The sequence below is a fragment of the Globicephala melas genome, chromosome 4, assembly GCF_963455315.2.
Source record: "Globicephala melas chromosome 4, mGloMel1.2, whole genome shotgun sequence".
NCBI lineage: Eukaryota > Metazoa > Chordata > Mammalia > Artiodactyla > Delphinidae > Globicephala > Globicephala melas.
Window position 1 is genome coordinate 39,816,997 of NC_083317.1, and position 72,089 is coordinate 39,889,085.

At 35.3% G+C, this 72,089-nt stretch overlaps 1 protein-coding gene and 1 pseudogene across 2 annotated transcripts; both read right to left on the minus strand.

The window, feature by feature from the left end:
- Positions 1-1,966: 1,966 nt before the first annotated feature.
- Positions 1,967-16,749, minus strand: POU1F1 (POU class 1 homeobox 1). Of its 2 annotated transcripts, none has more exons than XM_030861097.2 (6): positions 16,608-16,749; positions 13,642-13,713; positions 6,276-6,500; positions 4,064-4,228; positions 3,269-3,329; positions 1,967-2,177 (listed from the first exon to the last, which is right to left on the minus strand). In XM_030861097.2, exons 1-6 carry the CDS (start codon positions 16,747-16,749, stop codon positions 1,967-1,969), a joined length of 876 nt encoding a protein of 291 aa, XP_030716957.1. The 2 variants fall into 2 exon arrangements, with proteins under 2 accessions (XP_030716957.1, XP_030716956.1); XM_030861096.2 differs by having other exon boundaries at positions 13,642-13,791.
- Positions 16,750-39,449: 22,700 nt separating this feature from the next.
- On the minus strand, positions 39,450-39,567 carry LOC115855702 (U4 spliceosomal RNA; annotated as a pseudogene).
- Positions 39,568-72,089: the final 32,522 nt, after the last annotated feature.

Genomic DNA, 72,089 nt, shown 5'->3' on the forward strand with positions numbered 1-72,089 from the left:
GTGTTAGTGTCTACCATACAGCGACATGAAGTAGAGTTCCCTGTGCTATACAGCAGGTTCTCATTAGTTATCTATACATATCTGTATATATGTCAATCCCATGAAAACTAATTTTTTTTGTTGTTCATGATATATCAAAGTTTCTAGCCATCCAGTTAATGCTGATTATATGTGCACAAACATAATCTACATAGATTATGACCTGTATAATGCTTGGTCTTTATTAATATTATAAAAAGCAAGAGACAGGACAGTATAGTTTATTTAGTAAGCATTCTAAATAAAAAAATTTAGTCTAATTGTTCCATAAAATAAGTTAGATAAACATTGCCAGCAGATTGACATTCAAAATGCAAAACAAAGTCATTATTTGATAGTGCTATCACATTACAGTCTACTTCTGCCTACAAGTTTTAAAGAAATGCATTCTATTTTTAAATTGAAGTATAGTTGATTTACAATATTATGTTAATTTCAGGTGTACAACATAGCGATTCAATATTTTTACAGATTATACTCCATTTAAAATTATTATAAAATAGTGGCTATATTCCCTGTGCCGTACAGTGCACATTCTTATAAATTAAATAAATATGTCCCTCAAGGTACAACTCTCTGAATTGAAAAGCTCAATATAGTAAACTTTTTTATTAATAATAAATCATATTCTAACCAATTACATAAAAAATGATCATCTTTTCTGATAGGACCCCAGATGATTTTCTAGGTTGTGAGATTTCAAAAATAAGTTATGTTATTAAATTAGACTCCATTCAAGTTTGTAGCCATTGTTAAGAGCACACCCCTTTGTTCATTTAACAAAGACTGCATGCCCCTTGTGAGCACAGGCTTTCCCAGACACTGGAGAAACAACAGCAAACAAGCCAGACATCTTCCTTGCACTTTTACAGCTTACAGAAATAGCAGTGTGGGGCTCAAGAATCAATAAAGCATGTTTTCTAAAGCTAAACATCAAAAAAGCTAATGTCTGGGAAGAATAAAAAGAACATAACAATATTTCTACAAATTTCTTTTGAAACACTTCTTTGGGCTCTATGCCCTAAATGTTAACTTCAATGGTGTCACTTCTAAGATTTATTCCTAAATGCAAGAATAAAATGTGGTTCTTAAGTGCAAAACTTTTAGTTCAGGACTTCCCTAGTGGCGCAGTGGTTAATCCGCCTGCCAACGCAGGGGACACGGGTTCGAGCCCTGGTCCGGGAAGATCCCACATGCCGCGGAGCAACTAAACCCGTGCGCCACAACTACTGAGCTGGCGCTCTACAGTCCGCGAGCCACAACTACTGAGCCCACGTGCCATAACTACTGAAGTCTGTGCACCTAGAGCCCGTGCTCTGCAACAAGTGAAACCACTGCAACGAGAAGCCCGTGCATCACAACAAGAATAGCCCCCACTCACCGTAACTGGAGAAAGCCTGCACACAGCAACAAAGACCCAATGCAGCCAAAAATAAATAAATAATAAAATAAATTTTTAAAAAAATTTAGTTCAAACAAACTATTAGAGCTGATGGTAAGCAGGACATCAGTTAAGGAATTTTCTAATTGGATCTTCTCTGGTGATACTCTTTATGTGACATTACTGACTAAAATATTAAAAAGCAAATACACAGCCTTTGGAAAAGGAAACTTTAAAAGACCACTCCCGTGTGTGTGTGTGTGTGTGTGTGTGTGTGTGTATAAAGAGAGAGGGAGAGATATATTGAGAGAGAGAATCACTGTTTTATTCCTATTAGTCTCTGGCTTAAAAAGTACAACGTGGCTTCTGAGAATAATTCATCAATATAATTTAAATTGTATTTATTTTTAAAGTAGAAAAGAAAAGCTTCTGCAAAAGTTACTGATAGGATTTTTTTGAAGCTAACCAAAAAAGGAATTTGTATTTTGGCTGGAGAAGAGAAAGGAATGAAAAATAGAAAAACTGGCTATTACACAATAGGAAATCTTATCTGCATTCAAGATGCTCCTTAGAAATAGTAAATAAACTCTGATTCAGACTTGTTTTCACCCGTTTTTCTCTCTGCCTTCGGTTGCAAAACCAAACCCTCACTACTTCTTTCTCCAGGTTCAGTTCTTCAGCCATCCGCAAGATCTCTTGAGAGGAAGGTTTATTCTGTTCTCCAAAATGTCTCTCCAGAGCGTCTTTAGCAGCAATACTGGGAGGTGGGGAGTTGACAGGAGAGAAAGGGAGATAGGATATTTTTAGGGATGTTTTTGGCAGATCAAAATTGTTAGGTTGGATTTCCTAAATATTAACATAAAAAGGAAATTTAAAGACTCCGAAAACACCTTCAAAGCTCTTCAACAAAGATAAATGTGCAGTTTGTTGAACATTTGGATGCTTGCTAGTCTTACGTAGGCTACCTATACCAGAGTCACAGGAAGAAATAAGTAGGGGAACCCAGACATTGTGTTTATCCCACTTTGTGCCACAAGAGGGCACTGACTTACTGAGAAGGAAATAATTCTGTAGGCATTTCTAAATGTCCCCCAGAAATCATTTATTTACAATAAATGAAATGTTTTGTGTACAACTAACCCACTAAAACAAAAACTGTATTTTATCAATTCCTCTGTGAGCCTCATGGAAATTACAAAAAGATCAATGAACAATCTAGCTTGAAATGAAAGGAGTTACCTTGAACTTTAAGCAGCTAAAATACTGATGACTAGTTTTGTTATTTGTAATAACATAGATACCATACTGCCAGAGCAAGAATTATGTCTAAAAGGACAATAGAGGGCTTCCCTGGTGGTGCAGTGGTTGAGAGTCTGCCTGCCGATGCAGGGGACACGGGTTCGTGCCCCGGTCCGGGAAGATCCCACATGCCGTGGAGCGGCTGGGCCCGTGAGCCATGGCCGCTGAGCCTGCGCGTCCAGAGCCTGTGCTCCACAACGGGAGAGGCCACAGCAGTGAGAGGCCCGCGTACCGCAAAAAATAAAATAAAAAGGACAATAGAAACGGTCACTCTATTTAGAAGTGATTGTCCAGTTTCTGTTTTATCCAAAACTTGCAGAGTAAAACTGTTCTTGAATCAAACAATACATACTTTTCCATCAGATTTTAAATTTCCAGCTATATCTCACCAGTAATTTATTAAATGTTATGCTTTTTCACCTATCTTATTTTCTCAATTGACTCTATTCATTTTTATGTTATATTGAATCTATATTATGCTTAAATGCTCATTCCATTTGTAAAATATCTTTTTCTTCTCCAGTAACTCTTAATATCTCAAAAGTATACCTGATAGTTGTTCTCCGTTTCCTTTTTCTTTCATTTGCACCCACTTTCTCATTGTATAAAGCTGTGATGGGGAAAAGATGAATAATTACAAAAACAAAGTAAGTCTTTTTATTTTAACTATCAGATTTGGATTCAAAATTTTCTTTATAAAACAATGCAAAATAAAATTACCACACATTTTTGTTTTAAAGTTTTGCGGTCTACATCATTTTAGATTACAAGCCCTAGATTAAAATGTTAACACAGAAATAAATATTAACTTAGCAAAAACAATTGTCTTTTAAATCATATCCCTACTTTTGGTTGGAACACTTGCTCTGAATGCTCTCAAACCTTGCTCTTTATCCAGCCTTGACATTAATATAAGTAGATAATTTTATCACAATAAATTGCTCATCTAGCAATTGCTTGTGTGTGCAAATGCTCTGGCTACACTTATATTAGGTTATGAAAATGATTCATGTATAATTACTACCGTATATAGCCCAGAGGCAAAACAATCTGGATGTGTTAAAAAGAATCATTTTACCACTTCACACCTATGCCATATTGTCTAGAAGTTCTCCTTATACCGTTTATTCTCTCACAATTTACATTCCCAGTAAGCTTATTTCTACACTCGCTCTGGCCTTGCTTTTTTTAGTGCGATGAAACAAGATATTTATTTTTCACGTCAAAGAGAAAAAGCAAACCCAAACCAAACTTCAAGCCTCTCACTTTAGCATTAATCCAACCAAGGGAAGGCATTGTGTTCAGGTTAGAACATCACTGAGTCTCCAGAAACAACTTTAGTACCTCCTACTTGCTCGGCTTCCTCCAGCCATTTGGATAATATTGCTTTTAGTTTGCATGCATTTTTGAAGCTGAGCTGCAGGTTTTCAAATCGGCAGATAGTCGTTTGACTGAATTCAGAGCCATGCACAGCTGCCAGGGCTTCCCCAACATTTGTTTGGGTGTATCCTGTGAAAAAACAACAAAGGCCATTAACTTGTTTTTCAAGAAGCATTCATTTTGGTCCATTATTGTACAATTTTGTGTATCTTTGTCAATTACCACTTTTAACCATATATTTGTTGGCAACTTAGAATAACAGTAAGGTTCAGTGTAGAACTGTTCAGTATTTCAAAAAAAAATTCCTTCTAGTTAATAAATTACTTTTTTAGAAGTCAAAAGAATTCAGGTAGGAACATCTGCCACTCATAATATTTAGCCAGATTGGTTAGATGTGTCATAAACACTTTAGAAGACATTTAAAAATTCTCTCTTAATCATTTTTATTAAACATCTGATGATATATACTCAAAATCTCTAGTATATTAAATATAATGCATAAAATACATGGTGGTATATCATAAATATTTTTATCTCAACTTTAAGAGTGAAAGATTCAACATGTTGAAGATAAAACTAAGAATTGTGTTTACTTTCCCTAAAACTAAGAATTGTGTTTACTTTTCCTAAAAACATGTTTATTATGAGACTTTGATCACACAATATTTTATGTATACCTCCAAGCATATTTATGATATCATTCAGTAATGCTTCTATCTCCAGGCAAAAAGTTCTCATAGATTGTCTCAAACATTTTTAGAATACAAGTTGATATAAGCCATCAATATAGAATTTGAAACATTCACAGCAATATAAATAGCAAATTGAAAATGAATGTTATAAAGATGCCTACTGCGTGTTTATGACAAATAGTTACTACATATTAATTCAGGGCCTAAGGCTATATACCTGTATGCACAAAATGATTACATATGATGCCCATCAATAAATATCATTAAAAATTACCAGTGGCTCATTTCACAAATGCAAAAGTTTGCACCATCATTTCAATCCATTAAAAAATACATTTCATGCATTAAAATCAAGGTTAATTATTATGGTTATTTACATTAAAAACACTTTTCAATAGAAAGTGAGCAAAGGCTGAGAACAGACAGTTCACAGAAAAGGAATTACACGTGACTGTCAAACACATGAAAGAACATCTTTCACTCTTCACTCATAATAAGAGAAATTTAAAATGAAACTACCATGAGGCACCACTTTGACCTATCTGATTTGCAAAGATCCAAAAGATTTAAGCATCTTTTTCCTTCAGCAACTATTTTTTTATTCTATGTGCCAGTCACTGTTCTAAGTGCTGAGGATATGCCCCTAAGGAGAAAACAAAAAAGAAATAAATAAACAAAGTACAAAAAACTCCTGCTTTCATGGAGCTCATATTCTGAAGGGTGGCAAAAGAGACACCTATGGTGGTAGTAAAATTTGGTACAACTTCCACAGAGACCAATTTGACATCTATCGAGATTCCAAACATACATACTCTTTGATCAGTCAATTTTGCTTTTAACACTTTCCCTTCACATGTATTTATATAGGTGCAAAATGACATTTATGAAGTTAATTATTGTGGTATTGTTTTCAGTAGCATAAGATTAAAGGCCATACAAATTCCATCAGCAGGAGACTGGTAGTATATTCATAAAATGGAAATTGGCAGATGCATTACAGAAAGCTCTCTAAAAAACTAATATTGAAAGCTCTCCAAAACAAATAGTTAAATGAAAAAAAATCTGTATGAAGAAATATATGTATCTGCTTGTATGTATATGCATAAAATACCTCTGGAAGGCCACACAACACTGATAAACAGGAAAAACAAGCAGAAGGGATATATTTCACTTATACCTTTTTAGCCTTTGAATCATACAAAGGTATCTCTTCAAATAAAATATAGGTAAAAAAGGCACTTCAAAACTTATCTCTGAAAAAGAGTACCATTAATTTAGAAATCTATGTATTTTGGCTACTAAGAATTTACAGGAAAATGAAGGTTTTTGTAGGTGTGTCATCATTCGAGTAACTTACATCCACAGTAGATATGTAGAATGAGAACTGTCTTGGACTTTTGAGCAGAGTGTAAGAGACTGAACAGTAACCGAGTAAGAATTTGCAGAGCAGGTTGTGTGCCCCACTGCTCATAACAAGCACATACCTAGCTTAATTCTTCTCACTTTAAATTCATTGGCAAACTTTTCAAGTTCTCGGATTTCCGGAGAATCCATGTCTATTGGCTCTTCAGCCAACTTGCTTTTCCGCCTGAGCTCCTGCTTGAAATCAGCGGCTGTGAGGTCCTCTGCCAGGAGAGGCTGGTGCATGGGAGGAAAGCCATGACTCAAGGTGTGGTCGGGAAACTTATAAAGACAAGGGGCTAAGCTCCCTGTAACAGCAAGAAAAGGAAAGGACCGTTTGTAATTATCCCCCATTTCTATACATGCAAGAGTTTGGCCCATAAGATTATTGTGACAGCCAGTCTCAATTCTGAAAGGTTACCTGACATTCAGTCTTCTGAAATAGAAGAGTAACTTAGTATAAATGCGATGATTTATTTTCCACCTTCCTGGGAGCAGCAAAAACAAAGATACTGCAAAGCCAAAGGGAAGAAGCAGGGACTTGCAAATAATTAAAATAGAAATAAGCAAATTTCACAGAAGTGTGAGTTTTCCATCATTTTTTTCTCTTAAAAGACATCTATTCCTGGGAATCTGAGGTTCAACTTTAACCAGAATGTACATATTCATCTCTGTTTTCTTAATTCATTGAACAAATAATCTGTGATGTTTGTTATAATCAGGCACGTGGTTAAAGGCTATGCTGGGAAGTTTTCGTAGGATTGAAAAATTGATTTTACATTATTAAGAAACCCCACTGTTTTTTCAGTAAATGCTTAATTTAGTAAAGGCAGGTAAAAATAAAATTATGAGAACACAAAATGCATTAATATGTTTAAATAGATTCGACGTTAACAAGCGACAGACATTAACAAAAAGTAATTTTTAAAGTTCTATTAAAAAGTCAGCAACAAGAGTTCTTGAAAAGTACAAAATATAATGGAATCACTTCTTGACAATTATTTAGGAAGCAAAAATATGTGGCAAGGAAAGGTGCAGTTCTAGATATGATAGGTAATCACCCATAAATGATGAAGCATTGAATCCATTTAGTGAGTTAAATAAATCCCAAAAAACTAAACGATTTAATTTTTAAATTGCTTCTAGATTTCATTCTTCATTTGGAAAGAAGAGTCTGCCTCAGTTGTGGAGCGTGGGTGAGAGGATGGTATAAGCCAAACTCCCACACATTTTATTTTCTTCATCAGTACTTTACATTTTTATTCATAGAGATTTAACTTTAATTTATATTAAATGACACCTGTATAACCAAGACATTTTGATGTAAATAAAATATGCAATAATTAATAATCTTTCTTATGAGTACAAATAAGTATTTAAACTAAAAATAAATGACTACAGAATACCTGCAGTAATCATTCTTAGAAACTTACTGAAAAAATACATCGAGTTTATGCTACCTATAATTTCTCTATAAATACATTCACAAGTCAGACATGAGTAATAGTGTATTTTGCCAGGATATATAAAGCTTACATTAATATATCAACACGTAATGAGCAAAGAATAGTGTAAGTCAGCAAATTGTTGGCTTATATTATTTACATGAGAATATGTAATTATATAGTGTACCCCAGTAGACTATATTACTTTTCTGAAGCAAAATACACATGCAATTGAGAAATTAAACAAAATAGCATAAAATAAATTTAGCCATTTCACAGATGTAAAAAATATACAAAAGAAACTATTCCTGTCTAGAGCAATTAATGTTACTTCTAAAAATCAAAATTATCCAGTTTTATTCTTTTTTTAATATCAATTTTTAATTTATTACATAACTCAATTTGTTAATGTTTATTACCTTTAGGGTTCATTTTTAGCTTTCTATTAGTTTTAGATTTCTGCTAGTTGAACTAAAAGAAAGGACTAATATATAAAAAAGAAAACTGATCACTTTTATTTTCACATTTACTTAATATTTATCTCAAGACTTTTCTTTTGCTTTGCTTTCAGAGTTGAATCTTACACATATGAAAAAATCTTCACTTCTTTCGTCATTCAGAAAGAGCAATGCCACTTAATACCCTTAATGATGAAATACTCTGAGAAACAGTAAAAACAGAGACAAATCAGTCTGCTGTTTTATTTTGCATATTTAATGTATTTAAGGCACTTTGGATAACTCATGTAATCTGTGTCAAATTATTTTTATTTCACATAAGTAATTTGTTGCATATCGTTTACATGAGATGCAGAAAGGTCTGAATTTGTTAGCAATCTTGATCACTCTTTTCAATTTTTCTTGCTGATAATAGTTGCACTGCTACAAATCTCCATGCTGTGTTCATTTTACATTTGTCATCTTCTTATCCTTATATAAACAAATGAAGTAGAAAAGATATGTATTTTTTACCCACAATTTAAAATTTGAATGAAAACAAGTTAAATAACTCTCCTTGGGTGCTATGATGAATTCACTACACAGTTGAAACTAGAAGTGAATTCCAATGAACATTGCAGTAAACCACATCAAAATAATCAGTCCATTTTTCAGGTAGTCTGTACTCAGGGAAATCAAATGACTTTAAGGATTTCTGCATCTTAAACATATTTGGTTACATTAAACAAACGCTTTCACACAAAAGTATTATATTTATTTAATAAAATATTGGAAGTGTGCCATCTCTATTTCTGGAAAATTTTAAAGCTAGTTTATACATTATAAATACTCTGGAGAAATGCACATTTAACAAATAAATTTGAACATGAGTCCATAAGAAGTACACAGAAAATACCATGTTCAAAAGTCTGGCATCCAGAGGAAAAAGGAAACCACAATGTGTGACATGTTTTTATTTTCCGTTAATTGAAAGTATCCACAATTATCTACAAGGACACGGTTTTCCTGGAGCTAACCTTAAACAGAAATTCATGACAGTCACAAGCACAGCCAAACAACCTGTGGTTTCTATCATATGATCCTATATTTGGCAGAAAATGGGGAGTGATTGGTATGGTATACATGACAAGATATTTAAAATTTTTTTCTAAAGCCTGGATTATTGAAAAGTCAGATTGGGGAGGAGGAGAATAAGATACATTGAGTCGTGTGCCGCAGAAGTTTCATGAACAATTTCCAAAACATTGCTAAAGCAAAATTGTCTATAAGCCTAGAACAAGTGCACACCTAAATAGCTTGGAAGTGTTTGTACATTCCTTACAGCCCAAGATGTATTTTCACACTGCAGATTAATCCACCACAGCCTTTCTGAACTGCTCTGCATGTACATCTGGGTGGCGGAGGAGGGAGAGGAACAGAGGTGAGTCTTTTAAAGCAGGTGATGGGGAGGCCATGGTCTTGCCTTGCGGGGACCTGACTCAAGGTTCTGTGATACAGGGCAGGGGGCTCTTCTGCATCACGTGGCTCAGCCAGATGCTAACTGACAACATCTCTGAGGTTATGAAGCTTTAAAAGAACAAACAGGGGAAGCAGAGGGACACAGTAAAATGCACCCACCTTGCTGTAGACTGGAACAGCAAAGTGCATTTGAATATCTCCATTTCTGTTTTTTTTTTTTTTTTTGTCCTCATGCATGACAACGTGAAACAAATCATAAATTTGAATTGTGATTTTTTTTCTCTTTTGTGCATTTGTACATCCTATTCATGTACAACAGGGTCCTTTTCCTGGTTTTATAAACTAGGTTGATTTGGAGCATAGCCATGCCTGTTTGTTTAAATATTGCCTGTGGCTGCTTTACAATCACCGAGTTGTGCAGTTGAGACAGAGGATACAAAATTTAGGGAAAATACATAGAGTCAGTGCTACTGAAAGCCCTTTCATGATCCAGAGGCAAAAGATGGTCAGAATTACTCCTTCCCTTATTGTCAACACAACCAGAATAAGTTAGGGAAAAGTAAGACTAAATAAAAGAAAAAAATGAAACAGAAAAAAAAAAAAAGACAACTTAAGAATGAAGCGATGGGCTCCAACGTAGACTATTTCTCTATGTCACTGTCAAACAGATTTCTGTTATCCTTTGCCTTAGCCCAGGTGTAAAGGGCACTTGCAGCCATACTAGTCTTTTCTCTTATTATCCACTTCTCATAAGAAAAGAACATCCATCTTCTTGATTAATTCTCCAATATCAGCTATTTTGCTTTCCTGATAAAATTCATTTTTAAGCAAGGACTCTTACAGCACATCTTGGGTGGCCATTATGTCATAACCTTGCTGGATTTAGCAATCATTACCATGTAGCTGATTTGCCCAGTTTCCACAGGACGGTGGACAAAGTACGCAGTTCATTAAGCTTGTTTTCTAACTTGGACCCAGCTTTAGAAACTGGAGAAGAGACACAATGTAAGATACCCAGGAATCAGAGTTTTGAAGGGTTTTTGTTGTTATTTTGCTTTATTTTGTGTTTTTCCAGAAGAGATTTTTGAATACCATTTATAATTCCCTGTTTCCTATTATCTATACTGTAGGCTGTTGAATTATCTAAGTTCTCAGGAGAAAAGAGACAGAAGAAGAAATGTAACTGAGAATGTATCTGAAGAGAAGATCAAGGAGAAAGCCAGGTTGAGTTGGTACAAAGTTGCCACAGCTCAACTCTGATAGACCTGTGGTACCCACTGCAACTTGGATATGAAGAGACTAACACTTGGAGATGCTGACTTGAGCAAGGTTTGTAATTAGTTCCTGGTGTGGCTAATTCATTTCATCCAATCAGTCATTCTCTTTGGTATGCCCACACCTGGTCTATGAAGCACAGTGAATTCATCTGATGATTAGAGTCCTCCCTACCAACCTTAACAAAATATTAGCTATAGATTTTGTCTTCCGATGGGTTATTAATTTAATGAAATGCTCAAACTGAATGTAAGCATCAGAGTATAGTGACAAAATAACCGTATTCAAATAAAGCAATTTCACACCGTTTGAAATATGGTTCTTTCTGCAGCTTCGCTTTTATATGGAGTATGTGACAATGCATCTGTCTTTGTTGTTGATGATTAAACGCTTCTGTGGATTGTGTGGAAGCAGTTGATTTGATGAACGCCTTGAGACTTCTCAGAAAATTCAAATGACATTGCCAGGTTTCTCTTGTGTTTTTTATACCTTTTCTGAATTCCTGAATACTTCTGAATTCTTGTGTTTTACAACTCAATTTGTGTAGCTTCTCTGGGGATGACGGCAGAAAGGTTCAGATTCTCTGAGATCTAATCGGCCATGATGCAAAGGCTAATTACCAAATATATGTCAAAATAGTGACATTGTAACAAATTATAAAGCACACCATATTTTAATGATATCCCTCTCAAAAAATATTCAAATATAATCTCTATGCTTGTTATGGTGAATATTTCTTTCAGTGACAAAATATATTTAACTTTGTTTTAAGACTACAACAATACCTCCAAATCTTAGGGCAAGTTTTCTCGTGATTATCACCAACCCAGGCTTTGAATCATTTTAAAGGGCTTTTCCAGGGGCCTCTCCTTTTTAACTTTTAATGAGGAAGAGAGTTTGCTGAGCCTGCCAGGGAAACTTGTACCAGCACAATCTGAGCTGCCTGTCAACTCTCAGTGTGAACCTGGGCCTGTTGTCTCCAATCCTGGAAATTGGAAGGGTGTTAGATTTCTCAGGCCTGCTGTGAACTCCACAGACACTGGCCTAGATCTGGTGAGAGGGAGGTGGTAGCAAAGTCCGTCTAAAAGTATTTGGTCTGTGGCTGGTTTTATCTTTGTGCCAACCTCAATCCATTCCTGCCACTTGCTGGGTATAGAGGGAGCCTATAGTTGTACCGGCGTTCCTGGAACTTACTGTGAAGGAAGAGCAAGGCCTTTTTCCTCCAAGAAAGGGCAGCACGTGGCCATGAGCTTGTTATTTCCAGTCTCCATAAGCAAAATGTGGTGGAGGCCACAGAAAGAATTCTGCGTGCACCTCTAGTGGCTAAATGCATATTATTCTATTTTATAATGAAAATAGTTCATCATCAAGGGCTGTTCTCATTAACCATGAATACTGATTAACTACTACGTATATGAATCATAAATGATCTGTTTTCAAAGAGGAAGAAAAAATATGGCTTTCTTTATTTCTTACTTATTAAAGAGAGACATTAGGATTTACAGGTAACCATTAAGAACATCAGTTTTCATTTTATATAAAGGTGAGGATACTAGTTTATTCAGAATGCTGCCTAATAGAAGGTAAAAGAAGCTAATTTGTTCTGAAATACTTTATTTTAAAGTTTTAATGTTTTATTGAGTCTTAAACTGAGAAATTCTGAGAAATGAAAGGTTGGTGAACTAAATTCTTTGTTCAATTTTATTTCAAATGTATAAGCATAAATCCATATTTGATGTTTTATTACCTACTCTGGATAACAAAACACAAGAAAAGATTTCCCTAATATGTGATTTCTCTATCCAGAGTTTCTCAATATCACACAAGCGTGCACACACACACAAACACACACACTCACATTCTCCCATAGATCCTTGGTAGTTTATTGTTACCCACAGTATTTCTCTCCCTGCTGCAGAAATAAATATAAAAGATTAAGGGATACCCCCCAAAAACTTCTGTGCCCAGCAAAATTGTTTCTATGGCCATATCCTAAAATTAAGTCATGAATTTTGTAATGAGTGGATCTCTTAGGTCATATTTTCTTTTCCTTAAGAAATGTGCTATCAATATCTTCATGCAAGTGTCAATAAACAAGTAGTTTATCTTGATCTAGTGATGTTTTACTCATTCAAAGGGAAAAAAGATACGTAACTTCAACTATTTCAATCTCATCTAAGATTCAGAAGCATCTCAGACAGGGCTGCCAAAGACTCAACTATTGCTAAAGCAGCTGCAAATCACTCTTAGCCTTCAATGTCTTATTTATCTTTATGGACCAAATGGCCAGAAGAAATATTGTGGTGAGGAGAATGCTCTAGAAGTTGGTCTATCTGCTTTGGTAGCCACGTTAAGATTACTGAGCACTTGAAATATGAAATACTAGTGCAACTGAGGAACTGAATTTTAAATTTGACCTTATTTTAGTTAATTTACATCTAAATTTAAATAGACACATAAGGCTAGCAGCTACCTTATTATTACTGTAGGCAAGCCCACCAATGGCATAAACAAGTGACAATGAGCAGTTTGGCAGTAGAGAATTAACATAAAAATCACACAAAGCAAACACAAGAGTTAAGAAGCATAGCAGCTCAGAGCTGGGTAGAATAGGGGCAATCAGGTATAACTATTATGGTCTCTGAAGACATCACAGATCAGAGAACATTTCAATAAGCGGTGGTTTTACCAGCATTTCCAAGGTTAAGAGATCTGAAATTCATAATATATTCTGGTCAAGATTCCCTCAGACCCAGGAAATCCATCCAAGTGTCCCCAAACTCAATCTTATATGTAAGGACAATTTTTCTTACCTGCCATCACTCCATAGGTCGATGACTGGTTTCCATAATGACAGGAAGGAACAGAATAATGAAGTCCTGTTGCTGTGTTTCCCAATGTTGTCACCAAGAAATATGTGCACAAACATTTAGGAGTTTGGATCAAAGACAAAATAGACGGGACTGGTAAGAAAATGTACGAGGATTCAAGACACATTCATTTCATTTCAAAAGTACACGTTTAAGCTATTCTTAAAGTTATATGCCAATAATTTATTCTCATTTGGGGGCGGTTCTCTGATGAGTAGGTTAAAACTAGAGGTTGAAATTTGTCTCAAATAATGAGATCATGAATCATCAAAGTGGACTAGAGCCTTCATTAATTATATCCTGTGCTCTGTGTTGGGGTGATTGACCAGTTTGAAACTTGGCTAATCGGAAGTAGCCGAATTCTCGCAGGTTCCACTCAATATAGACATTGCAAAGAACTGACGAGAGGATACTTTCTTAAAATTCTTGTATAACATAGTATAATACTGGTCTTTTTCTGGAACAATGAATACAGAAATCAACTCCTGATCAGTCTTTACTTCTGCTTATTCACCTAACAAATTTTTTCTATCAAAGAGGAAATGGCAGAGCCACTAGCCTTTTACTGGATATAATAATAAAAAACCCCACTAAGTTCAGAGGCTTATGAAAAGCCTGTGACAATGTACGATGTATTTAGGCTGGTGTTGAAACCTTGAGGTTGTAGGTTTTCTTCATGCACACAATTAATTCAACAAGTCTAATGATGAAGCTGGTCAAAAAATAAGTTCGTTGATTGTTGAGTAACTTGAGGTTTATAAAGGTTGAACCTAGCATATAAACTTAACCTCATTTATAAATAGTTATAGGTTTCATTGAATTAATGTATATGTTGAAAGTATAAATTTGAATTACTAAACTTTTATCAAGCTTTAAAGATGAATAACAATGGACTACTGACAATAAAATCACTAGCCAACGTTTTCTTATGTATTTTATTTTCGCTTTTTTTTCATGATATCCTGAATGTAGTGGTGGATTTTCATAAATAAAGTTTTATCTTCTTGAATAATATGAGATATTATAAAGAATAGATTTAGAATCCTTTGAAAATATATGGTCTACCGATTAAAGACAAAATTTCTTCAGAACGTAAAACATATTTTCTCTAACTATAACTCAATTTTTAATATTTTAAAATATCTGCATAAATTTTCATTTTACAACTGACACAGAGAGAGAACTGAAATCATTTTACTTTATAATGATTACTATGCATTCCAAAATTAAACAAATAAACATGAAACGCATTCAATATCTAAGTGCTCTTCTCATTATAATCACTATTTTTAATTCCTTACTTAGAAACTTAGATGTATATGATTACAATTTGATGGAAAAATCATAAAATCAATGTTATTGTTATTTAAAACACGTTAGGTCACTTTTATTGATTATGAATGTTTTTACTTCCAAGGTTTAAATACCTTTTGTCTTTCTGATGTGGGGAAGTAGTGTAAAAGGGTAGGCTAACTTACTAAATACACTATTTATTTATTTTTAAATTATTTATTTATACATAATTATTTATAATTATGTATAAATTAGTTATAAATATTTATAACTTAGTTATAAATTATTTATTTATACATTATTTACTTATTTTTAAATAAATAAATAGGGTTTTGACCTAAACTTGCTTAATTTTAACCTCAATTCCAAATTTTACTTTTATTCTAGCCAAATACTATCCACACACAGTAGATTACGCAAACAATGCATTTTCCTTCTCATCACCAACCTATATAAATGCCTATTATGTAAAATATACAATTAGCTATGTGATGGTTGTTTAAATTTATTTATACCACACCTCTTTGATAAAAATACTTTATTACATTTTCCAAAAAATATGTTTGAGGATATTTTCATTAGTACATTTTAAATTAAATTCTGAGAATGTTTAGTATATAAAAAATCACTACATTAATAATTTTCCCAGAGTCTAAATATATGATCTCTAGATACTTTAAAATTCAGCTGAAGATTAATGCTAAACTTACGTATAAGTTTGAAAGCTGCTTAATTATAACAAAAGATAAGGCTAAAATACTTTAAATCAGCATATAAATGTATCAACTCAAATTTTGATTTTTAAATGTATAAAATTTAGTTCATATTTAGATTGCTTTTAAAACAAGTGGAAAGTGCTGTTAAACAGAAGACATTTACTCAACTCAAGACTGTTTATAAATCAACTTCAAAACACTTTGTTACTGCATAAAAAATGGACACATTAAAAAAATATACTTATTTGCTTGGTTGTGTTTGAGACAATATATTTGAATTCTCAAGTTTAATTTTCATTTAAGAAAGTTATATAAGAAAATATAAAAACTTTGAAGTCTCTTCAGAACTCAATTTTGAGAAAATTCAACTCAGTCCATGGGCTCTAAATATTATATTGCCTCTAGATTTGATTTCTGAGTTTTTAATTATGCTAAAAATTAAAGTATTTAAAGTAATACTTTAAATTAAAGTATTTAAGTAATTAAAGTATTTAAGTAATTAAAGTAATTAAGTATTTAAACACTTAATTATTTTATTCTTTGAAACCCATTGTTGTTGGTATTTGGAATCATTCAGTTGTGTTTACTGTGAGGTGTATGACTGTTTTTAGACATGGTAGTAAATGTAATCTAAAAACCAAATAAATCTCAGACTCACTGTTTACTTATATAGAAAACAGATCTCTTTTCATAATAAAACCAACAATAATAGAAATTACTACACTTACTAATATTTCTTGAAAATTTTCTTAGGCATTTTGACCTCTTCAATATCCTGAATATTTAACTTAACACCAATGAAAATAAAAGAAGCAATGAGATTCTAAACTAACAAGATTCAAAGCGTCCACCCTGACATGTTAGGCCCAGCCACACGTAGACGGTTATTGGAGTCAGTACCTGTGGACATCACGTTGGTGGCGTGGTTGGAGACTGGTAGGCACTCGGCAGCGCTGTGATGCATTATCAGAGGCAGAGTTGCAGAAGACTCAGAATTCAGAGGTATAAAGGTATCAGCCGAAGTAAAAGGTTGGCAACTCATTCCCACAAAAGAGTAGAAAAATGAGGAGAAGTCTGCTCCTCAAGTCAGAGTTTTATTATATCACCATCTCAAAGGGCCGTTTCAAATCTCACTACCTGCATATATACATCAGGGAGGCTCTGAGCACCAGGAGGACGCGTGCTGGTATTTATACTGCAGGGAAATCCCTTTATACATGTTAATCGTCTTTTCCCAGGGGTATTGCTTCATCAATCTGGACAGTCTTCCTTCTTACCCAAACATAATCCATGCCCAAGTGGGGAAGCTGGTTCTTGGGTACGAACTGAAGGCCAAGGAGAAATATGAAACTTTATTTAACAACTTCAGTAATTCAGACCTTTTAGAAAGGAATCAAGAGCTTAAAAAAAAAAAAAGTGCCCTCAAAGAAATAACACTACAATGAATTGAAAAACACTAGGTGTGTTTTTGCTACTAACAAAATGATAAATTTATACATATGAGATATTTTTCTTTTTTTCATAACCTCATTAAATCTGAAAAATAACAAAACAAGAGAAGTACACGCTACATAATTTTAAGAAGCAGAATTTTAAAGTTTAAATTGAAAGAAGCATAAAAGACTAAATGTGAGAATGAATATATTGCCAACTAGTGATTCACACTCAATATAATTCTGAAAAACAATTGAATTTTTACTATATCACAAATAGAAAATGATAAAATATTAAATAAAATTCTAGTAATTTGTAGAGAAGATGAACATTAGTGATAGTATCTTTCCCTTGGTTTCAATTTATTCAACAAGAACATACACTTAGTGAGCTCTTACTAGATGTCAACACTATTCTAGTCACTTTCTACAGTTATGTCAGCAAATGTCACATCTTTGTGAGCTCTGTACCATTCTCACTAACCTTGATTGTGCCAGAGCCTCTGATCTTTGCCATTCCACTCCAGAACCTGCACTGGGTGCAAACTTTCCACACAAAATATATTGACATTATAAGACTATGAAAAAAATAATATACTATAAACAATTGATTCAAAGATAATTATCAGTATAATGATTTCACAATGATCATGATTTCTACATATAAATGAATGAATGCAATACTGCCTTTATTATGTATACTAGGGATAATATAGGAACCAGAAGTAACCTGACAGGCAGAGATATTACTGACATAAGCAAGGACTTATGCTCCATTAGATATTTTTGAAATTTTATATTATGGAATATTTACCTTGGAATTGGTTGCTTTGTGCTAAATTTAATGTTGATATTGATGAGAATACACTTTCAAAAACTTGAAATTTGAACGCTTGTCATTAACCAGTAAATATTTTGTAGGAAAAAGATGTTATAAGGTTGCCCAAATCAGGAGATATTGCCTGAAAATATTTATTGTAAAAATGACATATTTTCCATTCTGAATTCTCTTTGAAGCTCCATTTGTCTTCTCTAATGAGAGAAGAAGGTTACAGATAATCAAACGTATTTATTTTACTTTTGCAGAATTCTTGTAATTTTCAGACTTCACCTATACAAAAAAGTATTTTTTTGATGTGTTTATAAAGAGAATTTTTTTATAAAGAGATTTGCTAAGAAAATTAAAAGTTTATAGGGCATCAATAATTGTAAAAATAAACTAAATGATATTTAGAGAGAATAGTACTTGAAAATTGCCCCTAATAATTTTGCTATAGTTTGAGTCATTGGAATATGTCGGTAAAGTATATGAAGCAAATGATAAAGAGGAGCACTGTAAAACTTGCCTGGAAGAGCAACAAAGAACTTCACCAGTATTTGCCATCTAAAATTCTAGAATTGCAATTTTAGACATAATTTCCTTAATAATGGTTTAAAAATTTTTAACTATTTATGCTATGAAGTGGAAACCAGACTGTTACAGTTAAAACTGTGTAAAGCCAGGAAGTAGGTGTTCCCATTATAATCTTTACTTAGCACTGTAAATTATTAATTTATCAGATTTTTAAATGCGTTTTTGTACACAGTTTTGCTTTTGCATAGTATTGAACTATATAGCTCTATTACAATTTAGCCATTTATTGTTGGGTGTTTGTATTGCTTTTTGCTTTTCACTTTTATAAATAACAGTGCAATTAACTCTTTGTCCAAAATGGTTTTTTTACACGATGCATTTTTACAATTTATCTATATGATTTTTTGAATATCCCTCCTTATGATGGGTTCTTAGAAGTGGGATTATGAGTTTGTCTTATGATATTTTTAAAGTTCTTGAAAACATTCTTTAATTGCTTTTCGAAGGACTTTTTTTTTTTTTTTTTTTTTAGAGCAGTTTTAGGTTCACAGCAAAACGGAGCAGAAAGTACTAAGAGTTCCTATATGTACTCTGCTCCCACACATGCACGGTCCACCTCACATCTGCACCAGAGCGATACATTTGTTACAATTAATGAAACTGCAATAGTACATCATTATCATCCAAAGTCCACGGTTTACATTAGAGTTCACTCCTGTGTATTCAACTAGTTTGAACAAATATTTAATGACCTGTATCAACTATTGTAGCATCAAACAGGATAGTTTCACTGCTCTAAAAATCCTCCTTACTCTGCCTATTCATTCTCCCCTTCCTCCTAACCCCTGGCACCATTGATCTTTTGACTGTCTCCATAGTTTTGCCTTTTCCAGAATGCCATGTGGTTGGAATCATACAGTACATAGCTTTTTCACATTGGCTTCTTTCACTTGGTAATATGCATGTAAGTTTCCCCCAGATCTTTTTAGGGTTTGGTAGCTCCTTTCTTTTTAGCTCTGAATAATATTGCATTGTTTGGATGTACCACAGTTCATCCATTCACCTACTGAAGGACATTTTGTTACTTCTAAGTTTTGGCAATTTTGAATAAGGCTGGGGTATACACCTGTGTGCAAGATTTTGTGTGGACATAAATTTTCAGCTTCTTAGGATAAATACCAAAGAGCAAGATTGCTGGATTGTATAGTAAGAATATGTTTAGTTTTGTAAGAAACTGACAAACTGTCTTCCAAAGTGGCTGTACCATTTTGTATTCTCACCAGCAGTGAATGAGAGTTCATGTTGCTCTACATCCTCCTCAGCATTTAGTGTTGTCAGTATTTTGGATTGTGATCATTCTAGTAGGTATGCAGTAGTATTTTATTGTTTTCTTAATTTACTATTCCCTGATGGCATATGATGTTGAGCATCTTTTCATATTTATTTGCCATCTGTATATCTTCTTCAGTAAAGTGTTCAGATCGTTTGTCCATTTTTAAATTGGGTTGCTGTTTGTTCTTATTGTTGAATTTTAAGGGTTCTTTGTATATTTTGGATAACAATCCATTATCAGATATGTCTTTTGCAAATATTTTTTCCCAGTTTGTGGCTTGTCTTCCAAGTTTCTTTTTCAAACAATTTGTTCTATTATGATTTGGTTTCAAATACCAGGAACAAGTTGAGCAAAAAATAATTGTTTATTATTAGGTGATACAGAGGATTCTTGGAACTCACAGAGGTCAGGCCATAGGGAGGGACTGAATAGGAAATGAAAGCCATCTGCCACATCTCTCTGACTCTCCTATCTCCTTTACTCTGTGTCTCTCACTTTTTAACTCTCTACAACACAACCTACGTTGAGTCCATCTATGGCCACTTCACAGATCTCCAGATCACACCTTAAGCTCTTAACCAAAGAGACTATTTTGCCATTTCTCAGTCTACATTTATGAGAGAAACATTCTGATTGGCCATGGCTTTTGTTGTGTTCCAGAAGCACAACGTGGTTCCCTGTGTCCACATTTGTGAATGGATTGGGTTGCATTGGAAGCGTTCAGGCATTTGTAGACAATGAAGGATGGATTGCTACCTGGGAAGACACCCTTAAAATGTGACTGATGCTGTTCTGCAATTTCATAATAGCCTCAGTAGAGTAAAACTTAAACATTTTTGTTGCTTTCTCAATGGTATTAATAAACTAAATTTTAAACACTTAACTCTATTAGTCACTTAAGACAATAGCATTTTATTAATTTAATTTGCATTTTTATTGTTAATGTTATATTTTCATATTTATATTAGCTATATGTATTTGTTTCATTAATAAAAGATGTTATGTTTTACCTTTTTACTTAATATTTATTTTTATTATCAATTTGTACGTGTTTTTTAAATATATTAAAACAATTTAATTATCATTGTTTACATCATTTCATGATTAAATTTTTTAAAATTTCTTGTTTGTCTTTTAAATTTATATTGGATATTGACATATATAATGTTTTGTCCATGAACTAAATATGTTGATCTTTTCCTTTGTGCATTTCTTAGTGATTTTAAGTTTTAAAATTCTCTTTTGTCTAGAAGTTTTGTTTTCGTTTTTGTTGTTTTTTATTTTGGAGCCTTAAAAAATTCCTCTTAACATTTTAAGCTGATGTATGCATTATGTTTCTAGAGTTGATTTATTTAAAACTTTTTTCTACTGAGATATAATTGATATACAGCACTGTATAAGTTTAAGGTGTACAACATAATGATTTGACTTATATACATAATGAAGTGATTACCACAACAAGTTTACTTAACATCCATCATCCCATATAGATGCAATATTAAAAAAAAATGTTTTTCCTTATGATGAGAACTCTTCGGACTTACACTCTTAACAACTTCATATATAACATACAGCAGAGTGAATTATCTTTATCATGTTGTACATTTCATCCCTAGTATTTACTTTTCTTATAACTGGAAGTTTGTACCTTTTGACTACCTTCAACCAATTTCTCTTTCCCCTAACCCCCACCTGTAGTAGCCACAAATTTGATCTCTTTTTCTATGAGTTTTATTTGTTTTTGAAGTATAACTGACCTACAACACTATGTTAATTTCTGGTATAGAACATAGTCATTTGATATTTCTATACATTTCAAAATGATCACATTGATAAGTCTAGTTGTCATCTGTCACCATACAAAGATACTACATAATTATTGACTATATTCCCTATACTATATATTTCACAACTGTGACATTTATTTTGTAACTGAAACTTTGTACTTCTTAATCTCCCTCACCTATTTCTCTCCCTCCACTCACCTCCCCTCTGGCAACCACCTGTTTTTCCTCTGTATTATGACTCTGTTTCTGTTTAGTTATGTTTGTTCATTTGTTTTGTTTTTTAGATTTCACATCTCAATGAAATCATACAGTATTTGTCTCTCTCTGCCTGACTTATTTCACTTAGAATAATACACTCTTGATCCATCCATGTTGTCACAAATGGCACAATTTCATTCTTTTTTATGGCCGAGTAATATTCCACTGTATACATACACCGTATCTTATTCATTCATCTATTTTTTTTTTTTTTTTTTGCGGTACGCGGGCCTCTCACTGCTGTGGCCTCTCCCGTTGCGGAGCGCAGGCTCAGCGGCCATGGCCCACGTGCCCAGCCGCTCCGCAGCACGTGGGATCCCCCCGGACCGGGGCACGAACCCGCGTCCCCTGCATCGGCAAGCAGACTCCCAACCACTGCGCCACCAGGGAAGCCCTTCATTCATCTATTGATGGACACTTAAGTTGCTTCCATATCTTGCCTGTTGTAAATAATGCTGCAATAGAGTTCATTTATAATTTCTTAGATACTAATGAAAATTATAGCATAATTTGAAAACTATCAGATAAATAAGAAGAAAAATCCACTTCAAGTTAAGGTAATAATAGAAAATATAGCAGACGTCTTGGTGAGGCACATTTGTTAGTTTGGTTCATTCACTGTAGCTTCTGTTCAATTAAGTAAACAATTATTTTTTAAAAAATAAACTGAGTTTTGACAGAATAATCACATTTTGACAAAAATATATAAACCCAGAAAAACTGCTGTTACATTATTAGGAAATAATACTCAAATCTATTTGTCTCCAGATAATAGAAGTGAAATCTTTTTTTCTTTTTCACATCTTTTTTCTTAATTTTTCTACATTTTTGCATGAGTTGAGAAATAAAGTAATAGTTCAGCATGTAGATAGATTTTGGAGCCAAAATCTTTGGGCTTGAGCTCAAGTTTGACACCTTAATAGCTATGAAGTGACAGGAAAGTAACTTCACCTTACAGTGTCTCAGTTTACTTTTTCTATAAAATGGAGATAATACTAATAAGTTCTCTATAAATGTTAAGAATTATTAATATGTGAATTTTAAAATAATCATTTATGCTTATTAAGCCTATGTGCTTTATGGTAATTATTTTCTTTGATCCTCACATTAATCCAGCAACCTAGGCACTGTTTTACAGACTGGGAAACTGAGGAATAGAGAGGTTAAAGACTTACCAAAAGTCATACGGTAAGTAACGGAGATGGTATAGGAATCCAAGCCATCCATTTAAAGCCTAAACAAGCTACATAATATTGCCTTTTATTGTATAAGGAAAAGGTGTATTGATTTTGAGATTTATTAACTATAGTTCCCTGACTCTTTCTACGTATCTTTATATTTAGACTTTTTGCTTGTCACATGACTTCAGGGAGAAAACATGGAAAAAGAGCTAATTCTCTACAAGATGTAGTATTCTCACCTTCTCAGCATATGGGTCTCTGTATAAACCTATATTAGTTCCCAGGTGTATTACATGAATAATATAGATATTATTTCTTGTGGGGTAATGGACTGGCACTACTAAATAATTTAACCCTATTCAATATGTTCAATTAATGTTAATATTCTTTCTTTACCAATTTGTAATTCAAATCACTTTGAACTAATTAGAATTTATATATGTATATACATATGTTCTCTCTATATGTAAACAGAGAGAGAGAGAGAGGAGAAGGAATTAAGATGGGGGATTCCCATCAGGATATGAAAATGAATCTAAATTAATTTATTCAGTTAGTGTAAGTGACAATAAAAGGTAGTATTCCCACAACTCAACATTTGAGAAGACGATAGATTTTACTCAAAGCACTTTTTAAAGAAAAGATTATACAGACATATGTCTTGAAAAGAAACTCTGTTACATTGGAAGCTGACATTATTCAAAACATGCAGCAGTCATGCATGTCATATTTAGCTCTTTGTTGATTGTGAAAGCAGCAACGAATGTGCACATTATGCAGTTTATTCTTGCTTAAATTCTTTCGTTTCCAGAAATCAAGGTTCTTTATTGCCCAAGGAAGAGATAATGTCAATGACTTGCAGCCTTGCTGAAGATGAATGCTTTCTTAATGATGTCTAAAGGGTAAACTTGGTACTTATGGAAAATAAATGTCAAGGTGAGACATTGACTTAGGAATGATGCTCTTCCACAAGGGCCATATCCCTGTTGTACTACAGTTCATGGGTAGATTTATTATTTGCTTCACTCACTTAATAGAGTAAGTCTTGTCTAAACAATGGACTGCTGCACTTGAATTAACTTAGTTGGAAAACATCTTTGCTCCAAGTTTCATTAGACAGCGTTAATACATGATGCATAGAGGTACATTCTGGAGTGAGTAAATCTTTCACAAGAGGTGTTTGCTATTTGAACCTAAATTAGAAATTATATTGTTATTCCTTATACTCATGGTGTAAAAAAAAGATTAGCTCCTTAGTAGTCTTATTGGGTGACACAAGGATATCATGTGGTGTAACAAGAAATGTATACAGAACACAGCAAATTAATTGATACTGTGCCGAGTGAGTCTGACTCCTTTTTTCATTTAAGTATCTCTGAAGATGAAAGAAGCAAATGCTTTCCTTAGTAACTGCAGTGAGATTATTTAATTATAATCATCTGGCTGTGGCTTAGTTCAGGACACAAGATAATCTAATGTAGGGGTTGTAGAAGGGGGACAAGGTAAACAGGGGTGCAAAGTAGGAGAAAGAAAGGTGTTTCATTTCCTCTGATAGAGATCAAAGGCTAAGTTTGATTATTTGGGATTGCCTCAGTATTTTGTGTTCTTTTTGAGGCGGGCTGGAATATGTCAACTAAAAAATTCAGTTATTTATGTGTGATTCCCAACATTTGCTAAAAAATATTTCACTCAAGTTAATGTGGTAATCATTTCATGATGCATATAGTCAAATCATTATACTGTACACCTTAACCTTATACAGTACTATATGTCAATTATACCTCAATAAAACTGGAAGAAAAACATGTTCTTAAAGTGACGGTAAGCAAGGCATTATAGATCATAATGAAGAATTAGAAGGCTTTCAGAAGACAAATTAATACTATGTTCTGCTTTAAGACTACCTCTCCTGAAATGTTATCTATACCATTTACTCCTCTTCTGCTTATCCTATGCTTTGTTTTTTTTTTTTTTTTTTTACTACAATGTTTATGCTGCTTTTATATTTCCTACTTATCAGGCAGCAATGTCATGAGCAGATAAAGTGTTTTTAAATTTGTGTGATCATTTGAGAAACAGATCTAATAACCTAAACTTTCATAAATCTATATTATTCTGAATGAGATGTGACTATATCTATTTTCAGTCACTGATTAAAATGGGGGAAAAATGAATGGCTTGATGAATGTGGGAGAACTAAGTAGCAGCGTATCTAAATTTATTGAAAACCCCCAGTGCCTGGGGGTCATTATTTAAGAATAGTTCTGAGGGCTGCTCTTGGCTCACAGGCACACATTTCTGGTTAGTGCCCAATTATTAGGAAAGAACATTCTTTTATTGTAAACAATGTTTTCTAATTTGAATACAGATTCAATTATTGTTTATTGAACATCTACTCTGTGACCCATTTGTGTTAAGTGTTTTGAAATATATCATGTTACCCCAGCATATGTTACTTAATTGAGTGTAATTTTAACAATATCCAAGTGATTTTATGCTGATCTCTGTTCTATATTTTCCCGACATTGTTAGATATATAAATTTTAAATGTAAATTTGTTATTTATGTTTCTTTAGTTGAAAATACTTCCTTTATGTTTCTTGTAGTGTTACTATCACAGAAATATCTAAATATTCTGACTTGTACTTACTTTAAAAATCTTAATCTCTCCACATATATTTTCATCCAGTACAAGAACTCTTTCAGTGTAGTAAGTGAACAAGTCTGTGGAGGTAATTTCAATTCTTTCTTGGGTGTCTTATTAAGCAAGTAAAGTACATTTGTTTCTGCAGGGGAAAATGGAGAGAACAGATTAAAACAATTTAGCAATTAACCATATACGTTTGTGTCCTGTGTATGTGTATGTATGTGTATACATATATATTTTTTATGAATAATTAGCTGCCTAGATCTTAGGTCTCTGAATAAAAATGAAGGTAATTACATTACTCCTGACAGGAGCCTAGAAGTTTAATTAAGAAAAAATGAAAGGTTCAATAAAGGGTAAATAAAATTAGAATTTCTTTCACTGAGACACCTGCCTTGAACCAGATTGATTCTGCAAATGAAAACCACTCTGTTGTACATTAAAGAAAGGAACTATCTCTGAGGATAAAGCTGTTCTTCCCACGGTTCTCAGAGAACATGTAGAGTGTAAACAAGGTGTTTTGACAGAATTTTTTAAAGCTGGATTAGCTAAATTTTGAATTTTAAATAATGATAAATAATGAATCTTAGTAAAACAATAACTGACTTGGAAATGTTTATGACAATAAAGTTGAACAGATAAAATAAATAAAACCAATAAATGTCATAAAACCAAAGACATTGATATTCTTAGCATCATGGAAGAATGAAAATTAAAAAGTGAGTTTTAATGGAGTCATCTATGAAACTGAATATGGCCAGAATCACCTAATTACTTCACTGTATGAAATAAGATCATTTAAAAATACATTATATATTAAAGTGAATATAATAATTCTATTTCTAATGAAAATTGAGTCAATGAATCAGACATCATGAATGATGAGTGATTAAAATATTGATAATATTTACAAATATAAAAAAATGACAATTATTTTGCAAAATACATTTCCCTTTAATAAACAAAGGTATTGACTAGTTGATACATAGTGAAATAAACATGTTTCTTACTTGCCTTACTTTAACTCTACATATTTTCCAAGGGGTCAAATAGGTTGGAAAGGGTGAGAGGAAAAGTGAAGGGGAAAAGCAAGAGGGAGTTGTGGGAAGGGAGATGAAGGGACCAGAGAGGGTTAATGATATGTCATGTGTTTAAAAGATCCACTGAGAATCTTGTGTAATGGTAGGTAGGAACAGACACATGAGACATATATAGCAGGAAACTCTGGTCATGCTTCACATGTGATAGATATAAAAGATAAATATAAATATACCACATCATCTGATTCAAGTAATTTTGATATAGTAAGCACCATGTAAAATATTACAAAGAATTTTGTCTTTTTAAATTATTCTTCTTAGTACATCCTTTACTTGTATTTGGTATCCATAATCTGGAGAGATAACTTAGGGAAATAAGAAGGATGAAAATAGGAATAGAACAAGTTCCTAGAATTAGCCAATTACGTAAGTTTGTAAAGCTAACTACAGAATTCCAGTTTAAAAATGATTAGTAATGAGAACAAAAGTTCTTCAGAGTTCAGGGAAGCTTTGTAATATTTTAATTGCTCTTTTTATATTGAAGAACAAAGTACAAATCATAAAGATATTGAGAAACGATGACCTAATGGAGATTAACATGTAAGCACCAAGAAAATCCATTTCATTTTTATTCATACCTGAACTTTGGACACATACTTCTGTTTAATGAATATTGGTGCATTAAGCAGAAAAACATCATCTGTTCAAACACAGTTGGTAGTTTAAGGTTTCATTTTTTTATCAAACATCTTGCAAACCAAGCGATTTCATCAGCATATTCAAATCAATACCCATCACCTGTAAAAGGTCACTTGTAACACTTTGAAACATAAAACAGAGAAGGTAAGATTGTTAACTTAAAAACATTAAAACGAAATTCTTTTCTGACAAGACAGTTTTTAATCTTTTATATTTACAATAATTTGTCAAATTCTACTAATAATTTCAAAATAATTTATACAAGTATCAATGTGAGAATTTTGTTTTTGATGTAGGTGCCTTTACGAATCAGTAGGAAAAGAAAGAGTTATTTAATAAATGGTCCTGTGACATTTGGCTCACTTTTGAAAAATACGTTGGAAAAAGAGCTTCACTTTGGAGCATATATCAAATAAGTACACGTGGATTAAAGTGTCTATTATTTTTAAAAATGTTGTCTTACAAGTAGAATTTATAGGTGATTTTTTAATCTCATGATGGAAATTTTAAAGAAAAAATAAAAGGATTTTTTTAAAGAAAAGACTTTCAGATTTAGCTTTACATACATATATAAAGGTCTGTATATCAAAATCACCATAAATACACTAATTTTAATACTTTCAGTTCTGAAAGAATGGCACTCATATAACCCAGAAAACTTTCTGCAACAAATGGAAATGCTGCATAAAATAAAGAGTTTTCTAAACATATATAACTAAGAGAGAGAGAAGAAAGATGAAACAAAGAAAGGAAAAGAAAGAAAGAAAGAAAGGAAGAAAGGAAGGAAGGAAGAAAGAAAGAAAAAAAAGAAAGAAAGAGAAAGAAGGAAAAAGAAATCTTTAGATAATAGAAACAAACAAGGATAAATACGTTGGTGAATCTATACCAGACCTGTGTTGCTGGTATGGTAAAGTGAATGCTTGCTTAGTAATAGTCGGGACCTTGGGTTTAGTGACCACACTAAACTATATATATTCACACAATTAACAAAAGGTGTAGCTATCCAAAAAAAAAATTGAAGCTTAATTAAAGCAGAAAATAAAGACATTGGGCAGGAAAAATCAACAGTTATCCAATATAAAGCTGGATCACTTAGTAACAGAGTAAAAGAGAGACTGGAAATTGGAAGCTGAAATTCAGACTTTTCAAAAGAAATTTGGAGTAGAGGAAAGCAAAGAAATTGAGTGGTAATTGGTGTAGGTAGGGATATTCATAAAAAGCAAACCTCACAGAGACTGCTCTGGATGGGAGCCTACAAATCTTTGGGCGGTCCCTGTTCCATGTTTCCCTTCCTCTCCACTCTCACCACAAGGACCCATCTCCACCTTGTGCATTTGAAGGTGTCATGCTCCAGGAGACACTTGCCTGCTACATAGAAAAACAGTACCTATGACATTGGGAATGGAGCATCTACAAGGCAAAGCAAGTTCTCTCAAAAACAACAATCACATGCCAGAGCATAACTTCAATGAATATTTCTTCTAAAAGACTTCCTTCTCCACCCAACCACGTACCAAAAGTGAAGTTGGAAAACACAATTCTGGGGAAGGGATCTGAGATTTCTGCCTTATCTATGTTGTAGAGAACAAGAGATCAAATCCAACAGGTCCAGAGAGGTTAGACAGCTTCTTCGAGTTCTCACAATGAGGAAATGGCAGACCTGGAATTACCACCGAGATGTCTGAACGCTAAAGCTGATGTACGAGGATGAGACTTAAAGCATCAAGAAATTTGTAAGAAACTGCTTCCCACCAGCTCTACTTTAATATGAAGAATCATGATAGGACATAACTTCTTCCCACGAGGCTCTATAAAACAATTTCAAAGCATCTATACATTTCCATTCAGAAATTCAGCTGTACAAGAAAGACTATATTTGTTAATTTCTGTAAGTAGTGTCTTTTTACACTCAAAGACCCCCATCTCATAAGGCTTGTGGGAAATGTAATATAAGACATTCTTGAAAATCTACATCCCTGCTCTTTTTTCAGGGGTCCTTAGTCCCTGAAGATGTGATCACACTGGTTACTGTTTAGATACTTTTTGTTCCAATCTACATGGTCACTTCAAGCCTTCATCGTTACACTTCTGCCATTATTGAGAAACAGAAATCTTTGGTGCAGAAGCACTGGGTGTGAATTAAACCTCTTCAAGCACTTGTGTCCATCCTTCCTGAGGTCCTTGGCTCCTGCCAAGGAGTTGTCTGCTAGTCTCCTCTTCAATACCGACACCACTGTATTCTCTTAGCCCAAAGAGTTTGAAGGCTCCCATCTCCCTTCCCCCACAAGTACTTAGATTTTTGGAAACATAACCTAGAAAGCCTTGCCATAAAAGTCATGGAAGCACTTGAAGAGATGGGAAGAGAAGACGGAGAAAGAAAATATGGAAAAAGTAAGAAGAAAAATATAAATGAACTTCTTCAAAAAGTATTTTAGCCTAAATTCTAAGACTTACTTAAAGGAGACTGTGAATATTGTTCAAGTTGAAGTCATTATGAAAATTATTTATGGAAAATTTGAGGCTGGAATCCAGCTTTGAAGAATAAGCAGTAATTGAACTGGAGGAAAGGCAATTAGGCTGGCAGAACTCTATGACCAAACGAGAAAAGCAGCAGAGGATGTTGGAGGGAATGCAGGGAGCAATCGGGACAGCTTTCCCACCTGTCTGCAAGGCCACTCGAGCAATATCCTAATTACACTACTGTTTTCAAATATTGGTTCTTTTAAAAATCCCAAATGTAACTTTATCCAAGTAAATAAGCAAAGAAATAATCTGAGATGTGGAGAGGAGATGGAGCATGTTGAATAATTCTTTAAAGAAAACTAAAAAGAATATTACTATTATATAATCCTTTTAAAATGTCTTCATGTGTATTTTTCTTTAGAATAATGTTTTTTCCACATTTTCTAAATTACACCTTTGAGATTTGCAAGAATCATGTCTGTTTCCACCTACTCCCTGACCCCTCATCCGTTGCATTTGGAGGAGCTAGATGCTGGCATAAGGACATCTGTTGGTTTTAACTGTTCATTTGTGATGCTGTATTATCCCATTTACTGAATGCATAGCTTGTAGAAAGAACATCTACACCTTCTTCAATTAATATTTAGTATTAAAATCTAAAAGATTATATTTGAAAATGAAATGAATAATTTCATGGGAAGTTTTTAAAAAAATCAAACTTAACCCCTTTGGTTAGAAGGAAATCAGCCTTCTTAGGAAGATACAGAATAAAGCATAATGCTTCATGAAAGTACAAAGAATGAGGTGCATTAATTAAAAATAGAAGTAACCAGAGTAGATGTGACCAAAAGAGGCAAATCTTTGTAAAATAATGTTGCATATTTTCTCTTCCAATGAACTTAAGGTAAATAATTTACTAAATTACACAATCCATTCTGGGTAATTAGTATGGGAGATATTAGTCTTGGTTACAGATGAGGAAATCAAAGTTCAAAAAGTTACTTTTATCAGTGACAAAAATAGGATGAGTAAATCATCATGATGCACCGAGCAATTCAATTTCTGACACTAAGTCATAAGTCATAAGTCATGTATGACATAAGTCATACATGAAGGCTAATTAATATAGCTGCTTACATTATGTTACTGACCACACCTTTCTTACTCCCTGATAATTATCTCTACTGACAGGTCTTTGATAATAAGCACTGGTTATCTCTTTATTCAAATAGTCCTTTTCTTTTATGATTAAGGTGACCATATAATTTATCATCCAAATATGGACAGCCTTTAGAAGCAAACAGATTCTATTCAAAATTATCCTGGGTAGCAGGTGTGAACTGGGTAAACTGGGATATAGGGCTCTATGTGATGCATCTCGGGCATGGTTGAGGAAACATAATTATGGCCCATCATAACCGTAACTTGTCAGATTTATATAGAACAGAACCCCAAGTGGACATACAACAGATATACATTGACTTGGACTTTAGGATTGGATGGTGGGAATACTTAATTTGGGCATCCTGGTGGGACAGCTTGTGACTGAGAGGCTAAGAACACAGGCAAAGCATTGAAGAGGGCAATGACATTCACCTTCTAAAGCTTAATGGGAACAAAATAAAAACAACCTAACCATTATCAAGAATTGCCTGTGTTACCTTAGGGACTGAAGGATTTTTAATATTGTTTTGTAAAATATTGATCAAAATGAACAGGTATGTTTCTTCCTTTTATTAACTAGATTGTGATAGTTATGTAAATTTTTATTAAATTTAGTATTTGAGACCTAATTTTAAATCTACATAAATTTTTAATTATAACCTATTTTATTTGCCCAGTAATTTCAGGGTTTCACACATCCTTAACAAAGACCACCTCTACAGCACAAGCCTGCTATCTCTTAGACAGGTATACTTTCTATCCCTGGAGAGAAGGGTAGTATAGATTTTATATACATGTATATATATATATATATATATATATATATATATACACACACACACATGTACATAGTTTATTAAGAGTAAAATTAAATATTATTATTAGCAAACAAAAATGTTAAGGATAAAGGAAAATAACGATCAAAGAAACTAAAACCCCTTAGTTATTTTTTACAACCTTAGATATACATGTATAGCTGCAATATACATATGTGTATTTATTATATATACTATATATCTTATATTGTATATTACATATCTTATATGTGTATATATAATTGATGCAAAACCACTTAACATAATGCTTTTGCATTGGTTTCTTTCTTCTCTGTGCAGGATTAGAAAGTCAGGTGCTTGGTTAAAGCACAAGGTCTGGCATGTTGGGAATAATAGCAACTGTTTTAACCATGGGCCCCTTCTCTGGCGATCAGAAAGGCTATTTTTAACTTCTTTCATTCCAGTCCCCTGTCTCATAGCCTTTTCTTTTCCAAATGACATTTGCCCATATAACAAAGGAAAGACTAAGACAGAAGAGACATGAAAAACATTAGGAAATATTTGTTTAGTTTGTCAAATATAATTTGGTTAATAATTTCTGTCAATATATATTTATATCATCTTTTTTATATAATAGTATGATCATTTCTCCATATTTTTAAAAAGTTTAAAAAGATATTTTTGATGTCTACATAATGTTTCATCATATATCATTGTATTTTTTATAGTAATTTGTAAAATATTTTTATTGGAGTACAGTCGATTTACAACGTTGTGTTAGTTTCAGGTGTACAGCAAAGTGAATCAGTTATACATATACATATATACACTCTTTCTTTTAGATTCTTTCACCATATAGGCCATTATAGAGTATTGAGTAGAGTCCCCTGCTCTATACAGCAGGTTCTTATTAGTTAGCTATTTTATATACAGTAGTGTGTATATGGCAATCCCAGTCTCCCAATTTATCCCTCCTCTCCCCCCGCCCCCATCCCCTAGTAACCATAAGTTTGTTTTCTACATCTGTGGCTCTAATTCTCTTTTGTAAATAAGTTCACTTGTACCGTTTTTTAAATTCCACATATAAACGATATCATATGATATTTGTCTTTCTGTGTCTGACTAACTTCACTCAATATGACAATCTCTAAGTCCATCCATGTTGCTGCAAATGGCATTGTTTTGTTCTTTTTTATGACTGAGTAATATTCCAGTGTATATATGTACCATATCTTCTTTATCCATTCCTCTGTTGATGGACACGTAGGTTGCTTCCATGTCCTGGCTATTGTAAATAGGCTGCAATGAACATTGGGGTGCATGTATCTTTTCGAATTATGGTTTTCTTCAAGTATATGCTCCGGAGTGCAATTGCTGGGTCATATGGTAGCTCTATTTTTAGTTTTTTTAAGGAACCTCCATACTGTTCTCTATAGTAGCTGTACCAATTTATATTCCCACCAACAGTGTAAGAGGGTTCCCTTTATATTATTGTATTTGTTAATGTTAACTTATTATTGAACATTTAGGACAATTTCAATATTTGACAAATTACACATAATACTGCAATGAAAATCTTCGTATATATTTGTTAACATCTATGATTGCTCCCTTAGACTAGACTACTAAAAATGAATTGTTATGAAAATGAGTTCTTCAAAAGAGGAATATTTTAAGGATTGTAATTTGGTAATTGAGATTACCAAATTACAGGCTGTAAAGGATTTTAAAATTTACACTCTGACTAGCTATTTATGAGTGTGAAGGTCTCAACATACCCTTGAAGTATTGAACAATATGTATAGAGAGATGGAAAGAATATAGTATCTGATTATTGCTCTTTAATTTGATTCTTTTTCATTACTAATGAGAATGTTTATTATTTTTTTGTTTATTGGTCATTTTTTTTGACCTTTCAACTATTTAATTATTTTTTGACCTCTTTTAATTTGTGATCTGAAGAGACCAACATGGAAGAATATCAAACTCAATGTGAATATTATTATATATGCAATTTCATCAATCCTCCCTCTCCATTGATATAAATATAACTTATTTTGAAGGCTACCATTCAGGAAGGAAATATTAAAAATGTCTGATGGGCACAATCATGCTGACATTGCTTAGGAACATTAGAGCAATAAGGGACTTTTGAAGTTATATAGACTGCTGAGAATTCAGCAGATTCCTTACATGATAAACTCTTGGTTCTAGAAGGTTTTTCAGAAGTCGTCGAACCTAGGCCTACAGTTCTTTTTCTAAAAAGGGTCTACAGATGTTATCTGTCATGCCTGTTAATAGCTAACTATGTGGTTGCAGCATAGGAGTTATGAAAGGAAGAAGAGGAAGAGGAAAGAAAGTTGGGCAGAATGGGGTTGCAATGCGGGTGAAAGGAGAATTGGTAGTTTGCTGTCTGTTTTTTGTTGTTGGTTGTGATAGTATCAGAAATATTCTCTTACCTGTGCTCTAACAGTAAATCAATCTACTGTCTGGGAGATGCTGATGAAAGCTCACAATATCTGTCTCAGAGACATTGCACTGGTGAATCCTGCAACATGCACATATGCAGAGTGCTAGTTGAATTAAACCATCATAATAATGCAGAGCAGGTGTAAGGAATTCCATCTGTGCAGTGTAGGAATTAGAAATCCTTATTTAGAAAGTGAAACAAACTCATATATTTCTCAAGATTTTGCTTGGTTTAACTAAATGTTCCCAAATCTCTACTGCCCCTAGGTGAGTTCCTATACATTAGGAAAAAAACAGGGTATATGTCCTATAATTCACATCACTAACCAGTTCAGGTCCTTCATTTGAATAATTGCTCTTTTAAAACTTCTGTTTTTTGAACTTGTTAAAAACATACTCTTCTTTTTTCAAAAACATACTCTTCTTTCTTTCTGCAATGTTGTCTCTTACATTAGTCATTCCATTTTCAGAGCATTTACTCCTCTCTATTTTTCACTTCTGCCCAAACCAGTTTGTTAAACAAAAAGCGAGTAAAAATTCATTCTTTACGGGAAGTAATTTCATTTTAACAACCGTTTAAGTGTAGCAGCTTTTCAAAAGTAGCAACCTCCCCTTATGACGATGCCATTTTGTCTTTTCATTCAAAGGTTTTGGAAAAGTAATAGAGAAAAAATGGTAATAAGGAGAAATTAATTCCATTAGCTTCTGTGGTGGTTCTTTTTCTATGGCAGTTTGGCTAGGTTGTAGTACCCAGTGATTTAATCAAGTGCCAATCTAGGGGCTGCTGTGAAGGTATTTTATAGACGTGGTTAACACCTACAGTCAGTTAACTTTAAGAAAGGGAGACGACCCTTTAATAATGTGATCAATCTAATCCAATCAGTTGAAGGCTTTAAGAGTAAAAACTGAGATTTCAGAGAAGAAATTCTGCCTCATGACTCAATCCCAACTCCTGCCTGAGTTTCCAATAGGCCAGATGTTTACAGATTTCAGACTTGTTGGTCCCCATAATCACAGGAGCCAATTCCTTTAAATACACACACCCACACACACTATAATTCTATGGGTTTGGTTTCTCTACAGAACCCTAACTAATACAGCTATTAATCATCAGTGTTCAAGATTATTGGCTAGCTGAATTATTCTTACTATTTGTAAAAACAATACCTTCGTTCATGTAATATCCCTATCCAGAACTGGAAGATGTAAAATGCATAGAAAGTATACAACCTATGAGATTATATCAGAATGTTTTGATTTTAGGATTTAAAAGAGTTTAAAGTAGACTTTAAAGTAAAATTATAACTAAAATTACTTGAGTATAAATGTAAAACTGAATGTACTAGCTGCACATATTAAATATATCACAGATTGTATTGTATTATATTGAAGATAAAGAATTCTCCATAATCTGTCCATAAATGGTTTCCAAGTTTATACAATAACACGGGTAGTGACATATTCCAGATGATCAGATATGTGATTACTTCTGCTGCTTGTCAATATCTTAAGTCATATCACATCTGGAGAACTGCAAATCTTATAGTAGAACTAGGCAATAGATGCTTTCATGATAACACAAGCTTAAGGCAAAACATTGTAGTGAAAAAGAATTTGAAATAAAAAAAGAAACAGACCACCAATGTTATCATAATATCCTACAATCTGATCTTACAAATGTGTGCCTAGAACGAAACATTGTCTAAAGCTGGCTTTTCATCCTCTTCCCTAAGGTATGACTCAAGTCATCTGTGTGGTTACTTGAAACATTTTGGCAGTTTCCTCTCAAATTGCAAATATTGCCAAAGCATTGCCTATGTCAAATGTAACTCAGGAAATGTCCTGACACAGATGTCAGAAAGAGGATAGGCATATTTATAGAATGCACAGTTATTGTTCGAGGGAAGAATTAATTAACATTGTCACATTTCTCCATCTTGTAAATATTCCATCAAAATATTTTTTAAAGTAACTATTAATAAGAAACTTGCTTAAATACTGACTTTCATGGTAAACATAATAATGTTTACTATTTTAATGTGCGTGTCTACCTAGGTGAGTTGGCGGTTTTAAACTGCAAACAAGTTGATTTAAACACTTGAGAAAACACATAAGTCATTTCAAAATCAAGGGTTGTTTACCACAATGTCATAAATTGCTTTTAAGTTTGGTGGATTCTATATTTACCTATAATCTCCATAGTAAGTAATATAACTAGGTGTTAAAACTTTACATACCAAGTCAGTATCCAGCATGGTAAATTATACCAGCACTGATCACAGCTTAGGTAGGCAAATGGGTCAATGCTTGAGTCCTTGTATTTCCTAGTGCAGGATTTTTATGACTTGGGAAAAACTTAGTGTGCTTTCCAAGGTCCCAAGTTTTAGTGTTTGACCATCAGGACATTTACTGGACATTCGCTACTATAGGCACTCTTGCACTTAACCTTCCTATCTTTGAATTAATCTACAACCACTAGTTAGTCACAATAAGCATTAATAACACACAAACAGAAAATTTGTCATCATCTCCTTATAGCAAATAACCTTCGGTCATATAAGCAGACATTTCTCGCTAAATTAGTATTCATTTATACTAAATCTCATTCTGCTAGTTTGGGTAATCCATGCGTCTTCAAAAGGTATCCACTTTACTCCTACAGCGTGGTTTTTCACGAAGAGATTCTACATTGCGAGGTGCTGAGGATGGGCTAGTCAGTCTCCAAGGACAGGCTTAGAATTTTAAGTGTAATGGGATAAGCTGAAGTTTTTAATTCAGACTAAAACTATCTCTTAAAATAGTTCTTTAGAGACAGAAAAAGTACTTTTAGCAAACTTACATAAAAAGATAAGTTTTTAAGGAAAGGAAAGAAGGCTTCCTCAATGACGTGCCAACTCAAATCCTCAACAAATTAGTGTCAAATAGAATCAGTCACTTTTCCTGTTGCTCGTCAAGCAGATGGCCAGCACTGACCACTGTTTAATAATAAAGCAACACAGGACAAGAGCGTGAATTTTCTCCTTAAAAGGAGATTAATGCTTTGAATCAATACACAGCATTCTCTATTCAGGTCAAGTAATGTGTCTCCACAGTGATAGGTGATAATGCATGGCTTTGCTGCATTTTGGTAGATTTAATGCTTCATATAAGCATTACAAAGCATTAAATATTTTTTGTTATAGAAATCACATTAGATTTGGTTTACACTGGCAAGCCTAAAGAAGTTTGGAAAATTCTGCTTGATTCTTTTTTGTCAAAATGGGTTGTGATGCTAATAGAAACCAAGATGAGATGCGTCCTGGCACCTTTACTGTTAACTTCCCATAGGGTCAGCTCTGATTTGGGGTTCTAAAAGCAGTAAACAAATTGTGGACTTCCAGGGGTCCACAAGACCTTGTTTCTTCCCCATAACCTGCCACTAACATATCAGGTAGATAAAAAGCTCACATTCATATGACTTCTTTTGGTTTAAGCAAAGTTTTGAAAAGGGTCAACCATGCAAAGCCTTAACCAGGAATGTATTAAGTCACTAGTTCTATGGATAATTTTTTTAGAAAAAGGTCTTCAAGGGAAAAAAAGCCCACAACAGGTATTTATTTATTGAATATGTTTAATCTTTATACCTAGACTATTTCTAAAGGAATTTAAAGTAGCTTATGGCAAAAGCACTTAAAATTTGACTATTAAAAATGGAGCAAAAAAATATTGAGAGCCACATAGCAAAAGGAAGGCAGAGAGTGATACCATAGTCTTTGGTCCAAGGAAGCTGATGACATATTGATGACTGCATTAATGGAGACCGTAAATGTCCCAAGTATCAATACTTTAGTGGTGGTCACTGTGTAACTGGACAGCAGCATAAAGGCATAGATATTTACTAAATGGGGGATGAGGCATAGATATTTACTAAATGGGGGATGATTGCCAGAGGGGATTCTAGAAATGCTCAGAAAGTTGACTTGAGGAAACTACTACATTTATATAAACCTGTCTGCTACGCTATTCACCTTCAGGGTGAATCTGCTCTGCCATTTTTCCTCTACTTATCTTTCTGCTCCAGGAAAAGAGCAGTTAACAGTTGTTCAAAAGATGTTGAAGGAGTGGTGTGAGTGAAAGAGTCAGTTGCTGAGAGTTCATACATGGTGCTAAAACTTTTGGTTCCTTCCTCTATTAAAGAAAATTAAATTAAAACGTTCTAAGGTAGAGATCTGTCTTCTCTCCTCCCTCTACAAATACTCTAGTATTAAATTGCAAGCTTTTTTGCAAGCTGACACTAATACTTCCATTCCGATTGTTTAACATTTTTATTTTAAAAGCAGTTTTAAAAGTTGTTTATTGTTTAGGTAATTTCCATGCATACAAGAGGTTATAAAAAGAAAATTGGAGGGAAACAGAGTGGCTAGTATTATGAAATACTCTGTCAGGCAGTGATAACTCATCAGTTGACTTGGGAAATAGAGTGGAAAGTTGATTGAGGGCATGCTTGCCATTGATGGGTAAGCATCAGATTAATTGTGTTTTGAATATTCTGTTTGAGAAAGCTGAGAAGTATAGAGAAATTTTATAAAAATTTCAAACAAAAAACAATAAAAACAATTTTAGTAGCTAAAGCTGTAAACTCCTCATTAGGAAGTTTAGAAAGTTTTACAATTATAAAAAACACTTTGCTAAAGGTCTGAGATGAAAAATTTTACTGTATTTAAAAATGAATCTTTAAAAAATAAAATACATACAAATTAGGTGAAGTAACTTTATGCACCTCAAATAGTATTCAAGGTTATTTAATTTTCTAGCTCTTCCTAATGCTTTTTATTTTTTTTTTATTTTTTTTGCGGTACACGGGCCTCTCACTGCTGTGGCCTCTCCCACTGCGGAGCACAGGCTCCGGACGCGCAGGCTCAGCGGCCATGGCTCACGGGCCCAGCCGCTCCGCGGCATGTGGGATCTTCCCGGACCGGGGCACGAACCCGTGTCCCCTGCATCGGCCTAATGCATTTTTATACTATGTCCAACATGTAGATTATTTTTTTTTTTGGTTCATGATATTGACATTTGCTTCAAGTACACCAGCAGGTGGCACTACCACACATCTAGAGCCAGGAAAACAAAAGGGATTGTTAAAATTTATCTGGGACTATTGACTATTGTCAGGAAAATAAACTTTTTACAAAAACAAGTCTAATAATATTTTTCAATTAGCAATAATCGTGCCTCGGATAAACCTCATTGGCTACGATACTGCCACTGCGCAAAGCTAATAATATTTTTAAAGTAATAACTGTAAGTAAAAAGTCAAAGCTTAACTTTGACTTCCAAGTCTTTTTATGAATTATACAGATGATTGTCTATCCCCTTTTCTGCAGAAAATCTGGAGTCACACAAAAGAGAAGCACAAAGAATGCACATTGAATGTGTTTCTAGAACAAATAGGATGAAGGAAGATAGTTGTGCAGTTTTCCTGGTGCCAGGAATAAACCTTAGAGTAGTATTTATTTAAGAGATTCCCAAATGTATTTATTAATTAATAAAAAATTATACTCTGTGATTAAACTGTTTAAAATGAACTCTGAATCATGAGTAAATGTTAATTGTTTCTTTCAATTTTTGAGAAAAATGTAACAACATTTATGTTATCTAAATAATCTTACCACTGAAACCATAGATACATGAGGGAATATACTTTTAAAACAAAGAAAATTATGCTGTACTACAAAGTATTTTCAAATTTTGCAATACCAAAACTTGCATTAAACTTGTTTGCTAGCATAAAATTTGCTGAATATCAGGGAGTATGTGAGAAAAATAAACTCTTCTGAGTGAACATTGGTTAATTTATTCCGTAGCCCTAAGTACAAGTGAAATAAGATGTATGCTTTTTGGTTTAATATATCCTGGTCAACCCTCTAGAACAACACACTAGAAAATCCTTCCAGATTTGGGCAGAAGAATCTAGCCTACTACCTGCTTTGGTAAATATAGTTTTATTGGAAAATAGCTCTGTTCATTTCTCTGTGTAGTGTCTGTGGGCGTTCTCACACTGTAACAGCTGAGTTGAGCAGTTGCAACAGAGATAATATAGCCTGTAAAATCTAAAATATTTATTAACTGGCCCTTTACAAAACCAATTTACCAACCTAGCTCTAAAATACACATTTTATGTATATGTTTTCCCTCAAATTACATGAAGAGATTGCATAAACAAAAGTACAATTATAATGTATGTGCATGTGTATTTGTGATTTCTCCCTATTGATCATCACACAATTTAAAGAAGCCTCAAAATTCATTAATCAGTAATGAATTCCTCGGATTTCCAATAATCAAAATGGATACCACGTGAGGCTGAGAGGATACAAACAGTTCTAAGATTCAGTTCCTAATATCCAAGAGCGTATAGTATTTGGGGAGAGACATTGCACTTACAAAGATGACTAAAATACAAACCAATATCAGCTAAATTTCAAAGAGAAGCCACAGTCAATAAATGCTCTAGGAATTCAGAGAAATGAAAGACCATTGTTTAAGATAACTAAATTTAGAGGCTTTATTATTAGTAACAATTTGTTTTTCTTTTTTTTTCTTTTTCTTTTTTTTTTTTTTGCGGTACACGGGCCTCTCACTGCTGTGGCCTCTCCCATTGCGGAGCACAGGCTCCGGACGCGCAGGCTCAGCGGCCATGGCTCACGGGCCCAGCCGCTCCGCGGCATGTGGGATCTTCCCAGACCGGGGCACGAACCCGTGTCCCCTGCATCGGCAGGCGGACTCTCAACCACTGTGCCACCAGGGAAGCCCTAGTAACAATTTTAAAGGTGAGGAATCCACTTGTTCATAACTAGTAAGATTCACAATTTGGGCAAGATAAGGAAAGAAAATTCCAGACAAAGGAAATAGCTTGCATGACTTTGATGCGTGTATGTGTATTCAGAGTTTGTTATAGTTTTATTATGAATATGTTAATATATACTTTAGTTTGGGGGCGTTTGTTGGTCTTTCAACTTACAGTGTAAATTTGTGTCTAATTTATAAGGAATAATTCGTGCAATAAATATTATATTTTATAGAAATGTAATGACTGCATTATGACTATAAAAACCTATAGCTTGTAACTAAATTCCTCCTTTCCCCCTTCCAAAAGAAATAACTTTTCAATTCAATGAAATATCATTTAAATAATATTAGTAGAGCTTGTCATACAATTTTCCCTAGTTTTTAAATACAGCCATACCTCAGAAATATTGCTGGTTCAGTTCCAGACCACTGCAATAAAGTGAGTCACATTTTTTTGATTTTCCAGTGCATATAAATGTTATGTTTACACTATGCTGTAGTCTGTTAACTGTGCAATAGCATTATGTCTAATAAAACAATGTACATACCTTAATTTAAAGATATTGCTTAAAAATGCTAACCATCATCTAAGTGTTCAGCGAATCATAATCTTTTTGCTGGTGGAGGGTCTTGCCTTGATGGTGATGGCTGCTGACTGATCAGGACGGTGGTTGCTGAAGGTTGGAGTTGCTGCAGTATCAACTAAGTTTATGTCATAATCTAAATCCTTTGTTGCCATTTCCACAGTCTCCACAGCCTCTTCACCAGGAGTAGATTTCACCTCAAGAAACCACTTTCTTTGCTCATCATAAGAAGCAACTCCTCATCCATTCAAGTTTTATCATGAGATTGCAGCAATTCAGTCACATCTGCAGACCCACTTCTAATTCTAGTTCTCTTGCTATTTTCACCACATCTGCAGTTACTTCCTCCACTGAAGTCTTGAACCCCTCAAAGTAATCCATGAGGGTTGGAATCAACTTCTTTCAAACTCCTATTAATGTTGATATTTTGGCCTCTTCCCATGAATCACAAATGTTATTAATGACATATAGAATGGTAAATCCTTTCCAGAAGGTTTTCAATTTACTTTGGCCCAGATTTATCGGATAAATCACCATCTTTGGCAGCTATAGCCTTACAAAATGTATCTCTTAAATAATAAGACTTAAAAGTCGAAATTACTCCTCAACCCATGACTGCAGAATGGATGTTGTGTTAGCAGGCATGAAAATGACATTAATCTTGTCGTACTTCTCCATCAGCGCTCTTGGGTGCACTGTCAATATGCAGTGATATTTGGAAAGGAATCTTCTTTTCTAAGCAGTAGTTCTCAACAGTGGGCTTAAAATATTCAGTACACCACATTATAAAAAGATGTGTTGTCATTCAGGCTTTGTGGTTCCGTTTATACAGCCCAGGTGGGGTAGCACAATTCTTAAGGGTCCTAGGATTTTCAGAATGGTAAATGAATGTTAGCTTCAACTTCTTCACCAGCTGCATTAGCCCCAAACAGGAGAGTTAACCTGTGCTTTGACATCTTGAAGCCAGGCGCTGACTTCTCTTGAGAGAGAGAACTAGATGGCATCTTCTTCCAATATAAGATTGTTTGGTCTACATTGAAAATCTGCTGTTCAGCATAGCCATCATCATTAATTATCTCAGCTAGGTCTTCTGGATAACTTGCTGTAGCTTCCACATCAGCACTTGCTGCTTAACCTTGCATTTTTATGTTATGAAGATGGCTTCTTTCCTTAAAGTTCATGAACTAACCTCTGCGCGTTTCAAACTTCTTCTCTTCAGATTCCTCACCTCTCTAAGCCTTCACAGAATTGAAGAGAATTAAAGTCTTCTCTGGATTGGGCTTTGGTTTAAGGAGATGTTAAGGCTGGTTTGATTTTCTAACCAGACTACTAAAACTTTCTCCATATCAGCAATAAGGCTGTTTTGCTTTCTTATTATTCATGGGATCACTGGAGTAGGACGTTTAATGTCCTTCAAGAACTTTATTTTTTGCATTCACAACTTGGCTAACTGTTTGGCACGAGAGGCCTAGCTATTGGCCTATCTTGGCTTTGGACATGACTTTATCACTAAGCTTAATCATTTCTAGCTTTTGACTGAACACATAGAGGCCGTTGTAGGGTTATTAATTGGCCTAATTTTAATATTATTGTGTGTTAGGGAATAGGGAGGCCCAAGGAGAGAGAGAGAGATGCGGGAAGGACCGTTCAGTGGAGCAGTCAGAACACACACTACATTTATTGATTAACAGTCTTATATGGGCAGCGTGATTCGTTGTGCCCCAAAACAATAGTAACATCAAAGGTCACTGATCACAGACCACTATAACAAATATAATAATAATGAAAAAGTTGGAACTATTGGGAGGATTATGAAAATATGGCACAGAAACATGAAGTGAGCAAATGCTGTTGGAAAAATGGCACTGAGGTAGTTGCTTGAAAGAGGGTTGCCGCAAACGTTCAATTTGCAAAAAACGCAGTATCTACAAAGCACGATAAAGTGAAGTGCAAAACAAGGTATGATTGTACCTAGGCATAACTGTATTTTATCTGAGCATATCAAAAGAGACAAGTCAAGGGAAGAGAGGGAACAGTAGTATGTATTTTATTTTCAACTTAATTCATGTGCTTTAATTTCAAGGGCCACAATTGTTAAGAACATTCAAGAGGTTGGTAAAATGTATAATGAATTATTATTGGAATGAAATTTATGGCATTTCAATTTTTTAAACACTGAGTTACATTGCTCTTGGTTTGCAACCTTGGGAATTTCCCAGGTGGGAACTGGCCCCTGTACACAGAGGGTAAGGAGAGACAGAAGAAAGAGGCAGATCACTCCAGATTTGTAGGTGGCAGGTTTAATAAGCAAGGGAATTTACATACAAAAGAGGTTTGTCTTGGGCAGGTGCAAGATGAGTAGATCTTGGCACCCGCCTTCCAGAATCTATGTATAAAAGTTTATATTGAGGCCTTAATACTGGATTCAGTCACATAAACCATCCAGATGGTCTTAACAACACATTACTGTTTCACGGCTATGTCCTTGAAGCAACTCCTAGTGGCAGAACTTACATTCCAAGGACAGGGGATGGGGGAGGAGCCTCCAAGTGCCCAGGTCAAGTTCGAGTGTCAAACGGCACTCAGGTCTTCTTGATGACCTTCTCTAACAGTTACAAATTCAAAGGGAAAGAAATATGTTAAAAGCATTTTAAATGCTGCTTCAGTATGATAGAGTGGAAGTGCCAGGCAGCTTTGATTGCTTATGCTTTGCTTATTTTAGAATACATTTCTAGGATTTCCTTAGATTAAATTGAAGTTAGGAAAAGAAAATACCTCTTTCTTAAAGTTCAGCTCTACTACAGTTTTAGAGTGTGAATATAGAGAAAAAATGAACAATATGATTTTGGAGTACAGGAATTAGAGACTTAAATAGGATATAGAAGAAGAAAATTTTAATTAAGTACAATGATGTCAATTATATGGCACTGTAATAGGATGTGTTCAACAAAAATAAATTTTTTGTGAAATTAGAGACAATCATTTTCGGTGTTAAAAATGTTTTAGAAACATTTTGATTGTTAAAGAACTAAAATTCTTGAACATTATGCAATGTTTTCTAGATGATTCAAGATCACTGTTACGAACATCGGTTATCTTCACCTCGTTAAGCATCAGTAGTCATATATGTCACTCTAATTTTGTCCTTAGATTTGGTCAGTCATGGGATTTGTCCTGCTGTGGGTAGATGGGAATATTGTTTGCTGTTCTTTACTTCTCTCCTCTGCATGTGACTTGCAGTGACCTTGAGTCTGTGAAATACAGTGCCCTGTCCCATGCATGTTAGCTTTGGTGAAGCGACTTGTTTCAGCAAGTGCAGTATGGGTAGGTCTTACAAGGTCTTAACAAATTTTGTGCATTTCTACTTGCTTTGTTATGCTCTTACTAGCTCTCAAAAGAAGCATATGCCCTGGATAGCTGCTGGTTCCAGAATGAGACCTGTGGAGAACACCGGAACCCAGTCCACAGACCGGAGCCCAGTCCAGCTGACCCACAGCCTGAAGCAGAGCTTCCCTGGCTGCCCCATAGATCTTTAAACAAGAAGAATAAATATTCTTGTAATATCTGTTACATATATTATAATGTATAATCTTGTTGCTGTTCCTGTAAGCCACTGAATTTCAGCAACAGCTCTCAAATACATGATGATATTCTGCATAAGCCAAAGACTTTATCTTTGGTGATTTCAGCTTATATTAATCTATAAGTCATGAAAAAATCATGAAGCTTGTTACTGAAATTTGATGGTGGTAAAAGTCACTTAGATTTTATACATGAATAGTGAAGAATGGAGTTGTTATTGCAGAAATTCCTGAGTGTTCTTCTAGATGAAGGATTAGCCCTACTTATTGTGTTAGCTCAGGCTGCTATACGAAAATATCATAGACTGGGTGACTTAAACAACAGATATTTACTTCTCACAGTTCTGGGGGCTGGGAAGTTCAAGATCAAAGTACCAACAGATTTGGGTTTGACGGCCCTCTTCCTGGCTTGAAGACAAATGCCCTTTCTCTGGTCCTTCCATGGAAGAGAGAACAAACTCTGGTCTTGTTTTTCCTTCTTATAAAGACACTAATCCATCATCAGCGCCACCCTCATTACTTCATCTAAACCTGATTACCTCCCAAAGACCCCATCTCCAAATACCACCATATTGAGAGCTAGGACTTCAACATGTGAATTCTGGGGGAACACAGATAATCAGTCTGTAACACCTATATCTTGATTAGATGGTTCCAGGAAGCATCCACGACTGCTAACAAATTCTGCGACTAATTTGATAAGGTTTGGAATTTCTTTAACAGAGCACAGTAATGCCTTTTATTTCATAATTAGAAATAAAGTTGAAATTTAATATACTTATAGATAAGAATTCTTTTTGGGTAGATTGTATGCAAAAATGGGCAACAGAAATAACTTCTCCTGTGCATGTATGCTGTCCCTCTCTTCAAGAGATGGAGTTCATATTCCCTTCCTTTAATATATGTTGCCATGTGACTTGCTTTGACCCAAAGCATGTGGCAAAAGTGACCCTATAGCAGTATGGGACAAGAGCATAAGAGACCTGACAGCTTCCACTTTTGCTGTTTGGAAAGCTGGGCCCCATGTTAGAAGCTGAATCTTGTTGGGAAGAGAAGACCAGTCAATCTCAAGAAGTTTCATCTGCCCCAGCTGAGGTACCAGACATGTAACTGAGGCCATCTTAAATACCCAGCTATAGTCCAGCTCTCAGTGGAAGGCAGATACACAAATTACCTCTACTGAAACTACCTAGACCTGAAGAACTGTCCAGTTGAACCCAGCCAATCCAAAAAAATCATGAAACCAATAAATCATTTTTCTTCTATTCCATTAAGTTTTGCAAAACAATTGAAACATTATTTAATTAAACTATAGTGTCAGAACATTGCTGAGAAAGTGAATTGGAAAGACTGCAGTGGAGGCAGGGAAAGGGCCCAAAATTCTGAGCCGAGGGTATTTGAAGTAGAAGTTCACTTTCTTCATGTTTGTTTTGGTATTCTGTGGAAGTTTCCTAAGAAGAAACACTAGTCTGACCCACATCAGCCTTTGAGTTTCTGAGCCCTGCATTATACAACTCAAATGTTTCCAACCCTAGTGTTCTGTTAGAATATGTTTAGTGTCCTATATTCAAATTGCCAAGTCATAGGAAAACCACAAAAGAAAAAGAACCCGACTTTCTTTGACTTGACCAGTATCCCACACGAAATGGCTGTGGATTAACATCTGAGTGGCCATGAATAGGGACTACCTTGGACTTGAAGGGTCTCAGTATTCCAGAGCTCTCATCTTTGTACATGCTTTCCGTGCAGAAAAACTTGTCCTATATGTGAGGAGATAAAGCATCTATGGATTGATTTTAAGATTCTGAGAATGTATGCATCATCAATTCTCTTTTTGGCTACTAGGGCTGTAACTCCATGAGTTAATCATAGATAGAAGCACATGAACACAAGTAAATGAAACAATAATTTCAAAAGGATAAATCAGATATCTATAGTTGACATTCCTTTAAATTTTAATATTTGAGAAAAACGTATGCTTCTAGCTTACTAACAACCAAGTCAAATATTTTCTCATAGCAAATAGGGATCTTGGGAATTTGCACATGTTTAAACAAGTTCTAAAGTTATTGCCCTCATTTCTTGGAGAAATTAAAATTTGAAATATAAAAGGATGATTTTGTCACACATATACATATATCCATTCTCTTTTAGATTCTTTCTCCATATTTTGCTGTACACCTGAACCTAACACAACATTGTAAATCAACTATACTCCAATAAAAAAGGACAGTTTTGCATGCTTTTGTTGCAAATATTCAGAGTTGAAATAGTCTGCATTTTCTCTGTAAAAACAGAAATTGATGAAGGGAAAAATGTCTTTTACTTAGTTGAGCATTTCAACAATGCATGAAAAGACCCGGTTAGGATCTACAAAATGGCAATGACACAGCAAGCAGTCATTAAAGGAATGTGTTGTACATTAAGAATACTCAGCCAGGGAATTCCCTGGTGGTCCAGTCATTAGGACTTGGTGCTTTATCTGCGGGGGCCCGGGTTCGATCCTAGCATTGGAAAAGAGGAGGCTAATGCAGTGTGGTTAACAGTGTTTAATCATATTTTATAGTGCACGCAATGAAAGCCAATAGGAGTTTTAGAAGATGACATGATTAAAGTTACGCTTTAGAAAGATCATTCTGGAAACGGTGTAGAGAATGGGTGAGAGACAAGTACAAGTGGAAGGACGTCTTCTGCAGTGGTTCAAGCTAGAAATGAAGGGGACTTCAACTCAGGTTGTAGGGATGGAGAGAAGGAGACAGACAACTTCTGTCTGGGATCCTTTTTTCTGCCTTTACTTCTTATGCGAAGTTTCAAATGTCAAGTTAGCAGAAAGGTTCACCCTGACCACCCTATTAAATAGCTTAACTATCATTCTCTTCCCTCTTTATACTGTACCATTTACTCTTTATTCTTTTCATAATGCTTATTTTCCTCAGATATATCTGTTCATTTTCCATCTCCCTTCATTACAATGTAAGCTGCTTGAGGCCAGGAACTTTGGGTCACGGTAGCATCTGGGCTCTTAGAAGATTTCCTAGGATCTTGCTACTCCAAGTATCGTCTGTGGACCCCCAGCACTGGAATCTTTTTGGAACTTATTAAAAATGCAGAATTCGGGGCTTCCCTGGTGGCGCAGTGGTTGGGAGTCCGCCTGCCGATGCAGGGGACACGGGTTCGTGCCCCGGTCTGGAGGATCCCACATGCCGCGGAGCGGCTGGTCCCGTGAGCCATGGCCGCTGGGCCTGCGCGTCCTGAGCCTGTGCTCCACAACGGGAGAGGCCACGACGGTGAGAGGCCCAAGTAACACACACAAAAAACCCCCGCAGAATTCCAGAACTACTGAATTAGTAGCCAAACAAGATCTCAGGTGATTTGTATACACATTAAAGTCTGTGAAGCCCTGGCCCAGCACACTTTAGATCCTCAATAAATGTTGGATGACAGCATGAAGTTAGAGTAGATAGAAGGTGGTAATCAGCTGAACATATAGGCTGAATCTGAGGGAGAAGGATGGTAATCGAGTTTCTGGGTTTCTGGATTAAGCAATTAGGAGGGTGGTGAAGCCACTCAGTGAGATAGGGAACAGTAGGCATAAGCAAAGGTATAGGTGGAAAGATGAAAATTTAACTTCGAATATTTGGAATTTGATTCTCTTAAGAACAGCCAGTAGGTAACTGAATATAGAAACCTAAATTCGAAAAGGAGATCAAGATTACATATACAGATTTTCTATAGGCATAGAGTGGAACAATTCAGAGACACACTTTGCATGTCTCCCAACATATACATACATCTTGGCCAGATGGAGATAAACAGGAACACTCACAAAAAAGTACTGTTTAAATGTTGAACTAACAGGAAAGTGGTTTCAGCTGTAATTCCCATGGACTTAACTTTGCACTTCATGATTTGGAAAGAGAAAACTTCCTGCTACTCATTACCCAACATGTTGAATCATTTGAATCTACTGTTTATACTATTAGTCAATATTGACTGATACTAATTAAATTTTGTGGTTATCATTAACTGCTTGATGCTAAGATTTAGAAAGACCGGTCTGCTTAGGGTTTTCATGCTGAAACTGGCTCCTTAGCTATGTATATATTATACTCTTGGCAAGTAATCAAAATAAATATTTAGGGGGCAATTCTTTCAGCTTCACTGAAACATTTAACTTAATTGATTACACTTGGCTTTTACAGATAATGAGGACTCCCTGGTTTTGTATTGCTCAGATGGCTATACTCAATGGATGATGATATAATTGAAAAATAATTTTTGTTTCTAACGAGAACTGTGCACAAACAATGGGATGCTTCCACTTACTTTTTGACAACATAACTTAGGAAAATTACAGAATATCATTATCCAAAAGCAGTGGGTGTAAGAGAGGATGCTAGTGGTTGTGTGGTCAGTTTTTACTTTCACTATTAAACCAGCAAACTCTTTAAAAAACAGTGCCGGCTAGAATGAAGACAAACTGGTGTCTTTATCGGTCTCTGTGAGTACCTTAAGAAGTTCAGTTTGCTAGCGTGTCTCAAACAGTGCACTTTTTTTCTAACTTTGCTTCAGTATTCCATGTCTGGGAGTTTCTCCTGAAGAAATACTCCAAAATAGGAAAAAATATTCATTACTTAGTAACATGTTTTCTAATTGATTAATGAGCATACCCCACACACACACCTTTTGGGTTTTTTTGCCATTATGAATGAATAAGCCCTCAAAAGAAAATTTTTAACTGTCTCTTCTCTCTCAGAAGAAGTATAACCAGGTTTTGGGTTTTCTTTTTTTTTTTTTTTTTTTGATCCAGGATTGTTTTTGTTGCAGATGCTATTGATTAATGACATTTATTATTCTTTCGATAATTGAAAATATTTAATGATTCCAATAATAATCATTAGACATGTGCTTTTATAAAACAGAATACTTAACAAAATTTACAATTTTCTTGATAATCCAGAGTTATTATTATAAACATATAAATTATACCATGTCATTACTTCTCACATCCTTTCTCTACCTTCACTGAAACGCAAAAAGAGAAATAACATATATTCCACTTTATCTTTTCAAGCAAGAAAAAGCTTTTTTTTTTTAAGCAGAAGGAAATATATTTTCATATTATGGCCTAAATTGATTTAGCAGAATTTAAGCTAAATATTAAGTGACTTGGTATTTTTAAATATATAATCAGCTTTCAGAATCTTTGTTCTGCGCTTCCTTGCATAAGGAAAAATAAGTTGAATAAAAAGAAATATCGAGGCTTTGGGGGAAAATACACAACATGATGCTATTGAAGTTGGAGATTCATCAATAAGCTCCAAGGAAGCAGAAAATTTAGACTTTCAAAACACTACGAAAGGGACAGGATCAGTGAGGTGTGCATATGTTAGAAGGGACCCTAGACCCAATTTAACATAGAATGGCTGGGAGCCCCGGGAGCAGCACATCCACCCCTCAGGATCCTTTAAGGGCTTGGGCTATGTTGCTCTGATGCTCTGAGGCAGAGGCCCAGGACCCATCACTTCAGCTTCCTGGATTGCTCATCTCCAGGGTTCTTATAAATTCCCAAGAAAGGTTAGAATTTCCCTGGGCCCCTTAAAAAATGATTAGAATTGTTGCAATATCTTCAATATCTGAGGGGTCTTCTACACAAAGAGAGACTGTCATTACCCGGCTTAGTGTTTAATATTTTGAGTTTATAAATCTATTAAACATTTAATCAAAGTTCCTAAATATGCAGTTGAAACTGTATGACTAATATTTCAGGTTCTCTTAAGTGTTTGAAACTTATAAAGGCACACAAATCACACAGAAATGATCACAATAAGACCTGTTTAAGAACTATTTCTATCTATACACTCACACACACATACACATTCATGTATGTATATTAACTGGCCACAAAATATTGCAGTCACATGCTTAGCATGGCTTTCTCTGAAGTAGAACCTGATACAAAGGCTTGCAGGCAGGTGGTTTATTTGGAGGTGATGCCAGGGAGCAAGAGGGAGGGACAAGCAGAGTGAAATAAAAGGGGAAAGCTAATCAAGGATGCTTTGTAGGGTTGGTCGCCAGTCTTGACACCTAATGCAAGGTTCCAGAGGATGTCCTGAGCTATCTGTGCTGCATCTCACAACAGTTTGCCCAGGAAACAAAAGCACTTCCATCCTCATTGGTCAAGAGTGGCCACACCAGTGTTAATTCTTTCACACTTCCAGGATGTGCAGTGGTGGGTACCAGGTAGAATCTCTGGAGACAAGAAATGAGAGTTATGTGACTTGGGCCCTAGTTTCAAATCCTGTGTGGAAATATCATCATGGCAACGTCTAGAGGCATAGATGGAGTTGAAAAGTTTTAAAATCATCCCTGGCATTGTTTATTTGCCTTAGTTTGGGCTTAATTAATATAGCATCACAGTTTGTTTTCTTTAATTTTTCTCTATCATATAATTTTACTTCCTTTATTGTGGCGTTCGTGCTCTACTGATGTCCCATGGAACCAGTACTTCCTCTGCAGCATACAAGTTCTCTTTTCCAAACCTCAGGTGTCATTGGGCCAGGGATAGGGATTTTCCCCTTGTTCTTCACTCCGGTTTAGTTATTCACCACCTCCCCAAACCTCCTCAGCTTCAAATGTCTCACCATCTAAGTACATCATCTACTCTCCCTCCTTATTGCTGTCATAAATAGAGTCCTGAACTCATTGCCACTCTCTCCAACATTATTCCTGACATAAATCGTATTGGTTTCAATATCAACTTGACAGTTGATTCTAGGATACTGGCCACCCAGCTCCTCGATTTCTTCTCTACCCTACCTCCCCCACTAGTGGGCATTTATTAGACTATGTTATTAGCAGTGATGGTAATATCTCCATTTATCCCTATCAAAATATCCAACTTTCCATATATCACCTACTATACTTCCGGTAACTCCAACATTGTTTAAGCCCCGCGAAGAGCTATAATCCATCAATACCCCTATTTCTTACTGTCCCTCACTTTCCTATGTACTCATTCCCCTCCTTACCCAAAGGAACTTTCTTACCAAGCATTCTGATACTCTCTGGCATACTTCTTCAACTATCTTGCCCTTCTCTCTCATTTGACGAAAGCACACAGATGAAGCCACTTTGCCTGTTCCGTTCATCCTCCCAGGAGAGGGAGACCCAAAGACCAGGCTGAGTGGTTTCACTTGACACTCAGAATCACCAGCCTCAAGTGAGCTCTCAGTGCTGCTCAGGAACCATGCATCTCCCCAGTCCATTCACTCTCCCACTCCGTTTGACATTGATTTCATGCCATTTCCTCACTCAAACTTCTAATGCATTCTTTCTCATCTTCATTGTCTGATAAACCAACTTGCTTTCTCTTTCATTGGGAAACAGAAAACTTCCAAAACCTTCCACCACCTCTTCTACTACTTCCTTCCCTGCATATCCATTCATGTACTCTACCTTCTCTTCAATTGCCGTGAATGAAGCACTTTTCTCACATTCTCAATTCTATTTCTTTGAACTGCTCCAAGTCATCTTGCCAACAGGGCAGATACAGGTTTTGTGGGGCCTGAGTTTATAAATTTTGGAGGCCCTCTTTAGGAAAAGCAGTACAAAGTAGCAAATACTAAATTAGGTATAAATGTGAATATTAAAATTAAAAAATTGGTCTTCCTTGGTGGCGCAGTGGTTGAGAGTCCACCTGCCGATGCAGGGGACACGGGTTCGTGCCCCGGTCTGGGAAGATCCCACATACCGCGGAGCGGCTGGGCCCGTGAGCCATGGCTGCTGAGCCTGCGCGTCCGGAGGCTGTGCTCCGCAACGGGGGAGGCCACAACAGTGAGAGAACGCATACCGCAAAAAAATAAATAAATAAATAAATAAATAAAATTAATTAATTAATTAATCACAGATTTCAATCAAATATAAAAAATGTGTAAATACTACAAGAATCTTTAATTCAGAAAAAATGATATATTTTATTAATTAACAGCCTGATGTGTTACTGTAATTCTTTTTCCCCCATATTTTTGTTGCATATTCATTGATTGTCTCTTCATATGATAAGATCTGTATAATTTTATTCTATAGAGTGAATAGTATGGTACTCCAATTATTCTGTTAATATTGTTGATTAAAATTTGAATTTATTATTGAGAGTTTAGAAAATTTTATTTCAACTTAAATATTGGTTATGTTGTAAATTTTTAGGATTATTGTCAAGTTGGGAAAATCTTTTTTTTTTTTTAACTTATGAGCTATAAGATTTCACTCTTGTGAGTGACAAAGCTTAAATACTCTTTGAGTAGATAACAGTAACCTGTTTGTTATTGATGTCATGCTAGAGTGTGCATGTTATTTTTTTTAATCAATATCATTATTTTGTGGTAAATCTTCAAGAAATTTAAATATTTTCATTATGTTCATATGATTCATTCCTTTTTATCAATTGGATTCTGAAATAATACAAAAATATATTCATTACTTCTATTAGAAAATCTTTTCTAATGAATTATCTTTTCTTAATGAATTATTGTTTTGATATGATTGGAAAAATTTTGAAATAGTTTGGCTCTTCAGAAATAGTTTATATTGCTTTAATATATAAACATAAGAAAAATAATTTTATTAGATAGTACAGTTATAGATTTATATTCTGACTTATTGAGTGTATCCCAGACAAGAAATCACTTGTGTTGTGATTATTTATCAGTGAGAAGCAAATCCTCCACCTCCAATTTTAGACACCTGATGATTTGAAGAATTTTCCAAGAATTTCCGAGAATTTTCTTGTACATTCCAAGGCTAACTTCTGGTTCCACCCACTGTAAACTTTTTACTCACCCATTACTAACACAACTCTGGTGCTGCATCATAATTGAAATATGACCTCTGGTTCTGTATCTTTTTGTCAGAATGCCAGGTGAATCAGTACTATGGTTGACTAGGAGATGGAACATCTGGAAGCCATTTCTACAACAAATCATATAGAAGTGACAGGGAACTACAAAAATATACCTTGCTAAACTCAAAGCAAATGTATCCTCCAGTTTTATTTTCCTTTAGCCTCGTCCCTAAAACGCTTGTGGCCACTCCAATACCATCTAATGAGAGGGGAGTGTGGATGGATGGGAAGTCAATGTGGGTAGCAATACTGGTTTTTATCTTTTGTGTTTAAAATATTTTGCATTTGAAAATTTTACATAAAACATATGACAATGTCAATCCATTGCTAAGGCACCTCCCAGGGCCCTAGAAAAAGTGAGAATGAGGGCCTCTGAACTTTAAACTTCAGTTGCCTTACAGATCTGTCTGTACTTATCAGCAAGTGCGTCCTCTCTCCTTTGTCAACAACAAGGTTTGCCTCATCATCAAACAAACATGCTCTTGTATATTCTGTGAATAAAAATTCTTGACACTACTTTACCCTCCAACTGCCCCATTCATTTTCTTTTCTTTACAGTAAAACTATTGAAAGTGTTGCATAAACTGTCTTTAATTCCTCCTCTCTCATCCTTTTCAACTTTGCTGTATGCAGCCTTAATCTCCATTGAAACTGTTCTTATCAAGTTCACAGTGAATTGAACTCAAATCTTACCTTCTCCCTTTCTGATCTGCAACTCCTAAAAGCTTTCTTATCTCAGTTAATGACAGCTTCATACTTCCAGTTCCTCAGGTCATAAGTAACAGAGCCATCTCTGATTCCTCTTTGTTCTCATACAGTTGTCAGAAAACCCTGTAGGTTCTACCTTCTAGCACATCCATTGCTACCATCCTGGCCTAGTTACCATCCTTTCTCACATCAACCAATGCAACAACCTCCTAACTGGTGGGTCCTTCCTCATTCTATTCTTAACATTGCTCTTAGAGGGTTTCTTTTAAACTATAAGCCAGCTTCTCTCTCTGCTCATAACCTCTGCTCATAACACACCAGTGGCTTTTAATTTCATTCAGAATAAAAGTCAAAATCCTTTTAATGACTCAAAAAGCTCTGCACTATGGTCATACTTCTGTGACCTCATCTCTGTCAACTGAAAAAAAAAAAAAAAAAGCACAACCTGAAAGTTGAGAGTTCTGTTTTATTGGGTGGACTTACTGAGGACTTAAGCCTGGGAGACAGAACTCTCAGATCACTCTGAGGAACTGCTCTGAAGAGGCAAAGGGGGAGCCAGGATATATAGGAGTTTTTGCAATAAAGACCAGGTAGTCGGAACATCAAAAGATTACTGTTAATTAAAGAAAACAAGATATTTCAAGTTAAGGAATTTAGTGCTTTTCTATGTATGGGAAGATGCAAGAGTCTGGGCTCACTGAAATCACTCCTTTGATATGCACCTCAGCTATCTGTAGCCAGTAGTCTGTGTTTTCTCAAACTGAGTTTCCTCAGGTGCACCCTCGGGGGTGGTTGCATCAGCTGACTGCTAGATGAGGGGGCATCCTGCCTCCATCCTGAGTTCCCTCAGTGTTCACCATTGGGGAGGCTATAGTGATGGCTTGATGGCTGCAACATCCTTTGTTTACTGATACAGCAGGCAGTAGTTTTCATTCACATCTATAGGCCTCCTTTGCCCACTCAGGCTTCCTTGTTAGTCTTGAACATCCAGGCAGGCCAATTCTTTGCAAGGGTCTTGCTCCCAGTAACATACTATAAACCATTGTTATTTTATTGATAGTCTCTCATCTTTTGACCTCGCTTCCACTCTACAAGAACAAAAGCTCCAACAGGGCAGTTAATCTATGGCTGCACTGCTAGAACATAGAATATTGCCCAGCACACAGCAGGCTCTCAGTAAAAATTTTTTGAAATAATGAAAAAACAAGCAAATGGCTAATATTTCTCTATATCTCTCATAATTAACATATAATTGAGATATTCCTTAATAAAGTCTGTCTTCTTCATCTGTTAATGGTCATGCTTAGTTCATTTATATTTACCGTCCTTTATATTGTATTTGGAATTATCTCCATGATCTTGGTGTTTCTGAAAGCACTGCTATTTCTATGTATCATTTGTTTTTCTCCTTTTGTGGTTTCTGCTGGATTGCTGAATTTTCCTTATTCCTAGTTTTCCCCTCTACTGATCTGGAAATTACATATACCAGCCTTAGAATCAGAGCCACTTTGTTCATAGCTTTCTTTGCTAGCCTAAGGAGCAGATTGGATTTTTTATAGCCAAAGGACATAGCTTTAAGCTCCTTCATTTACTACGTTCTCCCTTGTCAATCTGTAAATATCCTAGGTACTATAACTGGAATTTTTAAGTGCAACTTTTGAAACTAAACAAAAATTTAGACTCAAACACATCTCAGCATAAATGGGAATTTTGAAGGCAAAGTTCCTTAATTATGTAGAGAACACTGGTGATTACCTTAGGGCAATCTGACTGCACAGTATAATCACTTCAGGAACTTTTAAACAAACACTGATGCCTGGGCCGCATTCCAAACCAATTAAATCACAAGCTTTGGGGGACTGAGGTCCCAGCAAGGGTCTCATATGATTCTAATGTGTAGTCAGAGCTGAGTGTCACTACCCTAGATTATTCACATGCCTAAAATGGCAACACCTAGTATCTTATATCCTAAATATCCCCATACTATTCTCAATTTCTAATTTCATGTTTATACCAAATGTTTGATATTATAACACAGATATCATTTACACAGGTATAAGTTGTGGTGTGTAGATAAGTGTTTAAACACCGTTTTTTTCTAGGGGGAAAAACCCCTAATTTGTAGCATTTGCCAATTTTCTTGGAATAAATATTCTCACCACGATCAACTTACTGTCATTAAAAATGGAATGGGGGGCTTCCCTGGTGGTGCATTGGTTGAGAGTCCGCCTGCCGATGCAAGGGACACAGGTTCGTGCCCCAGTCCGGGAAGATCCCACATGCCACGGAGCGGCTGGGCCTGTGAGCCATGGCTGCTGAGCCTGCAAGTCCGGAGCCTGTGCTCCACAACGGGAGAGGCCACAACAGCGAGAGGCCCGCATATAGCATACCACATAGCGCAAAAAAAAAAAAAAAAAAAAAAAAATTCTAAAATATATGTGTAAACACGCACACACATCAGTAAATAAGAGTGCCAATTAACCTAACACTATTTACTGATTTTCTTTCTTTCAGCTAAGTTACTATGTCTCTTCATTACTTACTAAGTGCTTATATATGGTAAGGTGTGTTCCTGGTTTATCTATTATGCTCCATTTTTTTCTGTCTATGCTACTGTGGACTAAAATTTGTGTTAATGTTTGCTATGAAATTTTATATTCCTCTTTTGAAATCATGACTTGGCTATTTCATATATATTTTTCCAGATTTCTTTAAAACATTTTAAAAAATTTCCTAAAGAAATTATTAGTAATTTTGTCTGAAGTTAACCAATTAAATTTATAATGATAAAAAATAATATTAATTTTAAAAATAAAATTTCCAACAGTAGAATTTTAATCCATTTATCTTTTTTTTTAACATCTTTATTGGAGTATGATTGCTTTATAATGGTGGGTTAGTTTATGCTTCATAACAAAGTGAATCAGCTATACATATACATATATCCCCATATCTCTTCCCTCTTGCGTCTCCCTCCCACCCTCCCTATCCCACCCCTCTAGGTGGTCACAAAGCACCGAGCTGATCTCCCTGCGCTATGTGGCTGCTTCCCACTAGCTATCTATTTTACATTTGGTAGTGTATATATGTCCATGCCACTCTCTCACTTCATCTCAGATTACGTTTCCCACTCCCTGTGTCCTCAAGTCCATTCTCTACATCTGTGTCTTTATTCCTGTCCTGCCCCTAGGTTCTTCAGAACCATTTTTTAAAAAAAATTTTTTTATTCCATATGTGTGTGTTAGCGTACGGTATGTTTTTCTGTTTCTGACTTACTTCACTCTGTATGACAGACTCTAGGTTCATCCACCTCACTACAAATAACTCAATTTCATTTCTTTTTATGGCTGAGTAATATTCCATTGTATATATGTGCCACATATTCTTTATCCATTCATCTGTCAATGAACACTTAGGTTGCTTCCATGTCCTGACTATTGTAAATAGAGCTGCAATGGACATTGTGGTACATGTCTCTTTTTGAATTATGGTTTTCTCAGGGTATATATATGCCCACTAGTGGGATTGCTGGGTCATATGGTAGTTCTATTTTTAGTTTTTTAAGGAACCTCCATACTGTTCTCCATAATGGCTGTAACAATTTACATTCCCAGCAAAAGTGCAAGAGGGTTCCCTTTTCTCCACACCCTCTCCAGCATTTATTGTTCGTACATTTTTTGATGATGGCCATTCTGACTGGTGTGAGGTGATACCTCATTGTAGTTTTGATTTGCATTTCTCTAATGATTATGTTGAGCATTCTTTCATGTGTTTGTTGGCAGGCTGTATATCTTCTTTGGAGAAATGTCTATTTAGGTCTTCTGCCCATTTTTGGATTGGGTTGTTTGTTTTTTTGATATTGAGCTGCATGAGCTGCCTGTAAATTTTGGAGATTAATCCTTTGTCAGTTGCTTCATTTGCAAATATTTTCTCCCTTCTGAGCGTTGTCTTTTGTCTTGTTTATGGTCTCCTTTGCTGTGCAAAAGCTTTTACATTTCATTAGGCCCCATTTGTTTATTTTTGTTTTTATTTCCATTTCTCTAGGAGGAGGGTCAAAAAGGATCTTGCTGTGATTTATGTCTACCATTTTTTTGACATCAAGAATGGGACTTCTTTCTTCATATACAAGAAAACTGATGATTTTTATAGACAAATTATTTTATTAATTCTATTTCTTAGCCAGTTGTATTTTCTAGGTATAAAAACATATGACTACAAAAAACTAAGCCATATATGTGCCCCCCCACACACACACAAACACACATATTTGATCCTCATTATTCCCAGATTCTATGTTTGTGAGTTTTTTACTTGCTAACTTTTTTGGTAACCCTCAAATCAATATTCCTGGTGCTTTCACAGTCATTGGAGATCATTTGTGGACATGTGCAGAATGGGAGAAATTTGATTCACCCCACTAGACACAGGTGAGTCAAGTTAGGTAACACTCTACCTTCTTGTTCCAGCTCTCATTCTGTAAACAAGTGCCCTTTTCACAATTCATTTAGTGCCCTGTTTTTTGCATTTTTGTGCTTTTTGTTGGTGATTTGTTGTTTAAAATGGGCCCCAAGCATAGGGCTGAAGTGCTGTCTAATGTTCATAAGAACAGGAAGACTGACCTGTCTTACAGGGGAGAAAATTCATGTGTTGGATAAGCTTCCTTCAGGCATGAGTCATAGTGCTAACGGCCTTGAGTCCAATGTTAATGAATCAACAGTATGACATATCCGGGGAAAAGAAGAAAAATGCATTTATTTGTATGCAAGGCTGCTCCACAAAGTACTAAATTAACACTATTGTACTTGATTAAGCTGTGGAGAAATAGACAATGGCTACATTTGTGAATTCATGACAACTTAAAAAAAATGTATCCTGCAAGGTATCACTTACATTTGGAATCTAAAAAAGCCAAACTCATAGAAATGGAAAGTAAAATGGTGTTTACCAGGGAATGGGCATTGGGGGAACAGGCCAGAATTTGTTTAAAGGGTGGAAACTTGAAGTGAGTAGTAAATAAGCCCCAGAGATCTAATGTACAGTATAGTGAATATAGACAACAACATTGCATTATAATAATCAAACTTGCTAAGAGAATGATACTTAATGATCAAAAGCACTAAAAGAAAGGATCATTATGGAACTGAGAGAGGTGTTAATTATTACTACAATGGCAATCATATTATAATATATAAATGCATCAAATTGACATGTCGTACACCGTAAGTTTGCACAATATGTCAAATATATTTTAATTTAAAAAAGGTTTTAGAAAAAGGTGTCCTGGACATCAATACTGTGAAGCTGAAAGCCAAAGAAATTTACAGTCATGTACCCAGAATCAGGGAAATGTTAAACCTTTCACAACTGCTGTTTTATTACAAAGAAATACTGCATATAATTATTTGTAAGAAATATATATATCAAATAATATGCCTTTAAATAGAAACACATAAAGCAAGGTTATGTACTGTTTGGTTGATGAAAATATTGTGACCAGAGGCGTATAGGACCTAACTTTGTATATTCCCCAGGAGAAATAGCCCAGTAGTCATTAATTTAGCATTCACAATGACTTTATAGAACATAATGATTATTGTGTGTGTTTGTGTGTGTTTGTATATGTGTGTGTTAAAGAAAGGAAACACAGCCTAGAGTTCCATAGCCATTACACAAACAGGAGACAATTTTTTTTGTATTTATTTCAACATACATTTTACAGAGTTTAGGTAGCTGATTTTTTAGTGTATGTGATGTGTTGTGTGTGTGTGTGGGTGTGGGTGCATGCACCTATATATTACATATACATAAATTTTTCTTCCAAAATTTTAAACATTCCCTATATTATTTTGAATTACTTCTCACCATCACTTTTAATGGCTACTTATTAAATTATATTATGGATAAATATATTTATGTAACCATTTCCCTAGTGTTAAAGAGTTTGTTTCTAAGTTTCTGCTGGTGAAAATAATATAGTTCTGAATATCTTTATGCACTTTCTTTTCTGTGTATGGGATTATTTCTTTTTTTTTTTTTTTCGGTACGCGGGCCTCTCACTGTTGTGGCCTCTTCTGCTGCGGAGCACAGCCTCTGGCCGTGCAGGCTCAGCGGCCATGGCTCACGGGCCCAGCCGCTCCGTGGCATGTGGGATCTTCCCGGACCGGGGCACGAACCCGTGTCCCCTGCATCGGCAGGCAGACTCTCAACCACTGCGCCACCAGGGAAGCTCTGGGATTATTTCTTAATGATAAATTCTAGGAGCCCTTTTCTGCTGTCAAAATGTCTCAATATTTCTTTATGAAAAAGCTTTAAACATTTTATGTTCCAATTTTTCTTATAAGTATAAAATTTGCATTTCTTATTTTATGTTCCAATTTTTCTTATAAGTGTAAAAGCATAACAATCATTTTGAAACTCTTATAAGAAAGATTCTGAATATAGCAGTTTTGTTTCATCTTTTGGAATAATAGTGCCCTCTCTATTCCTATCCCTTTACATAATTTCATTAATTTAACTCAGGATTTAATCATTATCCAATTTCCTCTTTTTGTTTTTCAGTTTTTATTTCACTTGGCATGAGAATTTACAATGAATTAGTTTAGGTCTATATATTTGCTTGATTTAATGTTCAAAGCCAAATCCTTTCAGTCATAATAACCTGGATAATAGGTTCCTAATTTTTACTCACTTTTCACTGTTTGTAGCAGGCCTTATTGCAATTAATCATTAAAATGATCTCTATATTTGCATCTTTATCACATCTAGGTGATGTATGACTGAACATTCATTTTTTACTTTTATAGATATTGTTTCATTTTCTTCTATTGTTTGATATTTCACAGATACATTTTGAGGTCAACCTGATTTTTGTCCCATTGTACATACCCTGCTTATGTTGTTTTTGTTGTTTTTCAAGTTATTGGATCAAATTAATGGAGTTGGTAGAACGTCATTCCATATATTCCCATTGTTTTCTTCAAATTCTAAGACAACTATTTAACCCTTAAAAATCATACATATATTCACTTAAAAAACATATTATTTTTACAATTAAAAACACTTTAGTTGATGAAACATTGCAGGACAGTTATTTCTGCATGAGTTTCCGCTCTACGGTCTAAGCTTTATGATTGATTTTTGCTTAGAAACGTGGACAGAACATGATAATAAGTTACTACAATATATTTAACTATTACCGTAAACTGCTTATGTGATTGGAGTATTTTTATATTTATATTAATGCCGTGACTTCCATTACTTCTTTGCACAATGGCTCTTTCTCCACCAAAATAAAAATTTTCATTTTAACCAAAATATGTTAAATAAAGTCTAATACAATGTCTCATAGAATATCTTAAGCTTCCTTTAAGAAGCTGTTATTCAGTTGCTTGATACTGTTGTTATTTAACCTTTTGGACACTTTTGGGTTCCTTGTAAAGCATACTCAGTTTACTTCATCTATATTTGAAGTCAAACTTCTTAATAACTGAAATGCAGTCCTATGGTTCTGCTTATCCATATGTACAGGTGACTGTTTCAGTGAAGTACAATGCCAAGTTATAGTGTGGGCAAACCAGGACAACTAACAACATTAAGTAACACTTAACTGGCCTCAATTTGTTTCCTTTCCTAAGGAGAAAAATAACACTCAAAGCAACTTATGTTTTTTCTTATGCAAACTGTATCAAAGTCTCCTTGTCCACATAACAATGTTAAAACTATAAACAGATGATACTCATCATAGGTGGGTGTGATCTTCATAATGGTCCACATGGTATCTTTAGAGTGTAGACCTTATAGAGATTTGCTCAGAACAGTTGGTGTTCCCTTCTCATAGACTTCTCAGGGTTTGAGATTTTGGCCATAGTTCTTTTCAGCTTCCATTCATGCGTTATTTACTTCTGCCCAAATTGTAGTATTTTTTATGATGCCCTTACAATATAAGGCAACGTGTAGTGATCCCTAATAAGCTATTGCTGCCATCTGTTTTCTCCACCAATTCCTGAAACATTCACCTGCCCTGGCCATTCATAAAATTTGCATTTTAACACCCAGCATGACTTTTTCTCGAGGAATTCTTGATATCCCTCTAGTGTCATTTGTTGCACCTGCTTCACCAGCCATTTCAGTTCATACATTCCTCCAGAACACAACATAAAGGCAGAGACTAAATTAGAGTAAGGATGCATTTATAAAAAGCCATAAATTGGCAAAAATCCACAATGGCATACCTTCACTTGACTGAGAAAATAAGCCATTACTCAATCTTCTTTGCTAACAGGAAATGAGAAAAAATATTTATTGACTGTAATCTTTGGTACAATCTATAAAATTTTGGAAATTAACTAAACTCTAATGAATTAGTGTTGTTTAAACAAGATACAAGCAATATTAAAACCCTATACAGAAAGACTTCAACCGGTCTTTGCAGGTTTTTCCTTTTCTTTATGTAGGAGGTAATATATTGCCTTCAATGGTACGGTGGTAAATGTTTAACAACCAAGTTTCTGGGGAAAAAAGTCCTGGTGTTTGCCAATTTCTTAGTGTAAATACTCCAACTATGGCTGATTTCAAGTATACTCCTTTGGGAAGAGATATATATAATCAGTTCTCAAGGTCTAGGTCAAGCCAGCTTCAGAACCCACCTGGGTGTACTGGGATCAGTTTGAAGTTTTGTTCTATTTATAAATAATGTCACTGGGATCAAGCTGGTAAATCTTCCTGTTTCTTTATTTTCTACCTACATATCTTCCCTGACTTACAGTGGGGTTACATCCCAACAATCCCACTGTAAGTTAAAAATATCTTAAGTCAAAAATGCATTTAACGCACTTAACCTCCCAAATATCATAGCTTAGCCTAGCCTACCTTACACGTGCTCCAAACACTTACATTAGCCTACAGTTCGGAAAAACCTCTAACACAAAGTCTATTTAAAAATAAAGTGTGGGGGGGCTTCCCTGGTGGCGCAGTGGTTGAGAGTCCGCCTGCCGATGCAGGGGACACGGGTTCGTGCCCCGGTCCAGGAAGATCCCACATGCTGCGGAGCGGCTGGGCCCGTGAGCCGTGGCCGCTGAGCCTGCGTGTCCGGAGCCTGGGCTCCGCAACGCAGAGGCCACAACAGTGAGAGGCCCGCATACCGCAAAAAAAAATTTTTTTTTAAATAAATAAATAAAAATAAAGTGTGGAATATCTCATGTAATTTGTTGAATACTGTACTGAAAGCAAAACAGAATGGTTGTATGGGGACAGAACGATTGTAAGTGTATGGGTTGTTTACCCTTGTGATGGCGTGGCTGACTGGGAGCTGTCGCTGCCCACCATCACTAGAGAGTATCATACCACATGTCGCTAGCCCAGGAAAAGATCAACTTCAAAATCTGAAGTATGGTTTCTACTGAATACATATTTCTTTTGTACCATCGTAAAGTTGAAAAATCGTATATTGAACCATCGTAAGTCAGGGACCGTCTGTATAAAATAACCCTCACCATGTAGGGGCTTTTGAAAAATAGAGGTGCTATGTGCAAAGAAATGTGATTATTAGCAAATAAGAGACACTCGTGAAAAACCCCAAAGATTTATTGATTTATAGGTAACTGGTTAATGTCTTTCAGAGCAATAAATCTTTGGGGTTTTTCATTTCCCAGAAAGAAATGTTTTCATTTGTATTGGATAAAAATGTATAAGTTAATCTCTCTACTTATATAGTGGTAAAATAGGCCATAAATAGAGTGTCAAGATCAAAAGTGCACTTTCAGGAATCTCTTTTGCCTGTTTCTAAGTTTTGAATAATTTTTCTGACACTTTGGCTCCATGAAGAATTTGAGTTTGTCATCACTGGTCCAGAGGCTGTGAGTGGTTGCTAAAAATTAGAGAGAAATGGTTGTAAATGATGTTAAAAGAATACACTCCTTTTTCTTTTCTTTTTAAAAGATCTTTCTAGATGTTATCAGTAGAAGATTATAAAAACTTTTTTAGGGCTTCCCTGGTGGCGCAATGGTTGAGAATCTGCCTGCCAATGCAGGGGACACGGGTTCGAGCCCTGATCTGGGAAGATCCCACATGCCGCGGAGCAACTGGGCCCGTGAGCCACAACTACTGAGCCTGCGCATCTGGAGCCTGTGCTCCGCAACAACAGAGGCCGCGATAGTGAAAGGCCTGCGCACCGCGATGAAGAGTGGCCCCCGCTTGCCACAACTAGAGAAAGCCCTCGCACAGAAACGAAGACCCAACACAGCCATAAATAAATAAATTAAAAAAAAAAAGTTTAGAGACTTTCTTGGGGATAATCATTTAATCATTTCTCCAGGGTCAATGTGTTGTAGAGACTTACTGTCCATAGTGTAGACATCAGCAGAATGGGACAGTGTCCCAGTTAGAGGACAAAGAAGAAATCAAAGGCAGTCTTCACTTCAAAATTTAACTGAGAACTTTTTTTTCCATGAAAAATTCAAATATAGTGACTGGAGAATAAGAAGTCCTCTAGAGCAGAATTTTCAAATTATCTGGGGGTGAGGAACCAGTTTTATTTACTGACTTTTTTTTCCGGAGTGTGTGTCCTACTACTCAATACCTGTCCTACTGTGCATGACTAGTTACACTGCTGGTGCCGAATGCAACTCACCAGGCAAGTTTGACCCCAACTACTCTATGCCCTATTCAGCTCTATTAGCGCAATGATAACGTACTCTGATATCACTGCAGTGACAAATTGCTACAGGAGTTTCCAAATGTTTATTCTCAATTGTCATAACACCGTGATGAGCAGTCAGCGGACCTGGCATGGCCTGTGGACCACACTGTAATTAGCACTGCTCTCTCTTGGGAAAATAACATGAAGCAGGTCTGAAATTTCTGCATCTTTTTTTCTCCTTATGCTTAACTGTTTAGCATGACAATTTTTTAATGTTGGCTGTCACCTTGGATATGTTGCTGCTTCTGTTTTTAAAATATAGTGACCAATGTCACAAATGTATGAAGCTTATCCAAGGACACAAAATCATTGGAACGAGTTTTCTCAAAGAAAGAGTGACAATCTTTATATTGGGTTTTCTGTTTAGCAGGTTAATAAATATGAGGAATTTCTAAATTAGTTAAACAAAGTTTCAAACAAAATTCATGATACTACTTCCTTACCACTGCTGGTTAGCTATTATTAGACTATGCAGTCACCTTTTTAACCTTAAGTATTCATCAAGTGACCTATGGTTTATTATAAGGAGAAAACAATTTAAATTACAAGAGATTTGCACTTGGTGCCATTAGAATTTTCATAAAAGTGAAAATTGCTTTAAATGTAAGCACTAGCATTTTCTAATATTGAACACTTTGATTACCTCCTCTAAGAGCATTGATGTTTAATAGTTAATGCAAAAAGGTGGGCCCTTTGGTCCCTTGATTTCCATTTTTTGAACCTGAGTAATTATCTTTAGTGTCATTTTTTTATCTGAATCAAAACATATGAAACAAAAAAGACTGAAATTGCTCTCAGAGACTGCTTGAAATATGATTATCAGTGAATAAATCAAAGATCCCAAAACAGCTCCCATTCTGTAGACTGGGGATGAGAGAACAAGTTATAAATGATAAACACAAACAATAAGTGATGCGGTATATTTAAAGGTAATAAAGGGGGTGGTGGTGTGATGAATTGGGATTGACATATATACATTAATATGTATGAAATGGATAACTAATAAGAACCTGCTGTATAAAAAATACATAAAATTCAAACAAACAAAAAATAAAGGTAATAATTGCTAAGGAAAGAAGAAAACGGAGAAGGGTTTAGAGACTGAGTTTGTGAGGAATCGAAGGTGTGGGGTGTTGAGAGCGTCGACCTGAAACAAACAGATGCCAGATATTTCTCTAGCAAGGATGGGTTTAGTCAAGATCAGTAGAGAATTGCAACTTGGGGTCTGCAAATCCCTGCGTGACAAAGGAAGAAGAACACTTACTTACAAAGGGGAAAGGGAAGTTGGAAGGGCTGTAGTAAACATAGAGGCTGTGACTTTTCATTGGCTGAGTCCTTGGCAATGTGGGAGCCTTACTTCTTCCTCTAGGGCTGTGCTATGGTTACAGGGTGTGAGAGCTCCCCCTTCTGGTCCCCAAAATCTATTTAACTGAGGTTTCTGTTTATTAATTTTTTTCCAGCAGTTTGGGGTGTAGGGCAGAGGGGGAAGGGCATGTTGTGTAATGAGAGTGGTCAGTATCTGTTCTTAAGAAGATGCAGTCTGAGCAAAGACTTGAGAAAGTCTAGGGAAACAGCATTTCACACAGAAACAACAGCTAAAGCAAATGCCTTAAGGCAGGGGGTACCTGGTTTGGTCAAGGACCACCAAAGAGGGGAGAATAGCAGAGAGGTGCTCAGAGAGTTATTGTGGGTGGAGGGAGGGGGCATGGGTGCTGCCCAACATCTTCTCTGTCTTATCCCTGTGCACCTAGGGCTGTATCATTGTGCACCTAGGGCTGCCTGGTGGGAGGATGCCTGTGGGACCTGTCCTGCTCTGCTTGTTCCTAAGCACACCTGGAAGTGCCAAGGTACCATCCTCTGGAGCAGTCCAGGATGAATGGGGTGTGACTGCTGGTGAATAAAGCTTTCCCCATCTCACGTAGGTACAGAGGACCCATGACCTCAGAAGGGCCTGGCAGGATGGAGCTGCAGTTGCCCATAGAGAGAACCAGTTCAATAATACCTCCGTGGCCAGGTTTCTCGTCCCCACTTTACTGTCTTTAGTTCCCTCACTCTGCTTCTGTGGAATCACTTCCCAAAATAAACTTCTTGCTTATAAGCATTTGTCTCAGGCTCTGCTTTTTGGGAAAATGGAAGTGAAGGTGGAGCGGGGTGGCCAGGTCATGTAGGACCATATAAGTGATTTAAAGACTTTGTAAGATTTTGGCCATCTTCGAGTGCGGGGCTTTGGACCAAGGAGGGAGATGATCTGACTCAAAAAAGTAGAAGCTGAAGAAAAAGAGAAAGAGAGGGCTCGCTCAACCAGTGACTGCAGACAACTGCCCCCCACCCCATGCAAAAGCACAAACAATCGGTAGTCCTCATAATCAGAGGAGAGTTTGAACCCCGATTCACAGCAGCTATGCTTAGTCTCTTTTGTCCTGTAGAGAATAAGAAACTGAGCCTTCAGAGAACTCTATTTCACTTCGCTGTACAGTAGAAACTAACACAACATTGTAAAACAACTATACGCCAATTAAAAAAAAGAATGAATAAACAAGGTCCTAATGTATAGCACAGGGAACTATACTCAATATCCCGTGATCAACCATAATGGAAAAGGTTATAAAAAAGAATGTATATATGTGTATAACTGAGTCACTTTGCTGTACAGCAGAGGGTGGCACAACATTGTAAATCAACTATACTTGAATAAAAAAAAAAAGAAAGAAAAAAACTGTGCCTTTTCTCTCAGATTGGCACCAGCCAAGTGGAAAAAGTCCTAAGTAGGTTCTTGAGAATTTGTAAAATGGATGAGGAAGGAAGCAGATTATAAATGAGACCACTTAATTCTAATTCTCTCAACTCCTGGATGTTACTGCTATTCATAAAAGCAGAAAGCTTTTTAAATACGCAAAGAATGCCAATTATTCAACAAAATGACATTAATACTAAAAGGTCTGCTTCTTGTTTGATGTTTCTGTAAATAGCTTTTTAAGAATGACTGCTTCCCAAAGCTTAGTCTTTAAGAATCTATTGCTGGAACTCCCCAAAATCTGAATTGTCTTTTTTGTAGAAATACATGAAATTTTGATGCTTATTATATTACTACTCTTCAAATACTATACTGATATATCGTATTCTACTACAACATAGTTCTTTTTTTTTTTTTCCCCAGTCTAGTGCTAGAAGGTGGGGATGTTGGTTTCTGACACCATTCAAACAAAAATGTGCTATGGTAAGTCAGATACTATTTTAAGTGAACCTCTTTTGGAATACCAGCAATAACTTGGATGATAAATACTTCTTTTTCCTCTCCTAATGGACAATTTGATCATCCTGTATATTTCATTTAACTTTGTATATCAAATGTTACATTTTGTTTAATTTATAAAGTCAGTTTTTGTGTAACAAATTCCAATTTTGTATATCTTATTTTAATTAAATTTTCTGTCAAGAACCATGAAGGGATTTTACTAAACTTGGAAGCTAACAATTTAGCCTGCCACAGTTTCATGGACATTGGCAGAAGGCACAAGACACTGGGGTTGCAGACAAAGGACTTTTTTACTCAAGGCACAGGAAGCAGGATGAGCTTTATGTTTGCATCAATGATTCTCCCCCCTTCCCCCCACCCACTCCACAGGGATGAGGTACAGGTTAGCACAGGTAGATGCTGAACATGCAGTGAGTTTTTCCAATAACTGGAGAATCCAGAGTTTGAGAAACCTCAATCTTTTATAAGGAGACTACAAGCAAAGTGGCTCAATCTTTGCACCAGGGAGAGACGTTATCTTTATTATACTGACAGTAAGTAAACCTGCCCTGTGCTTTGGAGAGAGACATTATTTCTGTCTTCTAAGGCTGTTCGCTATACACATATCCTTGAAAGAATAGTCTGGCACAAAAAGTTGTCAATGGCTCTGCTTAACAACATGTGAAGAAATGTGAGAGACACAACAGTGTGTTATACTTGGTTTTTGTAATAGAAGTAATTCTTGCTCATGACAAAAAAAAAAAAGAGCACCTTAGAAAAGTATGTAAAATAAACAGGACTTTTTCACACAAATGAGATCATGGAATTCTGCATGTGTATGTGTGTGTATGACTTAAAACAAGAAAAATGTATTATCTCACATTTCCACAGGCCAGAAGTCCAAAATCAAGGTGTTGATGGGGCCATGCTCCCTCGGAAGATGTAGGGGAGAACTCCTTCCCACTTCTAGCTTCTAGTGGTGGCCATCAGTCCTCAGCTCCCAACTGCATCATTCCCATCTCTGCCTCTGTTGTCATTCTCCCTCTGTGTCTGTGTCCAAATTTCTCTCTTCCTATAGGACCCCAGTCCTATTAGATTAGGGTACACCCTAATTAGTATGACTTCAGCTTAACCTGATTACATCTGCAAACACCCTATTTTCAAATAAGGTCACAGTTACTAAGGGTTAGGATGTCAACATATCTTTTTTGGGTGGACACAATTCAACCTACAACAGGTGTCTTTTCCTAAATCACATAATGGCACTCTCTGCTTGTGCCTAGGGGCTGCATCCACCCCATAGGTGGTCTTTGTGCATATTAGAAAAAGAATGCTCCGGCTAATTATTAAATCAATGAAAATCAAAACTACAATGAAGTACCAGTTCACGCCAGTCAGGATGGCCATCATTAAAAAGTCTACAAATAACAAATGCTGGAGAGGATGTGGAGAAAAGGGAACCCTCCTACAAGGCTGGTGGGGATGTAAATTGATGCAACCACTATGGAAAACAGTATAGAGCTTCCTTTAAAAAAACTGAAAATAGAGCTACCATATGATCCAGAAATCTCACTCCTGGGCATATATCCAGAGAAAACTATAATTTGAAAAGATACATGCACCCCAGTGTTCACTGCAGCACTATTTACAATAGTCAAGACATGGAAGCAACCTAAAAGCCCATCGACAGATGAATGGATAAAGAAGATGTAGTACATATATGCAATGGAATATTACTTAGCAATAAAAAAAAAAGAAATAATGGGGCTTCCCTGGTGGCACAGTGGTTGAGAGTCTGCCTGCCGATGCAGGGACACGGGTTCGTGCCCGGGTCCGGGAAGATCCCACATGCCGCGGAATGGCTGGGCCCGTGAGCCATGGCTGCTGAGCCTGCGCGTCCGGAGGCTGTGCTCCGCAACGGGAGAGGCCACAACAGTGAGAGGCCCGTGTACTGCAAAAAAAAAAAAAAAAGATAAAAAAGAAATAATGGCATTTGCCAATATCACTTATATGTGGAATCTAAAATATGACACAAAAGAACTTATTTATGAATCAGAAACAGACTTACAGACATAGAAAACAAACATGATTATCAAAGGAAAAGGGGAGTGGGGGAGGGATAAATTAAGCATTTGGGATTAGCAGATACAAGCAACTATATATATAACAGATAACAAGATCCTATTGTACAACACAGGGAACTGTATTCAATATCCTGTAATAAACTATAATGGAAAAGAATGTATACATATATATAACTGAATCACTTTGCTGTGCAGCAGAAATTAACATTCTTTAGACTTTTTATTTGGTTAATTGTTTATTTTGCTGTGCAGAAGCTTTTGAGTTTGATGTAGTCCAATTTGTTGATTTGAGATCATAGAATTATTTAACTTGCCTTTTGCAATTAATTCTGTATTTCAAACATTTTCTAAATTACGATATAAAGATATACTACAGTATTTTTTATATACATTAAAAAACTATTACATGGATATATCACAATTTATTAAATGAATTCCTGATCAGTGGGTATTTAATTCTTACAAGTTTTTGTTATTACAAGCAGTGCTGTACTAAACTTCCTTGTACTCATTTTTTGAATACTTTCTATAATAGGGATGTACGATTCATAACTAGGAGGATGTATGGTTTACTATTGGGTCAGAGACTCTGTGGAATTTTAATCTGAGGGCTATGAAATGGATCTATTAGAAATTGCATCAATTTTTTCTGTTTCCTCACAACTTTCTCATTTTGGGGTGCTAGCAATCTAATAGACAGAATAATAGTTCACCAAAGATGTCATGTTCTAATCCCTAGAACCTGTGAATATGTTATTTTACATGGCAAAAAGGACTTGGCAGGTGTGATCAAGTTAAAGATCATGAGATGGGAAATTGTCTTGGATTATCTAGGTGGAACCCATGCAATCAGAAGGGTCCTTATAAGTGAAAGGAGCAGAGAAGGAGAATTGAGGAGGGAAGAAGTGGTTGTACTGATATAGATGCTGGCTGGTGGCCATGGGTCAAGGAATGCGGGCAGCCTCTAGAACCTGAAAAAGGCAAGGACAGAAATTCTTCCCTAAAGTCTCCGAAAGAAACACAGTTCTGCCAAGATGAACTTTAGCCCAGTGAAACTCATTTCAGACTTCTAACCTCCAGAACAGTAACATAATAAATAAATGTATGTTGTTTTAAGCTACTCAGTTTGTGACAATTTGCTACAGCAGCAATAGAAAACT

What these genes read in the sequence shown, in the direction of transcription:
- POU1F1 (XM_030861096.2), bottom strand. Translation starts at nt 16,749, where the DNA reads ATGAGTTGCCAACCTTTTACTTCGGCTGATACCTTTATACCTCTGAAT. An exon ending in CACCAACGTGATGTCCACAG is followed by an intron (nt 13,792 to 16,607) that starts GTACTGACTCCA and finishes TTTTCTTACCAG; the next exon opens with TCCCGTCTATTTTGTCTTTG. An exon ending in GGAAGCCGAGCAAGTAGGAG is followed by an intron (nt 3,330 to 4,063) that starts GTACTAAAGTTG and finishes TCCCCATCACAG; the next exon opens with CTTTATACAATGAGAAAGTG.